At 51.1% G+C, this 70848-nt stretch overlaps 1 protein-coding gene and 1 long non-coding RNA gene across 6 annotated transcripts; one reads left to right on the top strand and one right to left on the bottom strand.

The window, feature by feature from the left end:
- Positions 1-15129: 15129 nt before the first annotated feature.
- KLF15 (KLF transcription factor 15) lies at positions 15130-29278 on the top strand. Of its 5 annotated transcripts, XM_037023730.2 has the most exons (5): positions 15130-15266; positions 16130-16239; positions 19530-20633; positions 20849-20970; positions 28073-29278. In XM_037023730.2, exons 3-5 carry the CDS (start codon positions 19555-19557, stop codon positions 28123-28125), a joined length of 1254 nt encoding a protein of 417 aa, XP_036879625.2. In that variant the 5' UTR covers positions 15130-15266; positions 16130-16239; positions 19530-19554; the 3' UTR covers positions 28126-29278. The 5 variants fall into 5 exon arrangements, with proteins under 5 accessions (XP_036879625.2, XP_036879623.2, XP_036879627.2 ...); XM_037023728.2 differs by lacking the exon at positions 16130-16239 and having other exon boundaries at positions 15134-15266; XM_037023731.2 differs by lacking the exons at positions 15130-15266; positions 16130-16239 and adding an exon at positions 16280-17701.
- A 15879-nt stretch (positions 29279-45157) lies between these two features.
- LOC118973438 (uncharacterized) lies at positions 45158-51140 on the bottom strand. Its single transcript, XR_005062749.2, has 3 exons — positions 51033-51140; positions 48156-49008; positions 45158-47406 (listed from the first exon to the last, which is right to left on the bottom strand). It is a non-coding gene; the product is annotated as an uncharacterized lncRNA (long non-coding RNA).
- Positions 51141-70848: the final 19708 nt, after the last annotated feature.

Consider the following 70848-nt stretch of genomic DNA (forward strand, 5'->3'; position numbering starts at 1 on the left):
GTTGCCCACACCATCACCGTCACCCTGACTCCTGAGCAAGTCTTCAGCTAGCCTCTGGCTTCTACTTCACCCAACTTCACCCCCTCCTTTGACTCTTCCCATGCTGCTGCAGTCACACTGGGCTCCTTGATTTCTCAGCTACACCAGGCTAGCGGCCTCAGGACCTTTGCACTACCTCTTTCCCCTTCTCCTTACCTTTAAGACAATGTCACCTCCTCAACAAGCCCAGGCCCGACTGGCCCATTCCAGATCACAGCCCACATCTCTAGCCTGGCCCTCCTGAGGGCCATCACTCTGCTCCACTTCTGATTTTCCCATGGCGTATCCCCTTTCTGACCTTCCTTTAGCATCTTCGGTCTTGAGTTTGTCTAGTTTGTTTTCTGTCTCCCCTGCTGGAAAGGGTGGAAATGTTTGCCTGTGTGCTTGCTGACATGGCCCAAATGCGCAAAGAGTGCCTTGCCCTGAGGACGCTGACTGCACTGTGGATTTCAGAGTCAGCCGACTGCCCCTGAACATGCAGGCTCCCTGGGCCCCTGGTTCAGCCTCTCTGGGGCTGGAGACTCAGTCTGGTTAACCTCCCACCCCCACAATGGGATCTGATGCAGGCACATGTTTGAGAGTTGTTGCATGAAAGGTGGGGGTCTGTATACCCCAGCCCCCACATTGGCTGACCGCCACACCCAGCCCAGACTACAGTGCCCAGACTACAGACCACATCTGACTTCTGGGGCCCTAGTTGTCCAAGCCCCTGCATTTTCCTGGTCTCCCCGATGGTGGCAACATGCCTGATGCTGTATGAGAAACATTTGCTTTTACAAGAAGTGGCCAGGGGCATGGATAAAAGTCCCAGCCAGGACCAGAGGACAGATTAAGGCTCACTTCCAGGTGGCTGAAAAGGTCTTGGCCTTGAGGAAGGAGAATGGCCTGAGGCTGGGTGGGGGAAGGCTGGAGAAGAAGGGGCTGGAAGGTTTGCAGAACTGGAGGCCTCCAGCCGCCCTACGCAGAGTGGGGCCCCAGGCCCTGCAGGGTGAGGCAGTGGGCCCCTGCACCCTGCAGGAGGATCTGGAGCAGGCCAGGGCTGCTGGTGCACCTGACTCTTCCCAGGGACGGGGGTCAGGAGTCAGTTAACCTGATTCCGCCTCCATGATCCTCACATCAAGAGTCAGTGTGCCTCTGCACAGGTACTGATTCAACTTTAACAGTGCAAATAATGCTTGACCTAAGCCTCCTATTTCTCCTGCTCTGCCCAGTCGGATACCACAGACACAGTTCCCCTGTGAGCAGAGACCACAGGGTACTGGCTGCAGTAGCCGAGGGGACACCCGTTAGGAGCGGCTTGCACCGAGGGAGGAATCATCTGCACAGTGGAACTGCGTGAGGTCAGGGAATGTCTCCATGGGTCCACACGGAACAGCCTCTTAGAGATCAGGGAGTGTGTGTGTATATGTGTGTGAGAATCCATCTTGTGCTTTAAAAATGGACATGCTTTTCTGCTTAGCATACCCATGGCAATGGCCACAGAGTGGCCTCAGGGCAGGGGCGCAGTGGCAGGGAGGGGTGGCTGCAGGAGGGACACTGGCTCTTCGTTGAACACCCTTTCCCACCACTTGGCTTGTTTGAAGTCTGCATGATTGAGAAAGAAAATTCTGTTACACTGACACTAAATGCATGTGGCCTTTGCCCCAGCAGGGCTCCCGCTGGCAGTGCGACTTCCCCCAGCAGTGAGCAGACTTCCATTCCCTTAGTGCCCTCCCTGGGGCTTGGCACGGAGCTGGCACACTGTTTTGAACCAGGCAGAGCTGACTCAGGAGAGTCACTGGGAGACAGGACGTGAGAGAGCTCAGCGGTGCTGGACGGCAGGTCCAAGCTGATCTCACAGCAGCAAGCAGTCACTGCTCAGCTTCCCACTGCCCTTGGCCGGAAGCAAGGCCTTTCCCCAGGCCTGCTGACCTCTGATTCCCATCCTGCACCTGCCCTTTGCTGACCATGCTCTGGACGCACTGGCCTTCTCACGGTCTGTCCCACCTCAGGGCCTTCGCATGTGCCAGGCTGTGGTGGGTAATGCTCTAGTACGACTCAGCCTGCCTAGCCTCTCTCCTCCTTCGGGCCTCCACTCAAATGCCCTCCTACCAGAAGCCTGTCTTGACATTGCATTCGGGCCCTGCTTTTTGCTGCCTTTGCTTTCTGTCCATCCTGTGGCTGATTTTCTTTATCTGCCTTACAGTTAAGCTCCCTTCCTGACAGGTGTTTATTAAATGCCAGGGAGCAGGGACTGCATTGGTCTTGTTCGCTGCCCTTTTGCCCATACCCAGAACAGAGCCTGCCCTTGGGAGTACCACACACACCTGTGTCCTTCATGCCCTCCCTTCCCGGTCTGTTCTTCCAGTTTCTCAGGGCCCCAGAGCCCACAGGAGCTGGGTGGGTCCCCTCAAGGCTCTCATGGCCCCTGAGGATACCCCTGTGTAGCCCTCCCCACCCAGTGCTCCCCCCACCCTCAGACTCTGTCCCACTGAGGTCCTGCCAGAGACAGTACCTGTGTGCTCTGGCAGTGCAGTGGGCTTAGGGGTCCAGATATGTGGCGCTAGACAGGCCGTTCTCTATCTCCGGACTTCAGTGTCCTCTTTAGTAACGTGGGGATAAAACCAGTCAAGAAGACTATGCACTGTGCTGAGGGAGGGGGAAAGGCAGAGAGGGGAGAGCTTGTATGGGTCCCAGGAGATGGGGGCAGGGCAGCACGGTGACCTGGCCATCTGGGGTGCCGAGTGCGGGTGAAGAGAAGTGAGGACCTTGCCTGCAAACCCGACAACTTCCCAAATCTCTAGGTGTTACCGGATGCAAGAAAACCGCGCTCTCGCTGCAGCCTGCAGGCAGCGTTGCCCAGAACAATTCTTACTTTGGCACCTGTGATGAACTCTGATACTCCTTCCGTTCCTCTCTCATTATATCCTTTTATTTGATCTTTATTAACAATGCCGATTGCACTTTTCTAAATGGATTTCATGACCCACTACTGGGTTCCAACCTGCATGTGGAAACAGCCAGAAAGAGACCTGGCAAAGGCCGTGGAGGGAGAGAGCATCATCCAGGTGCCTTTCTGGGGCAGGGCGAGTGGCCACTCTCAGGAGTCTTCCTCCATCCTGTGGCTTAGGCTAGTCTCTCCAGACACCAAATGCCATCCTAGGCTGAGCTCTGCCTCTGTTAAGTTTTTTGCTTTTGTCTTTGGCATATTCCAGCGGAATAATTCCCCTTAACTCAAATGACACACCTGTGGGGTGACACACCCAGGATGCCCCGGCAGGGAGGGACCAGCTAGGAAAACATTGAGCCGTGGGTACTAGCCCTGCCCCAGCCCCAAGGGCCCCTACTTCCTCCGCTCCAGTGCCCTGGGCCTGCCCTGGAATGCCTGGGCTGCCTGCAACCCTGTAAAGGGAGGGGGCAGCTCCCACCACCAGCTCTGCTCCCAAGTTCTGCCCTGGAGGCCGCGCCCTCCCAGCAGGGAAATACTTTGCATGTCAGGGCGGTAGGCTGGTGTGCCTCGCAACCTGGGCTCTGCCCTGCACCCTACCCCGCTTCTCTCCCCACCACAGTTTTGCATCTTGTTTTTTCAACCACCTGAGAGGATTTCCTCCCATCCTCTTTAGTCCTGAGGTTCTGCCACCCATATTCTCAAGGCCATTTCCGTCTCCCCTGCCACCCCCTGGCCCAAGCCGCTGCCACTCTCTCGCCTGGTCCTTCCACTCCCGCCTGTCTCCATGTGGTCGGTCACTCTTCACTCTGCAGCCCCTCCGGGGCCTCTGTTGTGTGTGGGAGGCCGACCTCTGGGGCTGCTGTCCTGGGCCTCAGCCTGGCTGCCCAGTTTGGTTTGGCTGATAGAGGAGGCGTCACAGGGAAGGGGCAGGGGTGAGTTTGGGGGGGTTGGGGAGGGTGACAGAGGAGGTTAGGTGTTTTCCTTCCTCCTGCCAAGGTGTTGGCCCTGCTGATGGCACCCCATCTCCCATGGGAGGAACTGGGGGACTGCCTGGCCCTCACCTGCACCACCTGTCATGGGCCCTGTCTGTAACCCATTGTCATGGAGCCTGGGCTGTCTGGTCCCTCTGGGCCACAGGCTGGCTGAATGTGCCCCCCACCCTTTTTCATACAGTAGAACAGTCTTTTTAAAAATCTCAATTCAGCTGGGTTTCTCCCTTGCCTAAACTTCAGTGGACTCCCACTGCCCTGAGAATACAAACAAAAATCTTTATTGCCCTTTACAATAGTGTCTGTTAAATTGCCAGTTGCAGTCCCTTAGAGGGTCACAAGGTTAATTGGGTGGGTTGCATTTCTGTCCTCTTTTTTTCTTGCTCCTCCTTTTAATGACACTACAGCAGAGCAGGATTCAGAGAATAGCAAACACCAGCCCTCGCTGTGGGCAGCCCTGGTTGGGGAGTGGGAGGCTTTTGTTTCTGTAACATGCAAACTGGTTGAGTCCAAAGATGGTGTTTTATTGTGGGCTGTAGTGCTGAGTGTTGGGGATCCCTGGCCTTCCTGGCCCTTCACAGCTTCCTCCTCATCCTACTACCTGCCTGGCCCAGCTTCCTGTCAGTGCCACAGTCAGACAGGCTCTTTCCTGCCTCGGGGCCTTTGCATCTGCTGTTTCCTCAGCCAGGACTGCCCTTCCCTCTGCTCTTCCCCCAGATCCTTCCTGCAGTGCACCTCCTCAGAGAGGCCCTCCCTGGTTGGTCCACCTCAAGCAGCTTCCCTCTGTCTTCTTGTTCTTTATCACTGGACAGTGTTGGATTGGAATCTCTGTGAGGACATGGGCAGCTGCTGGTGAGCACCATTAACTGTTCCCAGCACTCAATCTCACAAGTAATTATCATGACCATTCACTCGCCTCTTTGCTTGTCCCCTCTGGACTAAAAGCTCCAGAAGGTAGGCCCTCATCTTTATTATTAACTGTTGTGTATGCAGACCAGTACCTGGCCTGCTGTAAGTGCTTAATAAATGCCTGCCTAGTGAATGAGTGGCTGAACTGTGTCTCTAGCTTGGAACAGAGAGATTGCAGGAGGCATTTTCCCAGAACGCCTTGCATGCTTGGTGCCTTGGTGGGAGCTGGGACTAGGAGTGGATGCAGGTGGGCAGGGCTGAGGGCCCCTTGCCTGCGTGCAGTGGAGGCCGTCCTGCCCTACCTGCCCCTGTCAGTGCTTGACAGCTTGCAGGGTCCCACACTGCCCTGACCTGACAGCTGGAGCTCCCTACAGCTCCTTGCTCCTGTTCACGCAGCGGAAAGTTCGAGGACATGCATCAGGAGAGCCTCCGTCTGTCCTGCCTCTGCTGTTTACTGGCTGTGTCATCAGACACATCCCTCTTGCAACTAAGCCGTCAGCAGAGAAACGAACACGGTAATGGCTCTTGTCAATGAGGCGTGTACTTTGCCGTTAACCTGCTGAAAGAACTGATGTACAGCTGGACATGGAGAATAAATACGCCCAAATTGTGGGCACACTGGGTGCTCGCTGGTTTGGCTGGCTGAAGTAGCTCCTTGTCCCACAATGGCCCATCTATTACATGGGACAGTGGCAGTGCCTGAAAAGCCACCTCTGGACCTGCTCCCCAGGTAGCCTCCTCTGAATCCTCTTCTGAACAGCAGATGTGTCAGGGAAGGTGATGCAGTGGGCCCAGCCCTTGCAGTAGGAGAGCCTTCTCCCCCTGCAGCTGGAGCTCATGCCCAGGGCCAAAACGTTGCAGGAGAAAGTGCTGAAGGGGAGAAGGGCTTCAGGGAAGGACAGGCATCAGGGGCTGGCCTGGCCTTGACTTTCAGACATAGGGAGAGTCGTGATTTCAGCACCCACTCATCCAACCAGCTGGACTAAAAAGGTTATGAAAACACAGAACCACGACAGTACAAGAAGTTGGTGTGTGGCTGAGCAATAGGGGGAAAATATGACTAATGCATATATAACCCTGAAAGAGACAGGTTTCCTAAACACTGACACCAAAGGTGGAATCCCTAACTGCATTTAGCTACATCAGTATAAACAAATCCTGCAGCTCCAAAAGCATGGTTGGCCATCTGTGATGCGCAGAGTTCAAATATCCTTCATACACAAGTTCTTACACGTCGGTAAGAAAAACATTGGTATTGCTGTACAAAATAAACAGTCCACAGAAGAAACGCAAACTGCCATATATATGTAAACAAACATATACAAACAGACACACACACATATATACAAATGGGAAAAAACACAACTCCAATAATTCAAGAGAAACAAAACAATGGCACTTTTTATTTTTTTAAGTGTCACACTGGCAAAACCGGACAAAGCCTGTCACTTTCTGTAAAGTGGTAAGAGTGCTGACAAGAATATGGGAAATGGGGACTGGGATTCAGTGATGGCAGAGATCTGGGTACTAGAATCTCTGGAGGATGAGTGGTCACAAATAGCAAATCTAAACATACCCTTTGACTCAGAAACCTCACTTGCCAAATTCACGTTTAAGAAACAGGATAGAGAAGACTTATGCACTAGGGCTGTTCGCTGCCGTTTTGCATATGGTAGTGAAAAATTGGAAACATCATCAATGTCCTTCAAGAATGGATTTGTTAAATTAATTAGGATAAAGCTACCTCCGTGGGATACTAGTCAACTTTAAAGAATGACTGCTGCTAATCTATCATTATTGGCAGAGAAAGCAGCACACAAGGTATGTCCTGTTCTAAAAAGCTGCCAGAAGCAACCTGAGTGACTGTTGATGGATGAACAGATAAATAAAATGGGGTCTATACATGCAAGGAATATGATTCAGGCTTAAAAGGAAGGACATTCTGACACAGGCTGCAATACAGATGGGCCTTGAGGACGTTATAGTCAGTGAAGTTAGCCAGTCCCAGAAGGACACAGACTGTGTGATTCCACCTCTGTGAGGTCCCTGAAGACATCACATTCACAGAGACAGAGAGTAGAATGGGGGCTGCCGGGGGCTGGATGGGGAGCGAGAGCTTAATAGGGCAAAGTGTTTTGGCAGATGAAAAGTTTTGGAAGTAGTGGTGATGGTTGCACAACAACGTGACTGTATTTTCAGTGACACTTAAATAGTTAAGACGGTCAATTTTATGTTATGTGTTTTTAGCTAAGACTTTCAAAAACACCCTCTGAAATACTGTGTATTATGTTTCCTCTTTTGTAATATAGCAAGAAAATGTTAACAATGATGTGGCTGTGAATACATTTTTTAGAAATACTTGTCTGTATTTCTGATATTCGGGGCAGTGAAAACATTTACTTTTACACTAATAAAAAGCCTATTTCAAAAATAACATACTAAGTTGTGCAATCAAGAGAGAAGTACAACGAAATAATATTTTTTCTGGTTATAAAAATAATGTCTACTCATTGTAGAAAATCTGGAAAAGTGAAAAATATGTGAAAAAAAGATCACTTGTGTATAATCCCATCACTCAATGTAAATATTTTTAAAAATCAATATGAATACTTTTAATTTTTCTTTACATAATTATATATAGATTAATTTCTATATAGTTAGGCATCCTGTTTTCACTTGAACTTTTATCAATCTTATAAAAACTTGATTTAAATCAATAAATGATATTCCACTGCAGGGATAGGGTATAGTTCATTATCTGTTTCCCTTTTGTGGGACATACACATGGCTTTCTAATTTTTCTCAATTGCAAGTGATGTTGGGATGTTCTTGGCATATAAGTGATCAGTTTCTAGAAATAGACTCACCAAATCAAAATTGAGATATAGATATATTACAAGGTTGCTTTCTGGGAATATACCAATTCAACCTTTTTCCAACAGTGTTACAAATATAAAAATATTCTTGTCAATTGGAAGAAAAGGGTATCTTGTTTGAATCTGTGCTTCTTTGATCAGTGGTAAGGTTAGAAATTTCCCTGTGCGTGCCCTGGCCATTTGCACATTTCATTTTGGTTTTTTTTGACTTGGGTCGGTGTCTTCCTTACTGTTTTGAGGTGCCGTGGAACTCCTCCCTGAATCTGCTGAGTGGCAAGTGGCAGGCTGGTACGGTGATGCCATGCCATCATTCTGTGTCTTCACCTAAACCCAGGACTCTTGCTTTCCCTGGATTTACAGGACGGGCACACTGGGGGAAGGGGATGGGAACTTCTGGCGAAAGGCTGGCTTGAAAAACATGTGATGAGCTTGAAGGACTTTAACCGGGCAGGAGTGACTCATTAACTCCCTGTCACCATCAGCACTCACCTGCCAGAGCTGAGGAGGCACTGATTTTGCTGTGTCTTCATTTCTGACTGTGAGTTCTAGTCCTCCAGATAGACCTTGATGCCTCAACAGTGGCATTTTTCTTTGATAGTTTCCAACTGTCACTTGGATTTGCTTCTCAGGTGTGTCCATCCTGCTACTCTGTCTTGGTTGGGTTTTCATGGATCCTATTAAGTGTTACAGTTTCAAGAATTCTTACTTGGGCTCTGAGTGCTCCTTTCTCATCGTGGTTGGTTCTGGTTTTATGGGCTCACTATACCCACTGTGATAAAACGTTGGCAGCACAGAGCAGCTGCATGGCTTAAATGAGGCAAAAGTTGTTAAGCACTTAGAACAGTGCCCGGCATATAGCAAACACTTGTGTTAGCCCTTAGATCTCTGTGCCTACTATACATACACTAAAGTTACCTGTTGTATTAGCCGGTGGTTCATAGATGCTTTTCCAGGAAAGTGTGGATACTCTGGGGCTGGGGCTGTGTCAATGGCCTGGGGCACATTGCTTGCCCCCAGCCTCCCAGCACAACTGAGGTGGGGGCTGGCTGAAGGCCAGGGCAGTGAGTGCCGGTGGCTCATGGCTGGGGTTTATACAGCAACTAATAGGCCCCCTGGCGGAACAGGAATGACAGAATTGCAGATGCCTGTGAGTACCCTCAGGACAGGTCCTGAACGGCCTCATCTCTGCACGTCTCATCCAAGCCTGTCTGCCTGTGGGTGTCCTTGGCCCTGCTGTGGGCTCAGACCCCTCATCCTGGCCCTGGGAGCCCACAAGGACAGGGTCACTGCGGGTCTGAGGGGGCAAATTACGTGTGGGCCTCACCATAACCATGTCATAGGATACTGCATATGGTCCCTGAGGGTGACGTGGTATCTCCAGGTGACACACTCCTTCTGAGCGGCATGTCTTCATCTGTAATGCCAACTGGTCAGTGTGTTGTGAAGATGAGATAGAGTGAGCCTCTGTGAAGTGCAGTGCATTGTTATTAACCTAAGAGCTAGAGATAATTCAGCAAGGAGGATTGCCTGCAGATGGGCCTGTGGATGGGGCAGCAGAAGGCAGAGGCAATCTGGGCAAAACCCAGGAGAGGAGGGGCTCCAGGGAGCTCTGCCAGGTTGCCTGACATGAGCGGTGGCCATTGGTTACAGGGGACAGACATCTACCAGTGACCCGCAGGGGGCAAATCGGACTTCAAGGTCCTTACACCCTCCAATCTGGTGCCAGCGCCTCTACCTGGCCCAACCCCTTCAGAAACCGAAGGGCTCCTGCTCAGGGTCTTGTGTAGATGAGCCTCTGCGGACCAGAGCAGGTGCTGAAGGACAGAGAGGTCTGGAAGGTCAAGCACAGAGTGTCCAGTACACAGGGTCAGAGGTTCATATGCTTCCTTTGTAGACACAGACACATCCTAGCGCTTCATTGATCGAAAGAGATGGTCTCTGGCCAGGGACCCCTGAGACTCAGCTGGGACAAGGGAGCTAAGGGCAGGGGGACTTGTTGCTTCCTACCCAGGAAGAGGGAGAAGTCAGTTACTGCAGGAGGTCACAGGGCTTGATGGCCTCAGGTAGTCCCTTTGTGCCCAGACCACTGAGCCACTGAATGGGTCCTTTAAATGCTCCCTGGTAGAGAACAGGCTGGGTTCAGATTCCCAGCAGGTGTGAGCTAAAGGGAAGGCTGAAGGTCTTGGGGAGGGTAGGGGGGAGAGTGTGGGCATCGGTGTGGGACATGGATGAGGACAAGACTGCTGAAAGACCTCTGGGACAGTGCCAGCCCTGCAGGAACTTTTCCAAAGATTCACTACAATCTGCTAGTAGTTTTAGAAGGAGTAAATAGAAACAATCTCTTTATTCACTAGAAAGATATTTCTGGAGTGTCCTAGGTTCTGGGGATACAGCAGTGAAGAATCCAAGTTCTTAAGGAGCTTGTCAGTTAGTGGGAAAGACAGGCAATAAACAAGTAAGTGTAGAATATAAAATCAGGACCATGACATATAATAATTCAAGGCCAGGGAATGGAGAGCAATGGAAGTACTGTTTCAGATGAGGTGATAAGGAAGGTATCTACAGTCAGGTGACATTTGAGCACAGACCAGACAATGTGAGCAAACAATCTATGCAGATATCTAGGAGGAAAGGAAATGAAATAATAGATGAAAACTTCCCTGAACTGAAGAATACTTGAATTTTCAGATTGAAAAGATACACCAAGCACAAAGCAGGAATAAGAAAAGAGACAAAAGTCTAGAGTCAGATGCATCTTGGTAGGGAAACCTAAGGGGAGAGGAAAGATCAAAAGTCCAAAAGGCACTAGGCCCTAGTGGTTTTACAGGCAAGGTCAAAAAACATTAAAATAATATAGCTTATACCCTCTTAAAGCCCTTTTCTGTGTGCAGGTAATATAGAAGTGGGGAAGGAATTGACTTGGAGGGAAAGTGTGTTACAGGTTTCCACTGCTGTGAGGAGAAATGTGTCCTTTCTTTGCCACTTCTGTTTTGAAGAGCACCACTTGCCTTCTTTTTCTTCTTGTTAAGGAATTCTAGTGACAGATTCTCTGCACTGTATGGGGAGTTTTCTCCCTAAATATGGCCTTGGGTAAACGCTGTATCTAGCTGCTCAGGTGGATCTTCAGCTACTAGCCTGTCAGTGTTTCCATTCACTCACTCATTTATTCATTTATTCACTCAGCATGTTTATTGAGCCTTTATTATATTCTGGGCATGTGAAATCTGATCTAGCCTGGAGGTGGGAGAGAAGGTTGCTATGGGGCTAGGTCCCCAAGAGAGTGAAGCTTGTGTCAATAGCTGAAGACTGCATGGAATTAACCAGGCCAAAGTAAGAGCTGGAGGCAGGGGGAGGAGGAGCTCTGTAGGAGACACCTGCACAAAGGCAGACCCTGGAAACTAGCCTCAGGGTGTCTGGATCTCTTCCGGGAAAACTGTTTTCCTAATTTCTCCAGTGATCAACTCATTTACCTTTTGGGTAAGGCTCCCTATCCTTATTTAATTTCTTTCAAGCTGATCCTGTTTGCTTCAAGGCTTTCAAAAATTCATTAAGTCAACAATTGGACACTTACTGTGTGCTTTGTACTGCAAATACAAAGATAAGAAATGAACAGGAATCACTGCTTTGAGGGAGCTTACATTCCATTGGAGGAGACAAAAAGCAAATAAAACAAATGTGAGATATATAGTACATTAATAGAGAATAAGCAAGGAAAAAGAAACAGGATAGAGAAATAAATATTAGGGTGAGTGTTAACATTTTAGGTTAAGTGGTTAAGTTGGGGAAGATATCTGAGACGATAACATTTGAATAAAACCCTGAAGGAGGTAATAGAGCCATGTAATTTGTGGGCTTAGAGTCTATACAGACAGTGGAAACATCAAGTGCAAAAGGTCCTGAGGTAGGGTTGTGCCTGGGATGTTTGAGGAAGCATGAGGAGTCGAGAGTGGTTGGGGTGATGAGAGCGAGGCCGAGAAAGGCCAGGACTTAATGGTGAGGTGGGAGCCACCGGAATGTTCTGAGCCAAGAAGGGACATGATATGACTCAAGCTGTAAACAGAGGCACCTTGGCTGTTCTTTGGTTTCTCTCCCCCCCTCAGTTTACTGAGATATACTTGACATATATCACTGTATAAGGTTACAACATAATGGTATGACTTACATTTTGTGAAATGACTACTGCAGTAAGTGTAGTTAGCATCCATCATCTCATATACATACAATAAAAAGAAAAAGCAAAAAAAAGGAGAGAAATTTTCGTGATGAGAATTGTTAGGATCTAACCTCCTAACAACTTTCCTATATATTGTACAGTAGTGTCAGCTATAGTCAGCAGCTGTATACATCCCATCCCTAATACTTATTATCCTATAACTGCAAGTCTGTACCTTTAGACCACCTTCCTCCATTTCCCCTTTCCTCCACCCCTAACCTCTGGTAACCACAAATCTGATCTTTTTCTATGACTTTTCTTTTTTTCTTTTTTTTTTTTTTTTTGAGAGGGCATCTCTCATATTTATTGATCAAATGGTTGTTAACAACAATAAAATTCAGTATAGGGGGGTCAATGCTCAATGTACAATCATTAATCCATCTCAAGCCTAATTCTCGTCAGTCTCCAATCTTCTGAAGCATAACAAACAAGTTCTTACATGGTGAACGAATTCTTACATAGTGAATAAATTCTTACATGGTGAACAGTGCAAGGGCATTCATCACAGAAACTTTTGGTTTTGATCACGCATTATGAACTATAAACAATCAGGTCAAATATGAATATTCGTTTGATTTTTGTACTTGATTTATATGTTGATCCCACATTTCTCCCTCTATTATTATTATTATTTTTATTTTTAATAAAATGCTGAAGTGGTAGGTAGATGCAAGATAAAGGTAGAAAACATAGTTTAGTGCTGTAAGAGGGCAAATGTAGATGATCAGATGATCAGGTGTGTGCCTATGGACTAAGTATTAATCCAGGCTAGATAAGGGCAGCAAGACATCCACGGATGCATAAGATTTCTCTCAAAGCAGGGGGGGTGAGGTTCTGAGCCTCACCTCTGTTGATCCCCAAATTCTCACCTGATGGCCCCCCTGCGACTGTGCCTGTCTTAGGTTGTTCCTCCCTTGAGGAATCTTACCCGTCTCTGGCTAACCAGTCATCTTCCGGGGCCATACAGGGAAATGTAAAGTTGGTAAGTGAGAGAGAAGCCATATTGTTTGAAAAGGTTAGCTTTTTAGTTCTTTGCAGATTTATGCCCTGTGGCTTCTATGCCCAGCACTTGTCTCGAGGTATCTTTACCACCTGGAGGAATTATGATACTCAGTAAATTCGATATGAGGCACGAATTCTATTTAAGGGTTGTAATTAGGAAGGAAGAAGAAAAGCTATAGAGGTAGCATATGGAAGGAAACATGGGAGGATTGATTATTTCTTTGACATATCTTCTTGTAGAGTACCTTAAGTATGTATAGGTTTTAAACTACTAACTAATTTGCACACACATATTAACATAATAGGAATACAGTGACATAAACAAAGCAAATCTATAATTACCATCCATCTCCAGTGAAGCCAAGAAAACCATTTAGGCACCCTAGGCATTTGTGAAAATTTATCTATGATATGATGGATATTGTCCAACTGTACTTGAACAATCAGACAAATTAAAGTAGCCCATTTCTGGGATCTGTTCACATCCCATATGTTCTTTTAACCGTAGATAGTATGACTTTTCTTTTTGTTTTTATTTTAGATTCCATATGCAAGTGAAACCATACAGTATTTATCTTCCTCTGTTCTTCAGCTACATGCTAAAGCTTCCTTGTGTGCTGAAGCTGCTATGGATATGTCTCTGTTTTCCAAGTTTCCAGTGTGGTTTTTACTCAGGGGGTGCAGAACATTGGGCTGGGAGTGTATGAAGAGCAAAGGACGATGGCAGGTTGGGCATATGGAGAAGTGTGGACAGGCCTGGCTCCCACTCACAGGGACAAGACAGTGAGTCACTGAGCCCTCCAGACCCTCTGTCTCTTCTATAAAAATGGGAAATTCCACCTGTTCAGCCAATGCTGGCCAGGGCTGCCCTAGGGGTTCAGACAGTGTGCAGAGAGCTTCATCATCTCTTCATCCTCAACACAGCCCTCCAGCCAAGCCTCAGTTTGCCTCCTGGTGGCAGCAGGAGCTGCCTTCCTGGCACAGATGGGTGCACAGGGAGAAGAACCCCAGGATGCAGGGGCGGGAGCCGGCACGGCCTTAGGAGCCCAGATCCACGGCATTCCAGAGAGCCCGGACAAGCCCTGGCTGTGTGTTCTGCTGTAGCAGTGTTCTTGGAGAGCAGCAGGGGAAATGCTCCCCGCCTCTCAGACCAGGGGGGAGGATGAAGCTCCATAGAAGGAGCTGTCTGCCCAGTGTCCTGGGTTGTCTGGAAGACGTCCTCCCTAGGGCAGACCGACAGACTCTACCTCAACCCTCCTCTCTCCTTAACGCTGTGTGGCTTCACAGTGGTCTCCTCATCTGTAAAATGCTGGCTGAGGACCCGGCAGGAGTGTAGCGGGGAGCGGGGCACCCTCTGCTCACGGGTTTCTCTTAGGCAAGTCACCCCGAGCACGCTTCTTCCCATCTCTGAGTGGAAAGCAGACCCGTCCCGGGATTTCCGCGGACTACAGCAGTCAGTGACGGCATCTGTGGACGAAGCACTGAGTCTGCGGGAGGGCACCGCAGAGACGGGGAGTCGCCTATCTGAGGCAGGGCAGGGGTCGGCAAACGTCCTCAGTCGATCGGGAGGCGGGCGGACTGCGCGGCGGGGGCGCACTTTCCGGAGCACAGCGGCTTGGCTCAGCGGAAAGACCTTACCGTATTTCTCCAACAATACGTACCCTTCCGAAAGTCCCCCACTCTCCCAGGCGCTCTACCGGAGACTCAGCGGCCCGCACACAACTGGGGCTGGGAGCGGGGTGGCGGGCACACCGGCCAGGGCTGCCCCACGGCGCAGGCCCCCCCGTGGACTGCGCTTCCGCGCCCTCTCGAGGCTTTTCGTAGGTCCCGAGACGCATCTCACGTTCCCGCCCGGGGACCGAGCTTTCGAAGAGGACCCCTAAGCACGCGGCGAGCCCACGGACAGGCGTGAGGAGCTGGGAGGCAGCTGCGGACGGGAAGCACCGCTGGGCCTCGGGCCCCGGAGCCCCCAGCGCGCCTGCCGCGCAGAGCCCTTGCGGCCGGGGGCGGGGCGGGGCGCGTGACGCGCGGCGCGGGCCAATGGGGCGCGCTCCCCGGGCCGAGCCTCCTGCGAGCCTTCGCGGCGCCCGCGGCGTCACGTGAGCCGCGGGGAGTGAGCGCTGAGGAGAGGCGGCGGGCTAGTGCTGCACCGCAGCGACCCGCGGGCCGGCGGGCGAGCGAGCGAGTGAAGGACCTGCGGCCGGGCCCGCGGCGCCGCGACCCGGGAGCCAGGCCGCCGCCCCCAGCCCCGCCCGCTGGGCCTCAGGACCGCCGGGCCTGGCCGCCGGCCGGGTGTGCGCCCAGTTCAGGTGGGAGAGGCGCGGCGAAGCGGGACGGCCGCGTGGACTCGGCCCCAGGAGCGCAAGGGGTTGGCTGGGACGCGGGGGGCGCTGGCCGGCTTCGGGACGCGTGGCCGGGCGCTCGCGCCGCTGTCGCGGGCTCCTCACGAGTGTCCGAGGAAATGCTGGAGGAGCGGTGTGACCGTGGGGTCGGGCAAGCCTGGGAGAGTGATCCTCCCGGCACCTCAGCTCCTGGCCCCTCGTGTGCCTGCTCGCCTGGCCGACCGGCTCTCCCATATGGCGGGCACCCGGCGGGGCCTGGCGAGAAGAGCCGGCGGGCGGGTGCGCCGCCGGCCGGGGGCGGGGAAGGGGGTGGAGGGCCTGTGGTGGAGGGGTTACTGTCGGTCACCGAAGCGGCGGCCTCCCGGGGAGGGGGCGCGGGCATAGGGCTTGGTGCCCAGCGGGCAGGGCTCCTGGGCTCCACCGAGGGGTCTGGGCGGGGTCCTCATGCCTTCCTTTCCCACGCACGGTCCCACACACGCCCGGGCACGCCCGTTGCCTCCACGCGCGAGTAAGAGGACGCCCTCCCGCACGGCCACACCGGCCGCGGCCACCACGGCCCGCACACACAGTCACACGGCATGAACTCACACCCCTTCACGCACACTGCACGGTTCACACATCTTGTACTCCGACTCCCCGCACAGTCCCATGTTCTCTTCGACTGAACATTAACCAAGCTATGGCTCAGGGGTCGGCCGCGTAGGCTGTGGAGAGGTCATCCCGCACTCGCCACGCCCCCTGCCGGTTCCCTCTTCCCCCTGCACTCTGGTGTTCCCTATGGAACCCCGACCCCACTCCACAGGACACAGAGGGGCTGTTTTCTCTTCCAGTCACCAGAGGCCGGTCGGAGCGACAAATCCCCAAATGCCTGGGCCCTTCAAATCACCGTCCCCCTGCCCCCAGAACCAGGTGGCTCGTGAGGGGTCCCACCGCCCTGCAGGTGCGAGGACGCCGGGGCTTGGCGATTTTGGGGCCTGCGGGAGGCGCGGGGATAGTGGACTCTTATTTTGAAGGGCGCCCCCGCTCGCCACCCCCGTGATTTGCACGCTGACCCAATGGCAAGCCCTTGGCCGGCGCTGGGCTTGTTATCAATTACATGTTGTTCCTGCAGCCGCTGTGTCCCCAGGAGGATAAACAGCAGGCCTGGCCGGCTGGGCAGGGGGCGGAGTCCCGCCAGGGACTGTGCCCGGAACAGTGTGTCCCCTCCCCCTGCGCTCAGCCTGCGGCTCCTTCCCTGCCATGTGCTAGTGTTTTAGGAACCAGAACTGGTCACCGCCCTGGTGTGCCCTCTCGAGCACCAGCGCCCAAAGCCCCTTCTTGGCTTTTCAGCGTCCAGCCTAGGCCTCTCAGCGCTGCCTTAGGACCCTTGCTGCCTGACCTGGGCCTTTCTACTACTGGTTTCACTGCCCGTCTAAAGGCCCAGGTCCTCCCAATTTCTGCCAGGTCCTATTTTAGACTCGGATATAGTAGTAGACTGAACAGTCAGAACAGCTTATATTCTGGTGGGGAGGTAAACAGAAAATAAAGTACACGAATAATCGCAATAGTTTCTTGCAGTGGAAACTGCTAGGAAAAATATGCAGGATGGTGTAACAGAAGGTGGTCAGGGGAGGCCCCTCTAGGGAGTAACTTTTGAGCTGACATCTAAATAAGGCACTTCCACATGGGGGTGAGGGAGGAGGGACCCATGGAGAGCGACAGCCAGGGCAGTGGCCTGCGGCCCAGGTGCTCCTGAGCTTGGTGCCCACTTCCCCAGTGTGGAGTGGGGTGGGTAGAGGTGAGGCGTGGGAGAGAGGGGCAGGGCCCAGGTGCTGGGCTGTTCAGAGGAGATGGGGTCACATTTCCTTGGGAAGCTCTTGGAGGTTTCCTGACAACCCACTGTACTGTACTTACTTGTTTCCTCCACTGTTTCTTTTTGTATCATTTCATCTATGAATTTCTCAGTTTATATCTCTAAAAGGTAAGGCTTTCTTTAAAAGGAATGTGCCAACCTCAATACCGTCATCACTCTTAAAATGTTAATAGTAATAACTTAATATGGATCAGTTGGTGATCACATTTCAGGGGAGAGTTTAAGGTGGGCAGAAACACAGCCCACTCTGCCCCACCACCAGTCCTGGCCTATTCCTGGGTTCCAGGAAGGCCATCCCCCTGATTCCTTGGCATCACAGCAGAGGGGCAGAAGGACCATGTGTTCCTAGTGGCTGGTACTCACCAGCGCCCATGTGTGAGTCAGCCCTGTCATTCAGTGCTCAGCCTGTAGCTCACTAGACTCTTACACCCACCTGGAAACAGGGCCCTGTTGGCAGCATCCCCACCAGACACAGAGAGGTCATGCCATCTGTCTGAGGTTGCCCAGCTGATAAGCTGCAGAGACAGGAGCAGAGCCTCCCGCTCAGAAGGTGGGTGATGGGTGGAGGATCTCTAGGGCTGAGTGAGTGTAGGCTCTGTCTAGCCTTGTTGCCCTTCGTGTTATATGACATTTTCATTCCCTCTCAACACTGATTTGGTGAAAACTGTGTATTTTTAGACTCCCAGTTTTAGATCGTAGGCAGAGTATCTAACATTAAAAAGCCAAACATCCTCCTGGTAAAACTGCCCTGGGGTGCAGACTTGTCAAGGACACATTGCCTTAGTTTCCCAGAGCTCTGTAAAGCTTCCTGGATGAGTGGGGAACTGAGGTCACAGGTCCTGGGGCCATTGGGGGCCTGGATCAGGCAGGAATACAGATTTGGGGAGAGCAAGGACTTGCCCAGGGTCACAGATGATGACCCCAGCCTTGGGGGGCGGTCTTCACCCATGGCTGGCCTGTTGGCTGTTGGACAGTGCTGGGTGCCAGCCCCACAGTCGTCCTCAAGACAGAGCATGCTGGTAGGTGCAGAGGTGATGCCTGGTGGCAGAGAATCTCTGGTTTCAGATGCAGAACATTCCTCTTCCTCACTGGTCATTGGGTGGGGACAAAAGTCCACGTAAGTGGCCCCAACACAGCCGGACACTGTTGACTCTCCTTGGACACCGGACCTAGCATGGCCTTCAGAGGATACAGCTCTGCTCTCTCCTCTGTTGATACTCTCTGAGCCCCTCCTGGGGACCAGTGGCCACTCTGGGAGCTGGGGACACAGTGGAGACCTGGTAGCCCAGCCTGCCCTCATGAAGCGTGGTCTAGCGTGGAGACTGGAGTTAGCTGGGCCTTCCTGAGGTGGTGAGTGCTCCATGGGGTGCAGGTCACGGGGGTCTTCTGTCCTACCAGGTGGTTAGGGAGTCCAATGGGTAGGAGCTATAAGCCCTCTGTGACCTGGGGTCACTTGCTCCGCCATGAGTTATCACCATGCGGCAGGGCCCTGCCCACCCACTGGAGAAGCCTCAGCAAAGTGTCCACGTGCGGTTGAGAGCATTTTGTTCAGGCCTGTCCTTGTCTCTCCCATTTCACAGAGGAGGCAGTGGAGGCTGGAGGGGTCTGAGAACTGGAGGGTGGGTGAGCTATCCCCCTTTCAATGAGAAAACAGCCTGGGAGGGCAGGCACATAGTCAGATCTTTGATTTTTTGCCATAAACTGGACTTGCCTGATTAAAATATAGACTGCCAGGTTAAGTTTGAATCTCAAATAAAATAATTTTTTAATACAAGCATGTCCCATCCAATATTTAGGACATGCTTATATTAAAAATTGTTCATTTTTTAAGTCTGAAATTCAAATTTAACCTAGCAGCCTGTGTTTTTATTTGCTCAGTCTGGCAACCCTACCCAAGCCCCAACAGCGTGAGGGTCAGAGGGCGAATCATCATTCTCCTACCCCCTTCCAGGGACTCAACAGGAATGAAGCTGAGGTCTGGTGTCTTCAGAAATGCAGCCACTCCAAGTGGGTTCCCCAACCTTGGCTGTTTTGGGGTACAGCAAGCCTGCTCACATACTCACTTTCTCATTCATGGATACTCACATTCAGTCATTCACAGACATGTGTGTTATTTTGCAGAGTTGTTCTGGAAAATCTGTTTGAAACCAAAAGTGCCCTCATTGTGCAATGGGCTTGGAGAGTGTTCTTTTGCAAACAGGTGGTGCAATTTCAGAAAACACTCTTGCAGACAGAGTTCTCCCGAGGGTGGGATGGAGGCAGGATCCAGGCATTTGGCAATGGGAGGCTGTGAACTGGCAGTGGAGGGGGGCCGCAGGCTCAGGAGGTCGTAGGTGAGTGCACCATCCTGACCGGGCCTCCCTTGTTCCCCTCTGCAGCCACCACCAGCACAGCCAGGCCAGCATGGTGGACCACTTGCTTCCAGTGGACGAGACCTTCTCGTCGCCGAAATGCCCACTTGGTTATTTGGGTGATAGACTGGCTGGTGCGCGGGCATACCACATGCTGCCCTCACCCCTTTCAGAGGACGACAGTGACGCCTCCAGCCTGTGCTCCTGCGCCAGCCCCGACTCGCAAGCCCTCTGCTCCTGCTGCAGTGGTGGCCCAGGAGCTGAGGGCCAGGACAGCATCTTGGACTTCCTGCTGTCCCAGGCTACCCTGGGCACTGGTGGTGCTGGTGGCAGCATTGGAGCCAGCAGTGGCCCCATGGCCTGGGGAGCCTGGCGGAGGGCACAGGCTCCTGTGAAGGGGGAGCATTTCTGTTTCCCTGAGTTTCCTGTGGGTGATCCTGATGATGTCCCACAGCCCTTCCAGCCCACCCTGGAGGAGATCGAAGAGTTTCTGGAGGAGAACATGGAGCTGGGGGTCAAGGAGGCTGCAGAGAGCAACAGCAAGGATGCAGAGGCCTGTGGCCAGCTCTCGGCTGGGCCACACAAGAGCCACCACCATCCGGGGTCTGGTGGGAGAGAGCGCTGCGCTCCTCCACTCGGTGGCGCCACTGAGGGCAGCAGCCAGGCCCTGGGGGTGGGGCCTGCCCCTGACAGCCCCGTTCCCCTGCTCCTGCAGATCCAGCCCGTGCAGGTGAAGCAGGAATCCGGCGCAGAGCCTGCCTCCCCCGGGCAGGCCCCAGAGAGCGTCAAGGTGGCCCAGCTGCTGGTGAACATCCAGGGGCAGACCTTCGCACTCGTGCCCCAGGTGGTGCCTTCCTCCAACTTGAACCTGCCTTCCAAGTTTGTGCGCATCGCCCCTGTGCCCATTGCTGCCAAGCCCATTGGATCAGGACCCCTGGGGTCCAGCCCCACTAGCCTCCTCATGGGCCAGAAGTTCCCCAAGAACCCAGCAGCAGAACTCATTAAAATGCACAAATGTACTTTCCCCGGCTGCAGCAAGATGTACACCAAAAGCAGCCACCTCAAGGCCCACCTGCGCCGGCACACAGGAGAGAAGCCCTTCGCCTGCACCTGGCCGGGATGCGGCTGGAGGTCAGTATGGCAGGTGACAGGCTGGGTGGACCATTCGACTCTGCTCCATGGGGCGTGGGGCCAAGGCTGGGTTCTCCACCGTTAGATAAGGCTGATTAGGAGTAGGGGAGTGGGCTGGGGGCAGGGCCAGAGTTGGCCCTGCTGCCTGGAGGTCTCCTTATGCCTTCTGGCCACTAAAGCTGGAAACCAACTGACCTCCAGCTTATAATGCCCAGGGGAGGCTTGCTACAGTTGGTGCCGGGCCAAGGACAGCTAAGGACTGTGGAGCCAGGGCGGTGTGCCATGTGGGCTGTGGCCATGTGCACACTGCCCACCCTGTACCTCACAGCACCCCAGGGTAAGTACCACCCTTACTTCCATCTTGCAGTTGAGAAAACTGATGCTCAGAGACTAAGTAACTTGCCCAAGTTACAAATCCTGCTTTATAATGGGATTTGGGTCCAGGAGGTTGTATGAGAGAGGTCACATCCTAAAAATGCTGCTTCCCCAACCAGAGGGACCCGCTTTGCGTACAGGTGTCTTTAGGCATGTGGGTTGGGCATGGTCCATGATCCCTGCCCCTACCTCCCCACCTCAGGACCCTGGAGGAGTGTTTGGGAAGCTGCAAAGGCCAGCCGAGAGGGAGAGCCAGGCCAAGGCCCTAGACCAAAGGTGGATGAAGCCCTCATGCCCTGCGCCTGGTGGCCCAGCAGGGGACACCAGCTGTCAGAGGGCAGGGTCAGGGGTCTCGCTCAGGGTCACACAGCCATTAAGTGGTAAAGTTGGATGGCTCCCCTGTGGCTCCCCTCCTCTGGGTCCCAGGGCTGCTCACCCTTTTCGGGGGGTATGACCACCTTTTCCTGAAAGGCAGGCACCAGGCCAGGGGCTCACATGCCCGGGTGCCACAGCTGGGCTCTCCCCAGTCTTGGATGCCCACCCCACAGGACTCTGGCCTGCCTGGGAGGGTGGCCTGCCTACTGGCACATTCCCGGTCTTCACTGCTGCTGTGTGTGTGAGTGAGTGACGTGGCGTGCTCATCTGTGTACAGAACCAGACCTTGCAAGCGGGCATTTGGCTGGGTGTGCACACGTGTACGCACAGTGTGCTCTTCGTGTGTGACTGCCACATGGCCCTCAGGGTGTGTGTGTACTTTATTTGTGCATGTGCATCCGCACAGCGTGAAACACAGGGTGCAGTTGGCAGCATCTGTTTTTCTTGACCAGACTCTTGGATGAGAGCTGAGAGCTGGCCCTGGGATGGGCAGTGTGGCTGCTGAGTCCTGGCTGCCGAGGCTGTCTGTGGCAGGACCGAACTGTGGCTCAGGCATTTTATGGGATGCTCGCAGCCCCTTGCCATGGGGAGCTGAGCTGGCCTGGGAAGGGACTTTTTGCAAACAGTGTCTTGGGTTTTGGGGGCCCTTTCTGATTGAACCTCTGCACCCACCACCCCAAAGGCACCCCTCAGAGCCACAGGGCTGCCGCAAGAGCTGGCACAGCCCCCAGTGCTGGTTGCTGGTGCTGATGACACGGGCCTCTCTGAGCCTGCTGTGGGCCCTGGGCAGCAGGGGTAGTGGGAGGAGCCGAGAGATCAGGTCACTGGGGCAGGCACTCAGCTGTAGGAGGGAGGGATATCATGACACCTCAGGTGGAGGCAGCTGGTGGCAGTGGTCAGCAGCCTCAGCCCTGGTCAGCCTCCAACTTGCTGTGTGCCCTCCGGGTACCTCCCACTGGCTAAGCCTCAGTTTCCTCGTCTGTGAAGTGGAGGGCCTGCTCCCTGTCTCTCCCTATTAGGGATGCAGGGTGCTCAACAGTGTCCCCTTCTCATGGTGGTATTGTCACTCACTCATACAGGGTCAGAGTCTGAGAAGGGGGGGTGCTCTGCCTGTCTCCATGTGGGTGGTGCCCCATTTCAGAGGTGCCCCCAGCCTCACAGACTCAGGGACTCCTCTTGGACACGTTCTCCTTGGTGGGGGACAGGGGTCTGCCAATTCAGCAGAGCTCCAGTCTGACTCTTGTCATGGGCTCCCTTTCCTGGGTGCCACCTCCTGGCCTCTGCTGAACGTTGCTGAGTGGCTCCTCCACTAGAATGAGGCTAGGTGGGGCCACGGGGGGAAGGGCACAGTCCTTGCTCAAGGCCGTCCCCTCAGCCCACTCCCGTAGGAGAAGGGGACCTGCCTTCCCCCGGCTGGCCCAGGTACCATGTAGGACTCCAGCCCAGAGTGCATCTGAGGGGGGTAGGTCTCAGCCTTGCACACAGTGGGCTCATGAGGTAGCAAGTTGCCTGTGGCAGGAGGTGTGTAAACAAGAGTGGGATTTGTGGAAGGGATTCAGCTCTGCCACTGTCTGAGCCCTGGCACTGGTCTTGCCCAGGACCCCTTGGCCAGGGAGGGCTCTGGTACAGTGAGGCCCCTGTGGAGCTGATTCAGGAACTGGAGCCATTCGGGCTCCATCCACTCCTGGACCTTCAAAGGACCTCCCCAGCTTCTGCCAAGGTCCCCTGGAGTGGAGGGTGGCCTTGATGGGGTCACATGAGGCAAGGGCACTGGGAGCTGAGGGTGCCTGCCTCTTAGGAGGGTGTTTCTCTGAGGATAAGAGAGTCCCTGGTTGGCTTTCAGGGGTTCTGAACTCCTGGGGATGTGCACAAGATGTGTGTATCCCTTAAATGTGTCTGTTGCCTTCAACTGCAGGGCGGGGGCTGGAGGGAGCCCTTGCAGAAGCTGGGCGGGAGGATGGAGCTGGCTTTGGCGGAGCTTGGTCTGGACAGGAGAGAAGTAATGATAATGACAATGAGATGTCATATTTACTGACCACCTACTGTGTGCTAGGTGCTAAGATTCTCAGAGCTGGAATTCCCTCCACCAAGCCTCGTGCTTGCTTACATACCCCCAGCTATGGGGAGCTCATGACCTCCCGAGGCCTTTTCCTATACTTTGGTATGCTTCAGTTCCCATCCAAACTTCTCATTCTGGCCCAGAGGCCTACACGATCTGCTTGCTGGCCTTTCCTGTGCAGTGCAGGCTCCCCCCTGGCCTGGCCCTGTCTGTGCCCTGTCTCCAGTGCTTCCCCCACCAGGATGGCTATAGTTGGTCTTGTGATGGTTCCTACTTTATTCAGCACACCTCACATGTGTTAGCTCCCTCACTCCTCGCAGCAGCCCTGTAGGTACTGATCTGCATTTTACAGAGGGGGAAACTGAGGTCCAGAGAGCCCATAGGGGCAGAACTAGTGAGTGTGGCTCTGGGTGCACCCCTAGGCAGGTGCCTCGGCACTGCCTGCCTCTCCCACCTGGAGACACGCCTGCAGCCACGTGGCTGGCCCTTCCCTCTCTCCCTGTGTGCCTGGTGTTGTGGCTGGGTGTCCCTCCCTCTCCTCCTCATGAGACCATCACTTGTTCAGGTGTTACACTTATGGGCTAACAGAAAAGAGACACAATAGCAACAACATAATTGTAGCTACTAATGCATGCTGGGTAGACTCCAAGCATGGTAACTCAGGGCTCCAGATAAGTCCACCATGCAGGCCTCAGTATGTTGTCCCCATTTTACAGAGGAGGAAATTGAGACCCAGAGCAGTTAAGTAAGTTCTCCATGGCCACATAGCTAGAAGTGGCAGAGCCAGGAGTTCAGCCTGGGAGGGCCACCAGCAGCTGGTTGCCTGTCCATGCAAGGAGCTCACACACACCCCTCTTCTCACTGGCGGCCCGGCTGAGGAATTTGCGGTCATCCTGTCAGGGTAGTCCTGGCCCAAGCACTGTCCTGGGTCCTGTGCACACCCTTGTATCATGAACTGTGTCTCACCCCCCACCCCCCCGACCCAGGTCGTCACTGGCCCAGGTAACCAGCCCCCACTTCCTTCTGCTTTTGGTCCTGAATGCAGTCTCCCTGTCCCTTCCCTTCCTGTGATGTGGTTCCGGCACGATGACAGGGCCACAGCCAGGCTCTGCCTGTTCCGATCTGACTGTCTGGAAAGTGGCCGTTTGCCTGCCTTCCTAGAAGTTACCTTGCTTCACTCTGGGACACAGGCCTCTTTTGTTCCCGCAGTAGGACGTCCTGTTCCAGAATGGCCAAGCTGTTCTGTCCAGAAAAAAATCCCCTCCTTCCAGGGCTAATATGAATATTAATGACTCTCAGCAGGCCTGTGTGGCAGGTACTCCTACCTGCCCTGGTGGACATGGGGCCCAGAAAAGGAGAGTTACAGGCCTGAGGCCACAAAGCCAGGATTCAAGCCCACTGGTCCAGCTGCCCCTATTCTGTGAGGCAGTCTCTGAGCCCACCCCCACAGTTGGCAGAGCCCCCAGGTACTGTTGGACAGGTTGTACACTGCACAACTCTAGGGGGCAACATTCCCACTGCAGTCCTCCAGGCTTGGCTCTTTACAGTAATGGCTTTTGGCAGTGCAGGGGCACCTTCACACCAGGTGCTATGTGCCAGTGGTGGTGCTGACTTTATGGGCTGCTCAGGAGTCACCGGACCCCTGTCTTTCCCTGTCCTGCACCTCAGCAACACAAATCTTGGTACTGATCCTTGCGCACCAGGGACCGAGCCCCGTGCTAAGCTCCCTGCAGGTAATGAGCTCACAATTATTAAACTGTTGCTGTGTGCCAAGCACTGCTCCCAACACCCACTGCCTTTACTGTCTTTGGAGGCCGATCTGTCATTTCCTGTCTCCAGGCGGGGAACTGAGCCTCAGAGAGCTTGGTGACTTTCCACGGACGCCCATTCAGGAGGTGGCAGAGCTCACTGCCTGCAGGGGCTGTGTCTTATCCACCTGGCTCCTCTGGCCCCTGTGTGCCCCCCAGGCCTCTGGTGGCTACTCTTTGGGGGAATGTGGGTGAGGGTGTCAGGCAGGGATCTTCAGTTCCCAGTTCTTCAGTTCATGTGGGACGGGGGCTTACAGGTGGGCAGCTTGCTCTCAGGCCTGGCTCTCCCTTGGCTGAGGTGTCCCCATAGCGAGAGGGCTGCCTTTGACCTCTGAGACAAGTTCTGAAAGACGGGTGGCTCCCAAGGTCTTCATGAGATGAGGAAGGAAAGTTAATCCTGGAATGTTCTCGAGTTTGCTCAGGGCTCCCAGTAGAGTAGGGGCCTGAGAGGATCCTGCTGTTCCAGCCCTGGGTGACCCCAGCAAGCCATTGTCCTCTTTGAGCCTTTGCTCTGGTGTTATCAGTCCCATGGGCCAGGAGGGTGCCTGGGGCCCAGGAAGACTTGGATTTGCTGGTGGCACGGTCTCTGTGGCTCTCTGCTTCTCCTGCCCAGAACAGGCGCCCCTGCTCAGAAGCTGCATGTCCAAGCCCCGCCAGAGCAGGTGTTCCTGGCAGGGGAGCACAGGCCCCAGCTCTGACTACCATGATACGTTGATGCCACTTCCTTGCTGGCACAGGGCTGCAGTGACACACACCACCCGGCAAGGCTCTGTTGCGGAGGCCAGGCCCTCTGTGGACGCTGAGGCAGTCGGCACAGCCAGGAGGTGCACTCGGCCCTTTGCTCAGGCCTCGGCTGCTCTGTCTTGCTAGTTACCCTGGACCATACCACCATCACTCTGAGCCTCAGTTTCCTCACTTGGCAAATGGGATAGCTGGGCTACCTTACTCCAGAAGTATGCTGAGCACTGCTGGGTGCCAGCCCCAGTTGGTGCCCTGGGATGTGACGTGGAGTGCCAGCCTCCAAGCTCAGAAACCTGGCTGCCTTCTGGGGGTGGGGCCCTGGGCACCAGGGGTGGCTAAGCCAGCTTGTCCTCTGTGCCTCCAGGCCAGGCCCCGTGCCTGGGGCTTAGGCCCCTCTGCTGCCCACCTGAGCCTTTCCCAGGCGTTGTTCTGCTCCCTGGCGTGCCATGGGATCAAGCGATCCACCCACAGGGCCAGGCCAGAGGTGGCTACCAGCCCCTACCAGTCAGCCAGTTTGGAGACAGCTGTTCCAAGGCCACCATATAACCGACCTCTCAACTGTGTGGCCCCAGGTCCAGGAACCGGGCTGTTGGGCTTGGTGCTCCCTGTGTGTGCACTGGGTGTGTGCATGTGTACCTGTGTGTGGTGTGCACGTGTGCGTGAGTGCACCTGTGTGTGCAATGCACCCATGTTGGCAACATGCATGTGAATGGCATGGGTATGTCCATGTGAGTGTGCAGGTGTGTGTGCAAACATGTACGGGCCTATTGTGTGGCATGCATTGGGGCTTGAGAGGAACGCCCCTGTAACAGCTCTCCATCCTCGGAGCTTGCTGTGCTGCCTCTGTCATGTAAGTGCATTTACTGGGCACCCACTGTGCCCCAGGTGCTGGGCTGGTGGGGGGGGGCAGTGGGTACCACAGGGAGCCAGACAGACACATCTTTCTTCATGGAGCTGATGGTCTAGGGGCACAGACTGACACTCATCAAAGAGTTGAAAACTAAAATTGCAATAGTGGCAGCAGGGGCCAGGAAAGAGGCACATAGTGCTGTGGGAGTCTATAATGGGATGCAATCCTGGAAGGCTTTCCTGAGAAAGTGACTTTTGAACTAAGCATCAAAGGATACATGGGAGGAAGCAAGGGAGGAAGAGGGGAGGCAAGAGCATTCCAGATAGGGAAACAGTCCATGCAAATGTCCTGCCAGGAGACAGACCAAGGGCAGGTCAGTGCAGGTGGAGCACAGAGGAGGAGCGTGTGTGTTGGGTGGGTAGTGGAATTTCATTGGCAGGGCCAGGGCCATGGGGTGGGGGTGCCTCAAACCCCCCAAGTCAGTGACAACAGCCTGAGCCCTGTGGCCCAGCCCTGGTCCTTACCTCTCCCATTAGAGCTGCTCCTTACCTCTCCCATTAGAGCTGCTCCTTCCCAGAGGCCTCTTGGCTGTGGCAGCGTTTGCTCCCAGGCAGGCTCAGGCCAAGAGAGGGAGGTGGCAGGGAACCATTCACCTCGCAGAAGTACCCAGCAGGCTTGTAGTTTTGTCTGGGGACATCTTTGGGGGCCCAGATTCCAGGAAAGCCCAGGGTCCAGGAGTCGGGTGGGGCTCAAATCTGAGGACCCTGCCTCTGCTGTAATGGATGAAGAGAAGAGTCAGGAGCTCCTTGCGTGCTGAGAAGACACCTCTGCTGTGGCTTGTGGCTTGGGCTCATGGCTCTCTGGATGGGCTTCACCCCAGAGACCTTTTTGGAGGCCCCAGTGTCAAGTTCTGGTCTAAGCAGGGAGCCTGAGGCATGGCTGCAGTCAGAGCCAGGGTGACCCATTGCACTGGGGTGGGGGGGGCGTTTAGGAGCGTGCCTCCCCAGCTCTGGCGGGCTTGAGGGCCCGGTGGGTGCACACTAGGCCCAGATGCAGAAGGGGGCTTGCCCTGCTAGTACCAACCTTTGATTATTTGCAGTCTTGTCATCCTGGAGGGGTGTCAGGGCTTGGGACAGTGACTCCCCCTACCTCCAACATTCACTCAAAGCCCTTGGAGGCAGGTGCTGGGTAGGTGGGCCCTGCCTGGCTGACCGCCGGCCATGTCCCATAGGTTCTCACGCTCCGACGAGCTGTCACGGCACCGGCGCTCCCACTCAGGCGTGAAGCCCTACCAGTGTCCGGTGTGCGAGAAGAAGTTTGCGCGGAGCGACCACCTCTCCAAGCACATCAAGGTGCACCGCTTCCCCCGGAGCAGCCGCGCTGCAGTGCGCCCTGCAAACTGAGCACAGCCAGTGGCCCCCCCACCCCCACCCTTTATTTTGTAGCAATAATTTATTTGCCTCCTCCAGGAGGATGTGACAATGTTACCAACACACCTTCTGAAAACCTGGAGGTGCTGGGAGAGGGGGCTGGCGTGGGAGGCAGGAACCCAGAGCCCCCCTCCTGCTGCCTTTTCTGGAAAAGCTGCAGCCATGCCCACGCCCCGCACCTGGGCTGGAGGCCAGCTGCCCCACCTTCGTGCCTTGTGCCTTTAAGCCTGCCAGCCTCTGCTGCAGTGGCCACGGGGCCTGGCCCTTTTCTCTCTGGGCTCCCCCGCTGGGCCCCAGGCCAGCACTTTATTGCTTGGGAAGAAGAAATGTGCAGTTTTGAAATGTCCATTCCCAGAGGGAGCCATGCTGGGAGGAAGGAGATGGGCCAGAAGCCCAGGGCTGCACTGTGCTGGAGGGTGGCTTTGTCCGGGATGCCTGGCTCAGCCCGACTACCGGGGTGCTGGCCATGGGTCAGGCATGCAGGACCTGGCCTCCCGGATGAAGCAGACTTGAAGTGAAAAGCCTCCTCTTTGAGGGGCTGGCAGTGCTTGTGCTTAAGTTGAATGTGCAGGGCAGACAAGACAGATGCTGGCTAGCCCAGAGCGTCTGTACCCAGCGTGATGCATCCTGTGCTCCTATTTCCAGACAAATCCAGACACCAGCCTCCAGGGTCACCTTTGGGAGGAGAGGGGTACAGACTGCATCTCCTATAAAAGGACTAGATAAAGCCTTGCAATCCTGATTTAGAAATGCATTCCTTATTTTGTCTAGAAATTAATATTGAACTAGCTTGTTTTGACAGGTTTATTTCACATCCTATGAATGTATGTAAATAAGCTGTACATAGGTACATCTACATAAAATATCTTTTAATAACATCAACATTTGTGTAAATTTGAAATAAAAAATCTATAAAGCTGGTGTACATATGTTACAATTATGTATATTTTCTTTGGTCCTTCATAAAAATATATTTACTTTACCAATAAAAAGAAAAAAGAACTCAATCCTATGGCATTTGTGTGCCATTTTCTTCTCTTCTGCCAGGAAATGGTGATTCTGGAGCCCGAGTGTCTGTGTGGGCATCTGCAGTCTTCAGGGGACCTTGGCTTGTACCTGGAGGGATAGAGGCCCCTCCTTTGGGGGCCAGCTCCTGGTCCGGAGGAGCAGGGTTCCCACACAGCCCCACCTCCACGCCGGCTACTGGGCTTCTGCACACTTCAGTTTCCCAGAGGGCTCCCTCTCCTCTCCACCAACCAGATCCACCCCCTGTCACAGTGTCAGCTATGGGAAGCCACTGGGGGCCAGGCAAGGCTGCAGGGATTGCCCTGTGTGCTGGGGGGCAGATCACGGTGCCTCTTGGACTCCCCTTAGGAAATGGCATGTTACTTCCTACTGGCACGGGTGAGTGGGAATGGATTCATAATCTTGACCAAGTGAAGGAGAGACTTGGAGAGGCCGGTGTGTGGAGTCAGGCACCCCGTCGCCTCCCCTCTCCTCCAGATGCTCTGAACTCTGGGGGTTTGGGGCCTCCCAAACTTTCCCAGATGTTTGGGGGCTCTGCCGTATGCTTACACAGTTGAGGTCTGGACCCATCTACACATCCCAGGTGGGCTGAAAGCTGTGGCACCAGTAACCAGGGAACTCAGTGGGGTGGCCAAGGTGGAGCTGGGCAGACTGGACTGAGTGGCCACAGTGACAGGGTTGTCCTGGTTCTGTCCACATGTGAGAGGCAAGCATCTTCCAGATGTGATCCTTCCCACAGAAGCCTGATGCGTGTCCTGGCAGGTGTTTCTCAGTGACACCCTTGGAGGGCTGGAGGCAGGTGGCGAGGCACCATGGGTTTCCACAGAGATGTCCAAGCGAGGGTGTGTATGTGTAGGTGTGTGTGTGCACGTGCATGCACAACGTCATGCACCTCCAGAGGTGGAGGCATTATTCCTACTGACCTAAGAGCGTCTGCCACCACTGTGTGTCCTGCTGGGTGGGAGCTGCCTTCCTGTGTGCCCAGCACGCTGCATGGCGACCAGAGAATGGATACCCCCTCCTCACCAGCCCTGGGTCTGCAGAAAGGACTCGACCTTGTGACCTCTGCCCTTTGCTCCTGACCGGATGTACCCTCTGGAGCCAAACATGCTCTGGGGAAGTGCATTGATTTCCAGGTGCGTTAACATCACCTTTCCTCATCCATAAACAAACAATGCAGCCTAGGTAAGTGGGTCACTGGAGGTCAGGGTGGTCACACAGGTGAGGACAAGGCTGGGAGCTCATGCACCAACCTGGAATGCTGCTTGTTTCATCTGTATGTGTCCCTGTCCTCCGAAGCCCACTCACTCTGAGTCCGCAGTCCCTGCCCCACCTTCTATCCAGGCTGAGGCTAGGCTGGCTGTGTGTGCAGGGCAGTCTACACCATCACCTCCAGTCTGGGCTCCAGATTGCCCACCAGATGCCCTGTTGGCACCCTTGTCAAGCACTTGCCCGTGGTGAGCAGCACAGTCCAGGTCTCTGCTTCCTGGAGGTGTCCGCTAAGAGAGGGCTAGTAAGAAGGGCAAAGCAGAGGGAGCAGGGGTGTGACGTGAAGGGGTGGGGGTGTGAATTGGGGTGTCTCTTGATTCTCACTCCATCCCTTTGGTGAGGGTCTTAAACCTCTCTGGATTTTAGCTTCTTCCCCCTGCAGAGCAGACATGTGAACAGTAGAGTGAAGCACTTGGAACAGCTATGGAGACCCTCCCCAGGGTGTGAGCCTGTCCTGCTGCCAGAGGGGCGGCTGGGAGGCAGGGACTCCGTTCTGTGCTGTGACCTGCGCCAGCACCACTGTGGCGGCACCCATGTGAGCATCGAGAACTCTGGTGAGGTGCTTGGCTTGTCTCCTGCCTCTGGGAGACCCCCACATGCCACCATCTTTGTTACCCTTTGTGACTTCTGAGGATGGAAGAAGTGTTTGTCTTGGCCTGTGAGACAAGAGCCACTGTGCCCACACTTGTTTGTAGTAGGAGAGGAATCTAAAGGTTGCAGAGCAGAAACTTAGCCTTCACAGCCCTTGGGCGCCCCGCCTTGCCTGATATCCCTCCCCCAAAGCACACAGCGGGGACAGAAGTACCCTTTACTGAGAACTATGCCCAACAGAGTATGGGTCGGGGTGCTGTTTCCAGGAAACCCCCAAACACTGGATCACACGAAGTACAAGTTTAGTTTCTCTGTTTAAACAGTCTGGAAGGGAACAGCGGCTCCAGTGTGGGACACCCAGGTCCCTTTCTCTCGTTGCCCTCCATGCCCTAGGGTGTTTTTGCTCCAGGATGGCTCACCAGGGTACCAGGCCAGCCTGCAGAAGGCAGGCGAGGGCCCGGGTGTTTCCTTTCTCCCTGCAAGGGCTCAGGCTGCGATTTGCACACTCCCATCCACTCACATCGCAGGGGCCAGGACTCAGTTACATGGCCTCATCTGCTGCAAAGGAAGCTGGACAATGTAGTCTAAATGTGAGAGACTATGGCACAGCTAAAATTTCGGGGTTCTGTTACAGAAGGAGCAGTAGAGGCGGAGTGTGTTTCCTCTGCCAACACATGCTGTGGCTTGGCGCCATGCCTGGTACTGTGCACACGGCATGCTTGTTGCTGTCCTGGAGCTGGGCAGCTTGGTGCCCGTGCTGCACAGGGGTCCTGGGGGGCCTGGTGGGTCTGCTTGCCCTTGGCCTTGTCCACATCATCAGAATGGGTGTCACTGGCCAGTAGGGGACCAAGAGTCAGGCTTCCAGGGACAGCAGGGCATCAGGAAGGGAAATGCTGTGGGAACAGGGGCCAAGATGCTTTGGTTGACAAGCCAAGGCTGCAAATGGCAGAATCTTGACCCATATGGACAAAAGTACACAAACCAAAACCGGGTCCTCATAACGTCACCATTGTGACTCCTGGGTGGGCACAGAATCTATGCAAGTGCCACGGGGGCCAAGGGGACAGAGCAGAAGGATCCCAGGCTCAGGGCTTCGAGGGGATTGCCTGTGCTCCACAGGGTCAGAGCACTGAGGTCCCCGGGCTGGGGATGGGCGTATGGCCCGCAGAGCTGTCCTTGTGACAAGGGGCTTTCAATGTCATGTAAGGTGACCAGGAGTAGGGGCAAGGTCGGTCCTTTCTGACAAACACCACAGCTGAACAGATCCCGCTTTGAGAGAAGAAAAACATGAAGACGAATGCAATGGGTCATTCGAAAGACAGTACACGTGGGCAACGGGAGCCGTGTTCAGAGGTCCAGGACAGCACTCACCTTGGTACCGCCGCGGGCCCAGGCAGCCTCTGTGGAAAGTCCCGTTACCTCCAAAGCAGAGTCACTGTGGCTGGGAAGCCACAGAGGGAGCTCAGGCCAGAAAACAAGAGCCACTGCTTCAGAGGGGAGGAGGGCAGACGCAAAGAAACAGAAGCTGCGGCAGCAGAGTTCAAGCCTGCCTTGGGGACAGCGAGGAGGGGAGGGGACCAACCCACCCAGACCTCCCAGGGCCTAGCGGGGAGGAAGGTGACAAGGTGGTAGGGTGGAAAACAAAAAGCCAGTGACTGGCTCCTGGGGGTTCTGGGTCGGACTCCAGAACAAACAACACACATACTCATGGACAGCACATATAATATGCAACATACTGATAACACAGATAGATAACATAATATATATAACATACCAATATATAATACACTAACATGTCACATACACTAATACACAGCACTCACACCATAGCATACTTATATAGAACATACTAATATGTAACATACAATACACTAATGTATAACAATTCACAGCATGCACGACATACTAATATATAAAATAACACACTAATACATAGCATATATGACACACTAATACATAGTATACTGATATATAGCATATATAACATGCTAATATGTACCATATAATACACTAAAATAACACATAATCACTAATACATAACATACATAACATGATATACTAATATATATAATATATGATATACTGACATATAAAATATATAACAATATATAACATGCATACTAATATAACTATAATGTAATAATATGTGACTAAAGAGCATAATACATGATTATAACTACATACACACATGACATCAGTGGAAGACTGGGGAGAATGCCTCCCCCTCCGAGGGCAGGAGAGCATGGTGGGTGAGGCCTAGAGGCAGACGGTTAGAATGAGGCCATCTGAACCTGTCTGAACCTCAGGGTCTCTATCTGTGATGTCAGTGTGACAATATGATCTCCCAGGCTGTATGAAGCTGGGGTGAGTTAGCACATCTATAACTCCAGACCCCTTGCGTGCTGCGTGTGAGGCGACCGCACACGATGAGGAAGACTGAAGCCCGCAGCTCCCTGTAGCCTGGCCAGTCCCAGGTGGGGAGGCACCTCAGTGCCTGTCAAGAAGGAGCCCCCAAGGAGGGAGGTCTGCTCCCTGAGACCAGGGAGCTTCCAGCACTGTCCGGCCTTCTCTGTGCTGGTTCATCTGCTCGACCTCTAGGAGCTCCCTAGGCACATGGACATGCCATCATGCCCTTGGCTAGAGATCCGAGGCTGGTCCACTGGCTGGTCATCGCTCACCTGTTCCAGTGTCAGGCTTGGGAACTGGCCTTCGACCCTGAGCTGATCTGAGCTGCCACTGTAACGCCCAGCGCAGTCACTGTGCTGGGGGGCTGCTGGTAGCCTGGAGCAGTGGGATGGCCACTCCTCTTGCCAGAAGATTCTGTCCAGGGCAAGAGCCCTGAAACAGATGAGCAGAACGAAGGGCCAGCTCAGGAGCAGGTCATGGCTGGACATCTGGCTAAATGAGTAAAAACACAGTTACGTAGAAATGAGCCTAAATAGCTGCAAATAAGTTTTAAACTCTGAATGCCGATGTCAAAGACTGGAGCAGCAAGAGAAGAGCTTTGCAACATAGAAGCAGTAACACAGTATCAGTGGCTCTGAGCCCCAGGCTAGCGAACAGACTCAGAAGTTTGTATGAATGCTTGACACTGTCTCTTAAGATCCTCCTCTTTCCCAGACAAGTCTTGGCCTTTTAAAAGAGCAATTTAAACGAGTCGCATCTCTTGATGTACTATTTTATACTTCACTTTTCCCTGAGAAGTCTTTGTCTCCCGCACAAAATGAAGACGTGAAGCCAGATGCCATTTCTACTGGATTAATTGGTAACTGACTGAACAGCCGTCCTCAGAGGGCTCAGCACTGAAGAGCAGTGAGGGCTGCTGGTCTGGCCCCGCAGTGAGGCGGGCAGCTGAAGCCCCCGGACAAAACATGGGCCCTCACACTGCTGCAGGTGCCTGGACACCTGCCCCTCAGAGGACAGTCAGGACCCATGAGTGTGCCCTGCAGAGGTGCTCTAGGTCCTACCTTGGGGCTGAAAGTGTGGCCCCCTCTGTGCATCTTGGCTTCAGGGAGGACTTTGGGGGTGGCAATCTGGTGAGCAGAGGAAACCCTTCCCCCCACTCCCACCCTTCCTGAGCTGAGCTAGTGGACCTTGCTTGAAATCTGCTGCACAGTTGGAAATTCATGCCACCTGCTGGGCAGGGCCAGACGTCCTGCACAAAATTCCCACGGCGGAGTGGCTCATGACTTCCTGGACGCCTGGATGCCCACACCCTCCTCTCCCGTCTCACACTCGTGGGCGTGTTTTCCGGGAGGTGGGGATGCCCCCTGGCTCAGCAGGCTGTTTCCCACCACAGCACAGTCAGCCCTGCTTGGTCCTGTGTGGTCAGCCACTCCTGGGAACACTCTCAAGGAGACTTTTACTGAAGGTTGTGAGGTCCATGGCCCTGATGACTGGCTCGGGGTCTGCTGATCTAGGTGGGCCTCACCCCTGTGTCTGTGGTTCAGTGGGGGCTTCTGCTCTAACATGACCTGGCCCTGGCACTCCACTCCACTTGTTATTCATTCTCCTTCTGGGCACATGGCCAGCTGGGGCATAGCCTCATGCTGTGGGCAGAGCAGGGTCCCACGTGGTGGTCTCTAATTGTGGAGAGGGCAGGAGAGCAGCCATACTGTCCAGCCCATTGCAAACCTCTGATTGCATCCTGTCTACTACATCCTATTGGCCAGAGTGGATCACGTGGCCAACCCCAGTGTTGGGGGCTGGGGACAGTTACCCCACCCCAGCTGAGAGCCCCCATAAAGTGATGGGGCAAAGGGCATGGGTGCACAGAGCACTCCTCACTGGGGTCAGTAGTGCAGTCGAGACCCAACTGAAAGCTGTAATGATTAACAGCATTCATGACTCCTACAACAGCATGAAAAGTCACAAACATGGCAGTAAATGAACTAAAAATGGGTAAGAATATGACAAAACTTTAATGGAAAACATGAAAAAGACTAAACAAGTGGACTGAATGGAGTTGCCTACTATCTTTCCTGTATGGGAGACTCAGCATTGTAAAGATTCCAGTTTTTGTCATATTAATCTACTTTATGTGGTTACAGTATACATCCTCAGGGGATCGTTTTTAATGGAACATGACTTGATTCTAATGTTTATGTACAAGTGTAAACATACAAGATTACAATACAGTTTTCCATGATGGTGGTGGTGGGATGGGGGAAACCTGCCTTGTAAGCATGGAAACATCCTAAAGAGGTAAGAGAGTTTTAAAATGTGGCATTAGAACAAAGTTAAATAAGTCATGAAGCAGCATAAAGATTTTAGAGAAGCATATAAGTATATATGAGAATTTAAAGAAAGATGCATTTCATACACGGCAGTGGGACAACTGGTAATTCATATGATGTAAGAGGACAGACAGAGCCTGACTTCACTCCATACGAACAAAATTCATTCCAGAATAAAGAGTCAACCATAAATAATTATTAAAGTACAAGAAATAACAAAACAGAAGCTGAAATGGAATGTATAGGTATGTTTGACACCAACATTTAAGACCTCCATATCAGAATAGACACCATGGATAAAGTTAGAAGGACAAGCATTAGATATGGGGAGAATTGTATGGGCTAATTGTATGGGGAGATATGTACGGATTCGTATATATCTGGAATGCACAGACCTGTTCTAGGAATTAGTGAGTAAAGGGAAAGTTCTGATAGAAAAGTGGGCAATGGGCATCAACTTTGCAGACAAGGAAGCGCAAATGGCAAATTAGAACATGAGACAGTGTTTGACTTTGCAAACACAGAGGAAAATAAAAATAACAGTATATCCTTGTTAGGCTGGCTAGATTGAAACAATGTAAAATATTGATAATATCCTGGCTGGGGAAATGGAACACTCTTATCACGGCTGATTGCAGCACAATGGGGCTTTGGAAGATAATTTGACAGAATTCATCAAAATTTAAAATATGCCTGTTCCTAGATCCAACAAACCCACCATTAAACATATATGTAAGAGAGGACATTATGCTGAGCAGAATAAGTCAGACAAAGACGAACACTGTGTGATCTCACTTACAGGTGGAATCTAAAAAAAATTAGAAAGAATGAAAAAACTAAACTCAGAAAAAGAGATCAGACCTGTGGCCACCACAGGCAGGGGGTGGGGGGTGGAGGGGTTGGAGGGAGAGAGTCAAAAGGCATGAACTTCTGGTTTTGTATAAATAAGTAGTATATTCTTCCTTTATTTTTTACATCCATATGAGTTGATGGATGTTAACTAAACCTGTTGCGGTAATCATATTTGACTTGATATGTGTAAGTCAGATATCATTTGACATGATATATTTAAGTCAAGTATTTATGCTGTACACCTTAAACTTATACAGTGCCATATAGCAATTTTATTTTAATAAAACTGGAAGAAAAAAGTAGTGAAGGAAAATATAAAAATATCTGTGTATAAAGGATATATATACAAGTTTGTTCTTTTTTGCATTGTTTATAGCAGCAAACAGTGGGGAATGATCTAGAAATTTATCAATGGAGACATGGGTAGATACATTATGGTACCCAGAAACAAACGGTTTACATGCCTGGCAGTAAAATGGTCATAAATTTATAAAATTCACAATTATATAAAAATTGTTTATAGTGTTTTAATTTTCAGAATCACCCTATGCACAAAGGACAGAAGTCTTGGTGAAGGCGGTGAGACAAAATGTAGGTGTGAGCATCGCTGACATCAGTGCAGCCGACAGAAGGTGCAGCAAGAACGTGGGGAGGCATGCTTGGGAGAGAAGGCAGACCGCAAGAGCCACAGAGTGAGGCCAGCCCGTGAAGAGATGTGTTCTGATTTCCAGAAAAATATACCTGGAATCCAACCCCTCGTCTCACCTGCTGAGGCCAAGTCGCCCGTGGCCTCTTGCCTGGATCGCTGCAGTAGCCCCTGTGACCTCCCTGCTTGGCCTCTCCCCCATTGCCTAGCAGCCAGAAGGATCCAGATAAAATCTGGTTGCTACCCTTCTGTGCTCAGAACCCTCAAGGGTTTCCCTGCTTCACTGAGAGGAAAATGAAGGCCTGTAAGGCCCTACAAGCACTGCCTGCCTACTACACCACATGGGCCTCAGCACTGAGCTCTTCTAGTTCAGTCTGCTCCAGCCCATTTTGCAGTTCTGGGAAATCAACACGCAGCTCCCACCTTGTGGACTTTGCACTGCCTGTTCCCTCTGCCTGGAATGCTCTTCCCTCAGCTATCCCACAGCTCCTTTCTCACCTCCTTCAAGTCTGTGCTCAGATGTGACTGCGCGCCAGAGGACTCTAGTTAATGGTTTGTAGCTACTTTCTCTTCCTGCTCTTGGTAAAAGTACCCAGGTTATGTAATGTGTGAATAGCTGGGCAAGCAAGGGAAGGGCCTTCTGGAACCTTCTGGACTACCTTTGCAACTCTTGTCAACCTAAAATTATTTCAAAATACAGGTGACCCTTGAACAACACAGGTTTGAACTGCAGGTATCCACTTATATGTGGATATTTTTCAATAAATATAAAGGAAATTTTATTGGAGATTTATAATGATTTGAAAAGCATTTTCTTTCCTCTAGCTTACTTTATTATAAGAATACAGTATAATAAATAATATATATATAAAACATACAAAATATGTGTTAATGGACTGCTATCAGCAGTTAAGTTTTGGGGGAGACAAAAGTTGTATATGGGTTTTCGATTGCATGAGGAGTCAGACTCCCCACTCTCCCGTGTTGTTCTAGGGTCAACTGTAAAATGTTTATAAATAATCATAAGTCACACCCAGCACTCCTCACCCCCTCCCCTTCTTGACCTTTCTCCACTGCACCACTTTCCATACCAGCATGAATACTGTTTCCCTCATTGTACGATCTGTCCAGCTAGACTCTGCTCCGTGGGTACAGGATTTGCTATGAACACAGATCCTAGAATAAATAAATATTAATCTGTAATTCCAGTTCCAATTTATTTACCATTAATATCCAATTATTTGCTATTAATACAATTTTAGATCATCACCAACTGTTTGTTGTCATTAAATAATGCTATAAAATACAACAGACTCATACACATAGCTTTATACATGGATTTTTAATGGTGTATTTGCTGGGTCAAAGAGTAGACACATTTTGAATTTTGGTAACTTTTGCCAAATTACCATCCAGAAAAACCAGTTGTTCTGGGAACATAATTTACTCATTTATTCCCTTAATTATCTGTTCTTTTCCACAAAAATATAAACTCTTTGGGGATAGAGGTTTTTGCCTGTTTTGCTCAGTGCTGTAAACTCAGCTCACAGAATAAAAATCATTGAGCCAAGGAAGTAGGTAGTTTTGGCAAGAGTTATTGCTAAAATTGAAATAATGAGGTACAGAGGCCTAAATAGATTATTTCAAGTTACAAAGTAGTACGACAGACAGAATAATGGCTCCCCAAAGATGTTCACATGCCAACCTCAAGAACCTGGGAATACGGTCCCTGACGTGGCAAAAGGGGCTCTGCAGGTGTGATTAAGAATTCTGACCTGGGAAGATGGTCCTGGATTATCTGATGCGCCCGATGTAACCACAAGGTCCTTAGAGGAGAGTCAGAAGGAGGTGTGACAGTGGAGGCCAGAGTCAGAGGGAGAGGTTGGAGGACGTTGCTGGCTTTGGAGATGGAGGAAGGGGCCAGGAGCCAAGGGATGCTGTGGCCTCTAGGAGCTGGAAAAGGCACCGAAACAGTCTCCCCTTCAGCCTCCAGAAGGAACGGCATCCTCCCGACACCTTGACTCAAGCGCTGCTAACCCCAGAGCTGCAAGAGAACATGTTAGTGCTGCTTCAGGTACCAAGTTCATGTTCACCTGTTACAGCAGCAGGAAATTTATACAGACGCTGATGGAAGAAATGAAATAAGAATTTATGTCCCACACCTGAGCTGTGGAGAAGGTGGGAAGGAACGCAGAGGAAGGTAAGGCAGCTGTAGCCTCGTCTTCCCTAACAAAGACCAGTGACTCTAGCCAACAATGCCAGACAGGCTACTTCACACGGATGGAACTATTAGGAATAAATCTAAGCAGCTGAAGCTGGCCGCCCAGTCGGGGGCCGGAGGAGCTGGCCGGGATGTCCTCAGCCCCCGTGTGCTCCTGAGTGCAGCTGACCTCCATGAAAGTGCGCTTTGCAGGCTTGTTCTTGCTCTGCTGTTCTGAGATGGGCACTGCGTGCTCAGAGCAGCGGGGCCATGGGAGCCCGGTGGACACGTCCACCTATTGGAACATTGCCCCTGGGCCTTGACAGTGGGCTGATCTACTGCACAGTGGGGGGAGTCCAAACAGGAGGCAGAGAGCCAGAGGCCAGAGTTCATGTGTGTGTCAAGGCAGAGATGTCCTGTTGCCAGGAGACTGCACTAATTTCTATCTTCACTCAGGCCGGAGGGGGCACAGAGCAGGCATGAGGCCATGGCAATGTGCAGCCCTGCCTGGCAGAATGCTAACATTCTGGAATGTTTTACACACCTTCTGTAAATTCTAGATCTTTGTGTGTGCTGGGCAGAACTCTGACTGGGAGCAGGAGGCCAGAGCACGTTTTAGGGCTCAGCACCCTGCCCTACACGTGTGGCTGCTCCAGTGTGTCTGGCCCTCAGAGGCCACAGCCTCCTCCTCTGGAATGAGGGATTCGACAAGAGCCCTTCCCCATGCAAACTGCAGGTTCGTGGGGGTCAAATGGAGAGTCTTCCTCTGTGGACTTGGCCCCCCCAGTGGGTATTGAGGGCTATGGGTCTCACCTGGGTGGAGTCTTACTCCTCTGTTGGTTCCACTTAGGATGTGTCCCCTCTTCCAAGGAGGCTTCTGTGATCTCCCACACCCATTAGTCTCCCCTTCTCTGTGTCTCCCGCCTGCCATGTTTCCCTGCTGATCATATGTTGGAGGTGTATGCAAAATGGTTATCTTATGAGCTGTGACTAGAAATCCTCCAAGGGAGAGAAACACCTTTCTGGGAAAACTCCATAGTGTACAAGGTGAGGGCATAATTGTGATCAGGGGCCAAGTCACTGAAATCAAATAAACAACTCTTAAAGTTCAACAATAAATGGACAACCTGATTAAAATATGGTCCAAAGACATGAACAGACACTTCATCAGAGAAGACGTACAGTGGTGACAGATGAGCATGCGGAAAGATGCTTCATGTCATATGGCATCTGGTAAATGCAAATTAAAACAATGAGCTGCCACAGCGCCCCTGTTGAAGAGGTCCCAGTCCTGAGTGCTGCCACCGCCGCATACTGGCGTGAGTGTGGAGCAGAGGAGCTCCGTTCAGTGCCCACGGGAATGCAGAATGGGGTGGCCACTTGGAAAACAGCTTGGCAGTTCCTTGTAAAACTAAACACAGTCTTACCGTACCATCCAGCAACCGTGCTTCTCGGTGTTTACCCACACAAAAACCTGCACATGGGTGTTGATGATGGCTTTACTCATAATTGCCAAAACTTGGAAGCAACCATGATGTCTTTCTGTAGATGAGGGGATAAACAAATTGTGATACATTCGTACCAGGGGACGTTATTAAGCAATGAAAGTGAATGAGTGATCCAGTCGTGAAAAGACGGGGAGGGAACTTAACTACACGTTATTAAGTCACAGAAGCCAATGTGGGAAGGCTACCTGCTGTATGGTTCCAACTCTAGGGCATATGGGAAGGGCAGACCAGTGAGGCAGTAAACAGGTCAGTGGTTGCCAGTGACTGGGGGGAAGGGAGAGATGGGTGGGCAGAACATGGGATTTTTAGGGCAGTGAAAACCCTCTGTGTGATACTGTGCAATGGAATCTTTGTGAGGACACACAGAATGTACAGCAGCACAGCGAGCCCTCGTGTAAACTGTGGGCTCTGGAGGGTTACGATGTGTCAGTACAGGTTCTCTGTGACAAATGCTACTCCAGTGGGGGTGTTTGTAAAGGGGGTGATGTGCTTGGGTGCAGGCAACTCTGTATTTTACACCAAGTTTTGCTGTGAACCTAAAATTGCTCTAGAAAATAAAGTCTATTATTAAAACACAATAAAAAACATCAAGTTTAGGCATGTCTTAAAAGGGAGTTAAATTCTAGAACCAGCTCAGAAGGTGAAATTCCAATTAGCCAAAACTACTTTTGAAAGTTTACTTAAATCACCTGTAATGCACAGTGAGCCATGTGTGCTGGGCACCTAGGATGCTGCCATTCCCTCTCCCAACGCCCACAGCAGACACATTTCTCTTCAAGTTGGGTCAGATCAGTCTTTGGCTTGCATTTAGAGGCAAATTAATTTTGTTATCATAAATGCATGTCTTTCAACATTAACGAGGCTGGAAACTCATGCCTGGGGGGAGTAGAGTCAAGAGTGCGCAGAGCTCATTCTAACGTGCAGGCAAGGACGCTGTCCACAGCCCAGGGACACAGACCCCCCCGCCCCACCCGGCTGGGCTGTCCACTTGTTCATGGCCATCCCCACATTCATGATTTGTTCTGTTTTACCTACTTGGAATGCCTTTCACAAATCCTTCAGCCTGGGCTTTCCCCCCAAACCTGGCCCTCAGACCAGGATTTGGGCCCCAGCCACTCATTCGGGGGAGGGTACCAGGAAGCATTGCGAGGGGGTTGGGAGGTGACAGGCAGGCTAATGCAGGGGCTGCCACCCTGCTGGCCTCTCCTCCCCCCACCAAGTCCCCCCCCCCTCTGCTGGCAAGGGTCCCTCAGGACACCCATTCCTGCAGCATCTGCCCGCCCCACCTAGGCGTGTGGGAGAGACACCTGGCTCATCTCCAGGCCTCTTCCTAGGGCTGAGCCCCTGGCCCTGGCGCAGATGGAGGGCAATACTTTTGTACCAGGCTGAGTCATAAATGGCTCTGGGCCCTGCCAGTGTCCTCTGGGAAGTGGTGACTCAGCTCTGAGGCGGCCAGCAGCAGGAGCTGGGGCTCAATGGAGGGAGGCCGGAGGGACGTGCTGCCTGGCAGGAAGCTGGGAACGTGTGTGGGAGATCCGAGCCTGAGAGCCCCATGCCGGCCGCAGTGGAGCACAGCCTGTGTGAAACGCCTGCAGCCCGGTGCCCCATCGAGCTGTGTGGAACACCCTGGCGGGACTTGGCTCAGCCTAGGGCAAGGGCCTGTGTGGTGTCTGTAGCAATAAGGGCAAGTCTCTCACTCTCGGTGGGCGCCTGGCCCTCCGGGACTCAGCCCAGTGCCTGCTGTGGGCTCCCTGTCCCTGCCCCTGAGTACGGCTGCCACGGGACCCACCTGTGGCTTCTGGCCTGCGCCTCAGGAGCCTTTGCGGCTTCTGCTTCTGGCCCGGCTGGAGCCACAACCACCTGGTGGGTGAGCCGGGGGCGGGGTGGGGGGTGGGGCCTCCCTGAGGGTGACAGTCAGTGCCCACCACCGAGCATGGGCATGATGCTGCCTGACACCAGGTCAGTAAGCGTTTCTGTGAAGAGCAAGTAGTAAATAGTTCAGGCTTTGCAGACATGCAGTTTCCGCCCAAGCACTGGATGGACTCCACTGTCACGGTGAAAGCAGCCGCGGGCAATACAAGCAGACGTGCCTAGGGAGCCCCGTGTCTGAGGGCAAGAAGCGCACACAGGGCACAGCCTGTGCAGTCGGCTGGGCCTCAGGACGCTCTCAGGGCACGCGCACAGCTCTTCCGCCCGTGCCCCGGAGCACCGCTGGCACAGGTGACTCTTGCACTCCCACCCTGAGCCCAGATGCCACCAGAAGGGGCTGGCGGGGCTGCGGCACTGCACTGCCTGCCGGGGGTGGGAGGGGGCCCACACTAGCCGGTGGCTGGGGAGCTCCGCCCTGCTCAGAGGAAGGGCTGGGTCACAGCCCTGCATAAAGTGCAGATCCCAGGGATGCAGCCCACAGGGAACTGGTTGGACCAGCTGCTGCCCTGCTGGGGAGCCAGCTGATAAGCCAGGGGCTGGGGGTTGGCCACCTTCCTGGCTTACTGTTGACCCTAGGAGGAAAGAGGGAGGGCCCTCCGAGGGCCCCCCCCACCTGCCCTGGGCCCTTGACAGCTCAGGCTGGGAGCAGAGGAACTGTACTTCCCTGTACATTTTTACCTTGTCCACTGCCCTTGGACCTGGATGACCTTCCCAGAACTTGGTGAAGGTCAGGGGCGAAAATAAGGGTGTGAGCCCTGGGGAAGGAAGGCAGGGGATAGGCGGCTCTCTCCCTCTCCCCAGGAACTTGTGAACGCCTTGTGCCAGAAGAGGGGTAAGAAACACTGTAGCCAAGTACATGACCTGCAGGCTGTGCTGGCCCAGCTCAAGGCCGAGGCCCTCCCCTGACCTCTGATTGGGTGGATGGCAGAGAAGCAAGACCTCTGGAAGGGATCGCCACAGTGTTACAGGGTGGAGGGCACATGTGGTCTTGTGGCCAGGACCTGGAGTCTGATGTACCCTCTCACTCCGACAGTGAACAGCCTGCTCCCCGCTCACTCAGTCGCCTGCACCGTTCCAGGATCCCACATGGAGGCATGACATTGTCAACCCGTGGGCAAGGGCTTCCCCAGCCGGCCTGTCCACCCCTTCCGTTACTCTTACAGTCTCCTCTGGTTTGCCGAGTGGCTTACGCTGGAACCCTCCCAGAGAGCCCCTTCAGGAAGGCTCCCTCACAGATGTTTTCTTGCCAATAGATTATCTAATTCACTCATTAATTTCTGATATGACTCTTTGCTTCCAAGTGCACTCCTCACCCAGCATTCCTTGGGTGAGTCACGGCACCAGGGACCCTGTGCCCCGGCTGGTAGTCTCTTCCTGGATTCCTGCTCCCACACATCCGAGCAGGCTGTGCGTCCTCCCAGCTTCGTGTCCCCGCCCCCCCCACCGTCTCTCTGGTGCGGCCATCACCCCTCTCTGGATTTCAATACCACCTTCCTCGCTGGGCTGGTGGATCTGCAGTGGGGACTCCGCTGAAGCGAAGTCGGCATTCTGCTTCACTCTGTGTCCCCACATTTCTCAGCGGGTGACCTTAAGACCTTCCTTTCACTTGGAGAGACACATGGAGAGAAGAGTCAGCTCCTTTTGAGGACATGGTGCAGGAGCGTCCTCACCGTGGGGAGAGTGTCATCTGGTCCTTGTGGTATGGCGCTGAAAGTTTCTCTTTGGTTCTCCCCACTGGGCTGAGAGGCTGCTGACCCCAAGTCACGACCTAGGACAAAGAAAACCCCAGGGCGGGCGGGGGTCCTTGGGCTCTGAGGCCGCAGCCCCACAGGTCTGCTCCTGAGGATGTCCCCCAGGCTGTTATCTCAGCATCACATCGTGGTGGACACTGAGCTGCACCACTTACACCCCGTCGAGGGACAGGCTTAGTGACGGGCTTTCTGGGGATTTCCCAGCTAAAGAGAACTGGCTCACTTCTGGCTCCTTCCCATGACAGACTGACACCAGGAATAAGGCCGGGTCTCCCCGGCAAGGGACACCTTTGCAAGCCACCAGCTGAAGCCAGTGTCAGGCCCGTACAGCAGCCCCACTTGTTCTGCCACCAGTGTTTGTATGACGGGCTGCATGGCTGTGCTCCCCTGAAATTCATGCGCTGAAGTCCTACCCCCAGTGTGATGGTGTTTGGATGTGGGGCTTTTGGGAGGAGATGCGTCATGAATGCAGAGCCCTCCTGAATGGGACTCATGCCCTTTTCAGACAGGATGTCAGGCTGATGACCTGCCATGTGAGGACACAGCGTGAAGACATCACTGGCACCTTGATCTTGAACCCTCAGCTTCTGGACGGTGATAAAAGCTGCCCGATTGATGCTACTTTATTACAGTAGCCTGAGCTACCTAAGAACATTTGCTCCCTTCCTGCCTCCCATGGGTGTTGACCTCCAGGGCAGCACACGTCTGCGCACTGATGTCCACTGCGGAGTCTGCTTCTGGAGAGCGCAGTGGTCAGCCTCAGAGCAGCAAGCCAGCCGTGAAGGGCCCCACCAGGCCCGGACACAGCTATTCCTCTGCTTACGTTAAGGTCCTCAACTCAGGGGCTGGTATGCTGGCTTTCCGTCCACTTTCAGCTGACCAGCCTGTGGCCTGCTTTCTGAATCCCGCACCTTCCACCCTGCAGATTAGGAACAAAATCGCTGAGGCCCAGGAGACGTGGTGTGCAAGGCAGGCTGACGGCTTTTCGAGCCCGCTGCTGGGGTTCTCGCGGGTGCTGATGCTCAGGTGGCCCCACCTGGGAAAGAAGTGAGCAAAGCTGGTGGAATGAGAGGAAATACTCAGAGTGGGGGTGCTGGGCAGCTGGACAGACAGACCAGCTGAGACACAGCCCCTCCTTGGCTCCGGCAGGCAGCTGCCTCGTGGAGATGGTGGCCCAGCATTGCCTGAACTTCTGATTTTTAAAGACAAGCTGAAGATCCTGACTTTTTTGCAAAGCATTCTGGTCTCTAACTGTAGGTTCTATTTCCCAAAAACAAACAAAACCCACCTGTTGCTTAGTCTTCCAGCTGCACTGCCACACATGGCCCTGCTGGGTGTGAGGTGACAGGGGATGTGCGGTGACCTGGCTGGTCCTGGGATGGCCTTTAGCACCTGCTCTAGAGGCTTGCCCAGGGCCAGCATCATGCCTCTGTCTCTCACTTCTTCACAATTGCATCCCACAGTCTGTGTCCCCTCCCAATGTCCAGCTTCATCACTGATCCCCAGCTGGCCTCCTGAAAGGAACCTGTGGGCCCTGAAAGGCGATGGTCCATGTGCATCCAGACCCCACACCGGAGGCTGGGGAGAACAGCCGGTGCCCTGGGGGAGGATGGGGAGAGGCCTGTGCTCCAGGGAGCGTGAGGAGGGTCAGGCTCGGGGCAGGCGGAGTGTGGACCAGACCCTGACGTGTCCAGCCTGCTCTGGATTTGGCCTGGCTCAGGCGGGTTTGTCTCCCTGGGACATGTAATGGAGGCGGGACAAACAACACATAAAGGGGCAGCAGGGGCAACCTCTTCTGCACTGATGCCCTCCCCAGCAGGCTGTCCCTCATGACCTAATCACTCCTCAAAGTCCCACCCCCAAACACCATCATACTGGGCATTAAATATGAACATATTAATTTGGTGGTGACACATTCAGCTTATAACACTCTCAGAGCTTCAGCACATTGGATTTTACACAGATTGTGAGTGCATGCATGTTACACATGCACTGTGTGCAAAGGTGTGTGTGTTTTTAATGTGTGCACACATGCACTGTGTATGTGTATGGGTGTGTGTATGTGTATTTGTGTGTGTGCATGTGCTGTGTGTATTTATGTATGTATGCATGTGTACATGTGTGCACCTGGGCATGTATGCTTGCGTGTATATGTGTATGTGCAGGTATATGTTACAGAAAATGACTATTTAATGCCAAAATCAGAGGCCAAGACTGCCAGGAAACCAGCTTCAGCAGTGCACAGAGAACAGTTCAGCCAGTCACATCAGGTTACACACTTATTTTCATGGAATAAGATTTTGGGGGTGAGAGAGAGCTGCCACGATGTGATTTTTTTCTCAGTGTGATTTCTGAGCAACATTAATCAGGACTTCTGCCCATAGGCTTCCACGGGGAGTAGGGATTCTGGAGCCGTGGTCCGTCCTTGAGGGCATGTGCAGCGCTGGGCTGTGGGAGTGCCCCGCTGATGCTCTTGATGCCTCGAGTAGCCGGCATCCCAGGCTCTGACTCTCACAGCACCCAACATGGAAGGGGCATGTCTCCCGAAGCTGGATTCCTGAGATCCCACGGGCATGAGAGCTTCCTGAAGAAGGATGCAGAGTTGTACCTTATATGGTAGTTAGCATCTATGTCAGAGGGCAAAGAATACCATATGTAGTTAGAGTTATCTGTGAAAATCTCTTTAGCCACTCATAAAATACAATATGCCTGGATTTCTCCATATAACTCAGATCAATAAATCCCTTACACACTCAAGTTTGAGAATCACAAAGATGGTTGATGAAAGACATTGCCTGTTTTTTCTCTCCTCCACCTCCACCTCACCAAAATATACATTTAGCCATCTGGGCTTTTGAACCTTTCCCCTTTATGGCTGTCATCCCCGTGGTGTGGGGCAGGTGTGCTGGGCTGCCCACCCGAGGGCCACACCCAAACACTTTCTCCTTTGCTTGCCTCCCATGGCAGAGTCTAGGAAAATAGTCTCTTTCCCAGCCTCCCTGCAGTGGGGTGGCCGTATAACCTGGCTCTGAGTTGTGGAGTATGAAAGGAACTTCTGGAGGGCTTTTTCTTTCTTGAAGAAAGAGACAAATGCAGATGGGGGTGATGAGAGCTGCTTTTTCCTCTGCTTTTGCCTGGAACACTGATGTGATGCCTGGATCTGTGGCAGCCATCTTGTAGCACTGATGCTCCAACTTTGGGAGCATCATGGACCAGCTCAGATTCATCTGCCCCTGTGATTCTTGTTTTTCAATGTTTTTTAAAATTAGGCTCTGGTATGAGTGAAAGCCCAAATTAATCATGTTAAACAAACAAATAATTTTACTTAAATTTAATTTTTATTAAAATAAAATATTTATTAAAATAAAACACATACCTGGCAACATAGCCCCATGCCTTTTCAGAGACCAGGCTCGACCCTGGCTTTTGTCCTGTGGTCCAACCCAGCTGCTCCAGCTCCAGCCATCACACCCAGCTCAGCCGGCAGGCCAGAGAAAAGGAGAAGAGATGAAGACCTTCTCTTCATGACAACATATCCTGGAAGTCTCAGGCAACACTTTCATTTATAGCAAATCTGCCAGAACTTAGTCAGATGACCACACCTATTGCCTGGGAACTGAGAAATGGAACTTCTACCTGGGCAGCCATGTGCCCGACTAACTTTTAAGAGTTCTGTACTGAGAGGAGGGGGAAAAATGAGATATTGGGGAATGACTAGCAGTATTTACTATAGGAGTAAATAGTGAGCGGTGTAGGCCTAGGTCCCGCTTTCAGTTACTTGCAGCCGAAAGGATTCCTAGCTCATCCTCAATGAACAGAAGGACAGAAATTTTAAGTGTTTCTCAGACTTCCATTTCCAACTAACATGGAGTGACAGGGATCTAATTTAACCTCCTGCATGAAATAATTCCAAACCTTCACAAAATATAAGAAACAATGGTATTCAAGGCAGAGGATATCAAGTTGCGTAAGACCGTGTTCTCTGAAAGATGGGAAATAAAATGTCTCAAGCCCAGCTACTCTTGAGAAAGCTTCCAAGTAGAGGTGTCAGGAGGAGGAACTCAGAGCTGCCCAGAGGAGGGCTGGCAGGGAATCTCCCCCGAGTCCTCGGCAGTGAACTGGTCAGTGCACGTGAGGAGACTATGCCTGGGAGGAGAACCATTAGAAAGGGTTAGGGGGTCAGTGCCGGGGACTCCTGATGGGATCAGTGCCTGTTCCCACCAGGTAACCTGGAAAACATAATGATTTATGGAGCATTAGATGCCATACTGAGAATGGTCTTGCTTCATAGATTAAATGCTGCTCTGCCTTCACTTAACACATTTGAAAGGTGATCCCTGATATGATTCTTTAAGATCAGTAATACTAAGCACATTAGTCAGGGAAGCAGAATATATATATATATATATATATATATATATATATATATATATATATATATCCATCCTCATGTCTGCAAATTCCATTATATCATCACTTAGATTGGTATTTGATTGAATAACTGTGAGGTGTAGGTATGCTATAAAATGGCTGCTACTGTCTCTTCTGTCCTTGCATGAGGATGTCTCTTAGAGCCTCGCCTAACTGGAAAGACACTAGAAAGGGAATTCTAGGGAGTATAGTTTAGTCTAACCAAGTTGATATTTCAAAAGCCATCACAAACATGTGGGTTTTATCTCAGGAATGCAAGGTAAGTTTAGCATTTGAAAAACATCAATCAGTGCAATTCACTGTATTAATAGATCAAATAAAAAAAACCATACTATTATCTCAAGGGAAACAGAAAACCACTGGATAAAAAAGAAACACAACACAATACCCACTCTGTTAAAAAAAAAACAACTTAGAAAAATAGAAAAAAAAGAGAACTTCCTCAAATTTATACCTATAGCTGACATAGTGGGGAAAGATGGAATGCTTTCTCCCTAGGATCAGCAAAAGACAATATGCCTGCTTTCACCACTTTGATTCCACTTAGTACTGGATGTTCTATCAGTTCATAAGGCAAGAATGAGATACAAAATGCATCTAGACTGGAAAAGAAGCAAAATCATCTTCCTTTGTAGGTGACATGGTTGCCTATGTGGAAAATCCAGTGGAATCTATGAAGAAGCTACTAGAAGTGATAAGTGAGTTTAGCAAGATTGCAGGATGCACAACTAATATGCAAAAGTCAATCTCTCTATCCCAGCCAGAGTCAGAAATTGAAATAAAACATAAACACCATTTATAATATAACAAAAGTTATAAAACTTCAGGATCAATCTAGGAGACTTACAGGCTGAAAGCCACAAACCATTTTTAAAGAAACCAAAGGAGACCTGAATAAACAGAGACATTCTCTGCTCATTGGTTGGCAGACCAAACACTGCTCTGATGTCAATTGTACCCAAACTGATCTATCGATTCAGTGCAATCTAAATCAAATTCCCAGCAGGCTTTTTAATAGAATTTGACTGGTTGGTTCTAACATTCATACGGAAATGCAAAAGAATGGTCAAAACAACTTTGAAAAACAAAATGAAATGGGAGGATTGAAGCTAACTGACCCAAGCATCATCACATGTACTCGTATGTCACCCTTACATCTCCTTTAGTGAAATGCTCTGTCAAATCTTTGTCCATTTTTTTTTTGAGATGTTTGTTTTCTTATTATTGAATTTGTGCAAAGGAGTGAAGCTGAGGGTATCTGTTCAAACCTGCCTCATGACTGGTGGGAGGGTCATCCTGCCTGTGGGTTCCCTGGTAATCAGCCCCCAAAGGGATAGGCCTGCCCCTACTGTGAGACAAGGAGGGGTACAGGGCGGGGTCCTGGCGAGGGCTCAGCCAGAGCTTAGTCTTGGTGGGGTCTAGTTGCCAGAGAAATGGTAATAGGGAGTTTCACCAGCAAGACAAGGACAGAGACCAGAAAAGGGACGGGCCTGGGAGCCAAACGGCCTCATTTTTTTCTGTGCACCAGAGCTCCTTGCTTCTGAAAGTGGGGCCACTCTGCTCTGATGTCTCCCTGGCTGGGGTGGAGGGCCATCTAATTCATTGTGGCCTGGGTCCTTCTGTCCCCAGAGCTCCTGTGTGGGACACACACCAGGATGTCAAGCTCATTGCCGGGTTCCCGTGACTCCCTGTGGGGCAGCTGGCTCCTAAGGCAGGCAGCGGGTCCACACCGGGGAGACTCCCACCTCCTATCTTAGCTCGGTCTGCATAACAAAGGTCCGCATACTGGGGCTATGGAAACAACAGGAATTTGTTGTCTCACGGTTCTGGAGGCTGCAAGTCGGAGATCAAGGTGTCAGCTGGGCTGGTTCCTTCCCGGGTCTCTCTGCTTGACATGTAGACAGCTGTCATCTCCCCGTGTCCTCACATGATCCTCCTTCTGTGTTTGTCTGTGTCCTCACCTCCTGTTCTTATCAGGACACCAGTCAGATTACAGTAAGGCTCACCATAATGACCTCGTTTTACCTTAATTACCTCTTGAAAGTCCTATCTCCAAGTACAGTCACATTCTTTGGTACTTGGAATTAGGGCCTCAACATATGAATTTTGAGGGATGCGATTCAGCCCATTACACACCCTAAACACAGTCCCCATTACTCCTCATAGGTAATGACTGCTGTGGGCTCATCCTGCTTAACCCTCTCAAGAGCCCTTGAGGAAACAAAAGTAGACATTATCACCCAATCTGCGTAACAGGAAACCAGTCTGGATATTTGCTGGTCTGCCCCAGAGCACGCATGGGGCATTGGCTGTCTGCAGATAGCCCCTCCGGCAGACCAGACTCTGGCCTGCTGTCTGCACTCGCTGCCCTCCACCACTCTGCTGATGGCTCTGCAAGGAGGAGCTGGGACTCACTCGGCCAGAAACCACAGTATCAAGGCACATCCCGTCTTCAGGACAGGAATAAAGTAGATTGCAAACCCTTACAAGGATTCAAATGCCTGTGAAACTTCTCGTGTGATAGAAAGTAACATTTTAAAATGGTGGGTTGGGAATAAATTAATTGAAATGTGGTATTAGGTCATCAGAGTTATTTGCAAGAGAATTAAATTGGATACCTTACATTAAAATGAATTCCAGATTGATTATTGAGGTGTAAAGATAAATAAGGCCATTGAAATACTGTACTAGAAAAAAGCTTAGGTGACTTGTTTAATAAATATAAAAAAATACATAAAATAAATAAATAAATATAAAATAGAATAAAACAATAAAAATATAATAAATATAAACATAAAAGCCCAACACTATGATCAGAAACCATAAAGGAAAACATTACTACATTTGACCAATAAAAATTTAGATATTTAGTTTAGGATTAATTACTACAAAGAAAGTGAATAAACAACCAGAAAAACAAATTGTTTGTATCATGAAGTTAATACCCTACATATATGAAGAGTTTTTACAAACCAGTAAGAAAGAAGGCAACACCCTCTGAAAATAACAGGCGGTAACAGCCCCCTTCCTTTCTCTGAGGATGCTAGTCTCCCTAAGGGATTAACCTTGTCTTCTCCTCAGAACAAAGGTGTGAAGTAGGTACTGCTTCTACTCCTCGGAGATAAGGAAGGGGAAGGTTAGAGTGTTTGTTACCAGCCTTCCCACCCTGGGACCCCCTAAGGAGTAGGGTCCACCCCTGGCCTGCTGGGCATTAACTCCAGTGCTGCAAATTCATGGAAAGAGTAGAGCAGACATCTAAACTGCTGGAAATGTACAACTTTGACGTTCAATGTAAGTTATGTACAAGTTTATATACATTTAACACACATTAAAACAGTGGCACGCTTTTTAAAGCCCCATCAGGCTGCCAGGTGGTGATGTGTGCGGTGCTGGCGAAGCTGTGTGAACCAGTAGCTTCAGTTACAGCTGGTGAGTGAGTGACGCAGACACCCTTTCTGGTGGAAGGAGAGAGTGACGGGGAAGGCAGCAGGGACCGATCTGCCCACCGGCACTGGACATGCAAATGTGGACAACGTCTTAGCAAACCAGCTCCAGGATGAATCTTCAGGACCACACACAGGGCGAGGGCTGAGGGCACCGCCTTGAATCCAGAGGCCTGGATCTGGTCCTAGTGTTGCCACTTAATTAGCGTGGGCACCTGGGCTGTGGAAGCTCTGGTTTCTTCATCTTTTAAAGGGAATAATAACAGTATCTGCTGCTCAAAGATTAGCTAAGATATAAAAGCCTAAGCTAATGTTGTTACCTTCTCTTACTGTTTGGTTTTTAAAAACAATTACATCTGTAATCAGAACATGTATATATGTGTGTGTACTACGTATGTATGCATTTTGTGTGTATGTGTATGGCTGTGTGCACACATATCTATGTGTGTGTATGCATGTAAATATGCACACATATGCAGGCATGCATGTATGCATATGTGTGTAGGTATGTGTGCCTGTGTGTGTGCATTGTTTTTTGCATGTGTGTGTGTGTCTGTGTGTGTGTGTGCACATTGTGTATGTTTTGTATATATGTGTGTGTGTGGAGAGGAAGGGGAGGGTCACTGACAAAATTCCTGGGTCTTAGGAGAGAGGCTCTGCGAGGGAGGTCTCCTCGTGGATGGAAGGAGAAGCAGGTCTTGCTCTGTGGAGACCCCCTGACTGCTCACAAGGTCTGTGCAGGCACTGCAGGCCACTCAGCAGCAGGGATGGCCCACGCGGGGGAGGCGGAGCAGCAAAGGGTCAGACTGTGAGCTGGCAGACGTGCTCGGTTAAAAAGTGACTCGGGCCACCCTTTGTCCTTGCAAGCTCTGCCTTCCTCCTGCCCCAGGTGCTATCGACTGGAGTGTGGATTAATTATTGATGTTCAAAGTGAGTTAACTACCTCCTTAGAGAGAAATTCCATTTAATAAGTGTAGAAGGAATGAAAGGAAACCACCACCACCAGAGTACTGTGGCACTGACGGCTGCAGGCAGGAGCTGCTGGTGGGCACTGAACTTGGCAGGCAGACGCTGAAGCAGAAATGGGCTATCTGCAGTCCCGGAGCACCTCCCCTAAAATACTGAGTGATTCGAAAGGGGACAGTAGTAGGTCTACAGTGGGGAATCCGGGCCGGAACTGCCTTAGTTGGGCGATGAAGGTTAACGTCTCGGTGAAAAGACATGTGACATCAAGTGACATCACTTCCCTCTGATAGGACACACCTTGAAGAGCACCTCACTCCTGTGGTCTTGACATGGAATTGCTGAAAACGCATGACTCCAGCCCGATCATAAGACTATCAGACAGGCGCAAATGGAGGACATCGCAGAGTGAAGGACCAGCCCCCTTCAGAAGCACTGGGAAGGCAAGGGAGGGGTTGAGGGGCAACATAGACTGCAGGAGATTAAGGAGTCCTGACCACCGAATGCAACCTGGGGTCCTGGATGGGATCCTGGAACAGGAAAGGGCCACTGGTCAGATGCAGATGTAGCCTGCGGTCCACTTGGTCGGACGGTGCCAGGGCTTCCCCTTCAGCTTGGGTAAATGCGTAGTGAGGGCAGGAGAGGCTGGGAGAAGGGCTTCCTGGACTGTCCCACTGTCTCCAGCTGCTTGGCACACCTCAAAAGGAAATGTTTGTAAAAAGTGAGCTCTCTATTAGAAATAGGCCCATGGTGTGGGTGCGAATCACCAATTGTGCTCGGTAGTCCCTGCTTGGGTTTCTCCCCCAGGTGCCACCTGGGACAAACCCAATGGTTAATGGAGTGCATGGTCATGATAGTACACTTTCTGCATGATCATCTGGGGAAGCACACAGGGTCTGCATGAACCTCTGTGGTTCTGAGCCAAGGATGGTGTTTGAAGTCTGACAACCAACAGTGCCTCTAACAGCGGGCCTCTCCCAGAAAGCTCAGCCCTGGGGTCACCACGGGTGGGCTTGCACGAGGCAGGAACGTCTCACCCATATGGACACCCTGGCGGTGACAAGGCATCTGGAATGTAAGCTGGCTGCCTTGTCATCTCGGCACATTTTAACCCTACCACAGGCTGGGTGGCTGGACCAGACGTTGAGCCCTCAGTTCCTGAAGCCCTGGATCAAGGCGCTGACAGGCTTGGCTCCTGGTGAGGTCCCTCAGCCTGGTTTGCAAATGGCCGCCTTCTTGACGGCTCTTCACATGGAGGAGAGAGGCGGCTGCAGCCTCCCAGAAGGACACCAATCCCAGCAGGGGCACCAGCCTCATGACCTCACTGAACTCTGATCACCCCAAGGGCCCGTCTCCAAATACCGCTACGTGGGGGATAGGGTTTCAACATGTGACTTGGGAGCACACAGTCTCTTGGGGGACACAACTCAGCACTGGCCCAAAAGGACCCCCTCAGCCTGCTCCACCATTCTTCTCAAGAAGCTGCCTTTGAGCCCCCCATTCCTGCCATCACCCTGTTGGCTCTGCCCCCAGGTCCCATCTGACCCATCCCATCCCCTTCTCTCCCCCATCTGCCTCTGACCCCCACTGTCCACTCTCTACGCCACAGCTGAACCTTCCTACCCTTTCAGCAGACTAGGCCTCTTCTCACCTAGAACCTGCCAACACGCCCCGGCCCACTCGTCATCGGGTCCCACCGCCTCCTCCTCCTCGTGGCCATCCCCCCGCCGTCTGTGGGGCCATGCAGGTCCCTGTTCAGATCCCTCTGCTCAGCCCTAGACTGCCTGGCACAGCGTGGTTCCCCTCAGAGGCGCCTCCCTGGCTGCCTGGGTCAAAGAGCCACTCTAAACTCAGGCCCGTTCCCTCATCATCCTCATTCCTCCTGGTGTTTACCTGGCCTGAAACCAGCCTGTATTTATTTATCCACTTGCTCTTCTAGAATATCTGCTCCACCACAGGACAGGCTCCGTGGGCCTGTCTGTTTCCTGTTTTCACCTCCTGAGTCTAGGACAGGGCCTGGCACACAGTAGGTGCTCAGTAAACACCAGTTGAATTAATTAGTGCATTGGCTGTTTCCTTTCTTTAATTCTAGCCCTCCTGAGGGGCAGTGCAGGGGTTTGCAGGGACCAGTCCCCAGAGGTTTTCTGGGGTGGGAAGATTTACTAGGAATGCATAGACCCTGTGGCTAATCTAGAGGAGGAACCTCATGCACCTCACACGGGGGCACCTATAGGAAGGACAGCAGCGACACCCTTTCCATCTGCTAATGCACAGCCCAGTGTGGGTGCGGAGACCCAGCCCCATCACTCATGGGGAGCTGGCATGGGAAGCCATTAACCGACTTTGGACCTGGCATGGCCATGGTCCTGGGCAGTTTGAGGACTAAGACACTGATGAGACAGCTGATGCAAAAGAGGCCAGCGGGCTGAGGGCAGGGGCCCACCTGAGGACAGGACTAGATACTTCTCTGGCTTTAGCTTTCCTGGCATGTATAGGCATCTACGGCATGGAAGGTGTGAATTAGGGAAGGTTTAGCTTTCTCCCCAGAATGTGGAGGGGAGGGGAGCTTGGTTGGTGCCTAGTGGTGGACTCACAGATGCAGGGCAACGCCAAGCAAACAGCGGGTTGGTCAGCCATGGGATGTGGACCTCGCTTCTTGGTGCTGCCAAGAGCCGGGGCAGCAGGTCCCTGTGCATCTCTAACACCCCTGTGGAGGCGGCTGTTGGCACAGGCTTGCTGTGTGACCGCATCCCAGAGTAGCTGGCCACAGGTTGGTGGCAAGGTCCTGGAAGCAAACGTCGCCCCTGGGCAGCAGCCATGATCTGGAGGTGGGAGGCAGAGCAGGCTCAGGGCAGCGTGGGGGCTGGGGAGAGTCTGGGCACAGGCTGCCCTCCACACTCTGGGCTGCAATTGGGGGACATGCAAGATCCTGTGTTTATAGTTCACTTATTCACCAGTGGGTGTCCGACGAGATTTGACAATTTAAAATAATCCTCTTCCCAAGTTTCTACGTTATTTTTGTTCGATGCTGGCAAATTTCCTTCTGTTCTCTCCTTGGTTATTCATTCTGTGTGGGCTCCTGTCTTTATTCTTTCCCCCTTTAACTCCTCTACAGACCTGTTCTGGGTATTTCTTGAACCTCTCTTCCTTTTTTAGCTGCCCCCACTTTCGGCTGTGTCAGTTCATGTTTGCAGCTTCCGGGGATCATTCACCTGGGTCTTCTGCATGTTTCATATTTTTGCCCTCATTTAAAAAAATCCATGGCCTGGTCTTGTTTCAAGACTCCCTTTTATTTCCCCCACAGTAGGTCTCAGCCGTCTTGCAGAACCTCCTCATGCGCCTCATAGAGACCCACCTGAAGGGCTGGCGACACCTGCTTCTTCCTGCATGGAAGTTTGCAGGACCCGGGGGCTTCCTTTCCCTCTACAGGATCCCCAAACTGAATTTCCTTTCATTTGTATTATTGCAGAGAGTTTTTGAGTCTCTGGGAGAATGTTCTAGACACAGACTCTGTCATCCTCTCTTAAGCTAGCGGCCCGGACAAGGTGGCGCTGGAGAAGGATGGAAATAACGTTTTCTTCTTGGCTGAAAAAAACTGTAGTAGTACAGAATGAAGGAACTGTATGGCAATTGTACAGAACGGTTTTGAAGCAGCTCTGTCAAACGGCTACATTAAAATATAAAAACAATATATAATTTTAAATGACCAAGCAATCAGTTGAGGAGCCATCGCTAACCCTTCCAGCCTCTGGGCCTGGGCACCACGGAAACATTCCGGTGGGCATTTCCCGAGCCTTGGCGTGGAGCGGCACTTCCCCTGCCTGGCAGCAATCTAGAGCACACAGAGCAGAAGTTTGATAGCCTTCACCACATAAAATGATGAATGATAAGCTATAGAAAGAATTCTTAAAAATCAGTGCAAAAATAAGCAAAAAAAAAAGCTGCACCCTAATCAGAAATAATTTTTTTATTGAGCTACAATGGACATATAACAAATATTAGTTTCAGGTGTGCCACATAATGACTCAATATTTGTATATATGGTGAAATGATTAGAAATAATTTTAAAGAATGAGAAGACCTGGAGGGCCAGGAAGCAGCAGGCAGGCGTCCTCTGGCTCCCGGGTGGGGGCCGGGGGTTCCATCCCCGCAGCCTCTGCCGCTGGGTTTGTCCTCCTGCACTAGAATGCGCCCCTGCTTGTCCCTTCGGCCTTATCTCTCCCTCTGAGAGCCTCGTCAGGATGTGGGGCAGGGAAGTTCGCAGCCCCAGAGCTTGGAAGGCTGAAGTAGAAATCAGTTGACCTTCCCAACACAGAGGGAATAATAAAACGAGTGTCACTTCCATAGAAAGAAGATCTGAGCAAGCTATAGCCCTGGATTAATAACCCACACTTGTTACATTAAAAAAGCAGGCTGAATGTGGCCATAACGAATCAAGTGAGAACTGGTGGCTTGTTTTAAATTCACGCTCATGATTATGAGTGAGGGTGAGCCTGTTTTCACATGCAGGGTTCGTTTTACTTTTTCTTCTGTGAATTGCCTGTTTGATCTTTACCCATTTCCTAATTACCTCTTCCTTGCTGAGGTTTATGCAGCCCAGGTATTCACCATTTGCACATTCCATCTATAGTAGATATTTTTCGGTCTGTAATTAGTTTTTTGTTTAAGGCTCCTCCATTTAGTTGTTTCATACTCAAGTCTGCTGGTCATTTATCTTCTGTTTTTAGGTTTCCTTTCTTAGGAAAGCCTTTTCCACCACATGCTTTAAAACATATCCTTCCTTATTTGGTTCTAAAATGTTCATAACCTTTTTATGTTTAGCTCTTTAATACACCTGGAGTTCATTCTTGCAAATGGTGTGAAGAAGATTAACCTTATTGGTTTCAAAAAGGGGAGTTTCTCCCAAAGCATTTGCTGATCCTCCAACCTTTCAGCTCTGGTTTGAAATTCTGCTTCTGTCACATAACACATTTCCACATAAACATAAATCTGTTTCTGAATTTTCCGTATTAATTGCTGAAGTCTTTGGGGGCTTTTCAAAAATGCCTTAAGTATTCCGAAACGTTTTCTCTTTCTGATGAAATATCAAGTCAGCTTCTCAAATTTCAGTATTCTGTTGAGATTTTCATTGAAATTGGGCTGAATTTATAGACATTTTTCAGACAGAAAAAAAATAAAGTTATTTTAATGTGTGGAGAACAAAGTTTCAGAAGGTTTGTTTTTAGATGGTATTAAGAAGTCCTCCCTGCAAAGCTGTCAGGCCTGGGGGCCTTGGGGTCAAGCTGGGGAACTGCAGCAGCACCATGCGGCTGCTGCCCATTCAGCACTGACCCAGCCCCACTCCGCCCAGCAGTGAGGGGACTGCAGGCCTCACCTCAGCAGCTGCATGTGGGCCAGTGGCCGGCAGGGAGGCCTCTGCTCTGGGGCCTCTGGACTCTGTGCCCTGGGCATCACGTCCTCCCAAGTTCACAGGCAGCCGTGGGCAGGGCACCTGCACTCCCAGTGGGGCTGAGGAGGGGGTAAGCGCACCAGGAGGCGAGGCAGTCAGCCCCGGCACCCTCTCACCACCACTAAGTGACTGGAGTTGGTCTGGCTTGCTGGGGAAATGATTATTACGTTCATTATTCGCAGGTGAACGAATTCAAACCCACAGCCTGATGGAGCCTGGGTTTCCTCAGAGGGACCTATGCTCCCCCTTTTGCCATTTTACATGTCTCCGATAGATGGATTTCTTAATGTTTTGGTTTAATCAACTCAGTCTTAACCATTCGAATAGCCTGTTTAGCCTCATTTAAGCAATCATAACTATGAAAGCATGGGTTTGATATGTCATATGCTGTATTTCTATAGACATTAAAATAAAACGTAACTATCAAAAGGTGATGTGCTTGTCATCTGCCACCTCAAATCCTTTTTGGCCACCACTGGTGGCTCTTCTGGCCGATGCTTGTGGAGAGACAGGACATGGTGCCGGGAACTACAGACTTCGCTGCTCTCTCTGGCTCTGCCTTGACCTTTCCAGTGGCCTAGTGGGAGGGGTCTCAGTGTTGATGCCTTGTTACTGTCTTGTGGTATTAAGAGTCTGCTCAGGACAATAAACACATCCCCTTGTGGCCACAAACCTGCTCGTTTCTTCTGAGCAGTTTCCTATGAAACAGACCCTCCTGGTGACAGAGTCCTAGTAGGAAATCCGGGTTCTGGAGTGAGCTAGAGTTATCTGTGGCTCTGGACCGATGAGTGTCCTTATTTCTGTAGCTCCCGTGAGAGGCCTGGGAGGAAACAGCCAGGTGAGGTTACCGTGGGGGGTGGGGGATGGGGCGGGAAGTGAGCACACAAGGCAGCTTGCTGGCAGGACTAGAGCTGTCCCACCAGGACGGGACTCCCTGACTGGTGATGGGAGGTGAGTGAGGACCCAGGAAGGTTAGGCCTCTTCAAAGCATTTCCTCCTGGACACCCAGATAGCCTTTGGACTCTGGTGCTCCGGCCTGCAGCCTGAACCTAAAGGAACTCTGTCTTGTGCCAGGCCTAGCACGGAGAGCAAGCCTCAATATAGAGAAGTGAGTGAGCTTGGTGCTCACTCAGACCCTCTCCCTCAAACTAGGGAGGGAAAGGGGGCCCTGATGAGATAGGGCTTTGGTGGGGATCGTACATCAGCAAGAAGCTCAGACTCTCCTGGTCCTCAGGCTCTGGGCTCCAAACCCAGGACTGGGCTGCAGTCCCCAGCCACTGGCCCAGGCCAACCCCAGGACTCCCAAATGACAGTGGTCACCACCACGGCCATACAGGGGGGAACTAAAGCTGTTGGAAACGTGCAGTAGGTGTCATGCAAAGTAGGCCAGAAAGACATTTTTTAAATATGGGAAAATACAGTATAGAATGCTAAACTAACATACTTAAAAACCTTAAAACAATGAATACTTTTCTAAGAATTGTCAAGTAGCAAAAGTGACTCAAGAGGTAAAAACAGCACAGAAGAAATTTCACTTATATCCAAGTCTCAAATAAAATATTAGCAAAACACAGGTAACAGAATATGAAAAGAATCCACAATGACAAAAAAGAAAAGGTTTATGCAAGCAATGTAGGCATGGATCATCAACAAAATCCATCGGTACAATTTATTAGACTATTAGGCAAAATGAGAAAGTATCACCTTGAAAGTTGCCCAAGAAGTATTCATATTATTTAATACCATGTTCAAGACAAAAAACTTTAACTGATTAGGAATAAAAGAAAATATCCTTAATGAAAAAAAAGAAAAGAATTTTATCAGAACCCAACAGAAATCACTGTACTTTTAGGGAAACATTCAAATGGGGCCATAAATGCCTTTGAGAATCTGTTGGAGAACCTGGACACTATCCCCACAAAAATAAACATGTGGGCATAGATTTAACATTTTGTACAGATTTTCAAGGAGATTATGGGCTGCTTGAAGTAGATTTATAGACCCTGGCTCTGAATTATAGGAGCATGAGCCAGAGTAACGGGTATGAGTTATACATACAGTTCTGGATTGAAATCCAAACTGAAAAGGAAGAAGTAAAACCTTTTCCTTGCCAATTACATGATCTTGTACATAGAAAAGCCTAAGGAACTTACTAAAAAACTATTAGAACTAATTCATGAATTCAGCAAGGTTGTAGGATCCAAGGTAAATATATAAAAGTTAATTGTATTTCTTTATACTTGTAATGAACATTCTGAAAATGAAATTACGAAAACATTCCATTTTCAATGACACCAAAAGAATAGAATACTTAGGCATAAATTTAACAAAAAATGGAAAGCATATACTCTGAAAACTATAAAGTTCCATTGAAAGAAATTAAAGATCAAAATAAAAAGGAAGACATCCCATTTTCATGGGTTGGAAGACTCAATATGATTATGATAGTAATATTCCCCACATTGGTCTAACTCATCCCTGGGTTCTTTGTAGAGATTGACAAGCTGATCCAAAAATTGATGTAGAGATTCAAGTGATTCAGAATAGGCAATATTAAAAAAGAAGAACACAGTTAAAGGATTCACAGCTCCTTGTTTCAAAACTTACTGCATACTTGCAGTAATCAGGCAGCATGGCACTGGCATAAGGGTAGACATATAGATGAATGGAATAGAATCAAGAGTCCAGAAATAAACCCATGTATTTCTGGTCAACAAATTTTTAACATGAGTCTCACATCCATTCAATGGGGAAAGACTAATTAATCTCTTGAACAAATGATGCTCAGACAACTGGATAGGCTCATGCAAAAGAGGGAAGTTGGGCCCTTACACCATGCCATATATAAAAATTAACTAGAAATGGATCAAAGACCTAAATTTGAGTACCAAAACTATAAAACCTTAAGAAAAAACACAGGAGTAAATCTTCATGACCTCAGATCCGCAATGGATTTTTAGATATGATATAAACAACAAAAGAAAAAACTGGATAAACTGGATTTCAAAATTAAAAACATTTATGTTTCAAAGGACACTCTCAAAACAAAAAGACAACCCACAGAATGGAACAATACTTGCAAATCAGACATCTGAAAAAGGTTTTGTATCTAGAATACATAGAGAACACTTACAACTCAATAAAAAGAGATAACCCAACTTAAAAATGGGCAAAAGATCTGAATAAACATTTCTCCAAAGAAGATAAACAAATGGCCACTAAGCTCAATGTCACTCAATCAATCCCTTGATTCTCAAGGAGATGCAAATCAAGACCACAGTGAGATACTATTTCCCACTCACTAGAATGACCACAATCAAAAAAGTCAGGTAACAAGTGTGAGAGAGGATGTGGAGAAACTGGAACCTTTATACACTGTTGGTGAAATGTAAAGTGGGGCAGGCTTTGTGGAAAGCAGCCTGGCAGAGCCTCAAGGAATTAGAGTTACCATTTGCCTCAGCAGTTCCATTTCCAAGAGAACTGAAATACTTCAACATAAAAGCTCATACACAAATGTTCATAGCAGCATTATTCATGATATCCAAATGGTGAAATGCAAATCAGGGAAATGCAAATCAACTCAAATGCCCATTAAATGATGGATGGATAAACAAAATGTGGTTTTTCCATACAATAGAGTGTTATTTGGGCATGAAAAGAATGAATTATTGATACATGCTACAACATGATTGAACCTTGACAACATTATGCTCATCAAAAGGAAGCTAAGGACAGAAGACCATGTATTATATGATCCCATTTGTATGGAATGTCCAAAATAGGTAAACATAGAGACAGAAAGCAGATGAGTTGTCTGGGGCTGACATGTGAATAGTGGATTGGGAGCTCGTTGGTGGTACAGGGCTCTTAGGAGGTGAAAATGTGCAGTAATTGAATACTGTCACAACTTCATGAATATCCTGAAAACCACTGCATTATATACACTTTACATGGCTGAGTTGTATGGTATGTGAACTGCATCTCAATAAAGTCATTATTACACAGATAAGTGTACAAAAACTCACATGAGGAAAACAGTAACAATAAGCTGACTGAGGACATAAAAAGACCTCAATAAGCAGTGATTTTCCTGATTGCTGGAGAAGGAGACTCAGCATTTTACAGCTAGTAATTTCTTTCAAATTAACCTACAAACTCATCTCAACTTCAGTCAAAATTCTCATGGAGTTTTATTTGGAATTTGATAGATTTGTTCTAAATTTCATGAGAAGGAATACATGTTAAGGAACAGTGTAGACATTTTTTGTTAGCATATTTTTTGGAAATTGAGGTATGTACAATACAATGCACAAATGTTCAGGTACACATCAATGAATTTTGACATGTGTATACCTACATTCATATAACCATAGCCCAGATCAAGATGTCAAATGTTCTCACTGACTTTTTTCTCCTGTCACCTATTTCACTCACACTGTGCACCCCTTCTCTCTGGCAACTGCCAGTCTGTTCTGTGTATCTATGAATCTATTTCTGTTTTGCTTGTGTTTTCTTTTTTAGATTCCACACATAAGTGAAATCATATGATATGTTTCTTTCTCTGAGCATAGACATTTTTGAAACAAAGAGCAATGAGTTGTCTCCACAAATGTATTATAGAGGTGCAAGGATTAAAAGAATCCTGCAGGATGCAGGAAAAAGCTGACAAACACAAAAGTAAACAGAGAAACAAGAACCAGCCTCGTGCACACATAGGCCTTACGTAAATGGTAAAAGTGGCATTCCACATCAGTGCAATGGATCAGTTAGTAAATGATGTTAGGGGCTCCGGGGCCAAAATCCTAAGTTAGATTTCTTCCAGAAGAATTAAATATTAAGATGTGAAAAATAAAACTTTAAAGGAATTGCATGAAAACACTTCTATAAACTTGGCATGGGGAAGGCCCTTCTCAGCCAGCCGGAAAGGAAAGAAAGTTGGATGGATTCGTCCACATAAAAACCAAAATTTCCACATGGCAAAAGGCCTTAAAATACAGTTAAATGATGAAATAAAAATGAGTTTCACAATTTCAACATTTAAGAGTATTTTGAGCTCTGGACTATCTAAAGTACTCTCCAATTCAATAAAAAAAAGATAGCCACCCTTCGAATACCATCCATCCCTGTTTCTGCCATCGCAGGACTTCGAGGTTGTTGTTTAGGTGATGCATCTGAAAGATTTCAGCAGGACAGGTGCTCCTTCCCTTGGGGCAGTGGAGACCATGAGGTGGGGTCCCGGCAGGAAGGAACAGGTGGCCCGGTAAGGCTGGGGGGTGTCTCATGGCGGGGTGCAGACCCAGCGAGGCCCCGGGGCTGCTGCCGGGGTCTCAGCGCTCTGCCCTTTCCTGGTGGCCGGCGCGCTCCTCCAGGCGATCTCTGCAGGCCCCTTGGTCCCCACAGGCCACTTTCTATGCTTTCTTCAGGAGGCTGAGGGTGAGCTCTTCAAAATGCAAGTCAGATCGGATTTCTCTGAAACCTGGCCTAGGATTTTACCTAATTTAGCATTACCTAAAAACCTGGCCTTCTGCTTCCTTCCTGTCACCCAGGCCCTTTGGTGACAGATGAGTGCCTTTTCTTCAGAGATGCTGTCCCCTCAGTTTCTTCCAGAGAAGAGGACAGGATGTTCTGGGTGGAATAAAGCACAGACAAGAGCTGGGGGTTTCGGTGGCTGCCGGGGAGACTTGGGAAACCTTTCGAACAATCCTCCTGCCTCCAGCACTGTTCGCACTCCCGCGGGAGCCCAGGTCTCTCCCCTGTTGGGTGCCAAGCACTGTGGAACGACCAGCGCCAGCACCCTTTGCCCTCCTCACAGCGGCTTGGCCTCGGCATTGCCGGGGAGGCTGCTGGCGGGCCACTGAGCAGCGGCTGCAGTTCTCATCACGCTGGCACGTGGCCGGGCCCCACCAGCGTTGCCCCAGCGATGTCTGCGATGGGGAACCTGTGTCATGTGTGGCTGAATTGTTGCTATTGACACGAGTACTGAACTCCACTGAGTTAAAGACAGAAAATGCTTCCCAACACACAGCAAAGAAGGAAAGAGAAGGGAAGGAAGGAGGAGGGAATGCAGGGAGGAAAGGAGGAAAGGCAGGGGCACTGCTGGGGACATTAAGATGGGTGGCAGGGTGTGGCTCTTCCTGAACACACTGTACCTGTGACCGGGTTGTCCCTTCAGTGCCTTCCTGAGCCTTTCACTCAAACACCTCTGCCCTCCCCACCCCTTCCAGGGCTGATGTGGCATTCAGGACTCTTCCTGCCCGGTTTTCCCCTCTGCAGTGAAGCACATTCTAGCTTAACACTTACCAGCCCACTGGAGGTTGCTGGCCCTCCCCGTGGGGCGTTGGTCCCTTCCTTCCACGGCTGAAGCACCTTGAATCCTGGTGAAGGAACCAGGGGAGACCAGGAGGTGACCTCCTGGGACACTGAGCGAGTCAGAGTGGACAAAGAGCTGATGGCAAGTGCTAAGGGCCAATTCCTGGTGTCTGCACACACCCACTTGGGATGGGGGCCCAAGGCGGGAGGCAGCGCTGCCATCGTCACACCATCTGCATGCTTGAGTCACGGATCCACTCAGTGCTCCCACGCCCTGTGAAGGGGGCTGTCTACCGTGCCGTCTCATAGGCAAGAAGGCCGGGGCATGGCCAATGCCCCTCCAGGGGATACTCTCACCCCCATGGTGATCCTGGGCAAACTGAGGCACCTGCCATGCCTGGCCTAGGAGGGTGGCAGAGCTTTGCATCCAGAGGTCTGACACCACAGGTGGTGCCCCTAACTGGTGCCCTGTTCAAACCCCTCCAGTGGCCAAAGGGTTGCACCAAGGGATCCCCCAAAAGTTTTGCCAGAGCTGGGGTGCCCTTGTTCTCATCCTGTACTTCTACTCCCCTGGTCACCCTCAGGCCCTCCAGATGGCCCCCTTCCTCACCTGCCGCAGCTCAAGCCCTACCATTTGCTCTCCTCATGGTGGGTGCCCCCCAGGGCTGAAGCGAAGCCTTGTAGAGCGAAGCCCTCCATGGCTGCCCCCTGACACAGCATCTCCCACACAGCAGTCACACCCCTCGTTAGGGCCATGATTTCGCCACATCCTTGAACCATGTGTGTTATTATGTACTTAACCTGTTCTTCAAATCAATCCCCTACTTATATTTATTTAAAAGAAAATAGCAAAGCTCTCCCATAAATGGAAAATCAGTGCTTTTAGAATAGAACTTCAAATATTAAAAAAAAAAAAAAGATTAAAACAAACAGAAAAACATTAAAATGTGAAAGAGTCACCCAAGGACCACCTACAGTCAGAAACGTTTATTCCTAGCACACATTTATTTGTAACTATTTATGTGGCATGCTGTGAACACTCAACCTTTCAATAATAGGTAGAAACAAAAGAAAATAGCACAGGATGATGAAAAAATATCAAAGAGGGTTAAAAAAGTGCAGAATAGGAAGATGGCTCTGAAAACGGACTACTGCGGGAGCAGATGAAAATGTCAGGGAAAACGGCTCATGAGCTGCAGCTTCATGTGACACCCTCCGGACCAGTGCCACCTGCCTTGTTATTAGCAGTTTCTCAAAAGACTTGTGAGTTTGTATTCTGATCCTCCTTTTCAAATGGGCTGTCTTTTTGTTCATTCATGTGGTGTTTGTTTCTCATTCTAGATGTCAACTCCATTAGGGCAGGGGGCCTCTCTGTATTTATTGGTTTTTCACAGTTACTGGATGAATGTGGCAAGTTTCATTTTTTCCTGTGTTGCTGAGAAGTTGGAAGGGGTACTGTCAGAGCTGCTAGACAGAGTCCATTTCTCCAGAGAAGATCTGTTTGTATTTATTGACACAGAGCAGTTTAAAATCTTTCTCTGGTTAAGTCCACTTACCTTTTCCCTTATTGTTTTAATCTCTGGTTTCATGTTTACTAAGCTCTCTCTTACCCCCAAGATTACAAAAATATTCACCAAAATATCCTTCCAGTGTTTTTATGGTTTCATTTTACATTTAAATATTTAATCTATCTAGAACAAGAAATGGGAATCTAACTTTATTTAATTTCAAGGGGATGGCTGTTGGCCCAAATGGTTTGTTGCAAAAAGTCTATGCTTTCCCCACAGATGTGAAAGGTCATCTTTTCACGTATTAAATGTTTATATAACGTTGAGTTGACATGTAGATTTTCTCGTCTTTTGCTTTGTATTTTTGCATCAGGAATTCAATGTTTAAAAGATTTTAGCTTTCGTATCCGATAATTCCATTCCTCCACCCACTTGTTTTCCTTTTCAAATATTTCTTGCCAGCAAGCGGACGTTTTCCACCTCAGGCCTTCCTATGCAGGGACACATCACATCTCTCCATTGACTAAACCGTTTGTGTTTCTCAGGTACGGGTTGGAGTCTCCTGACCTGTGTGTGTTTCCTTATTTAATTTATTCCTAAGATTCCTAATTTCTCGTTGAATTGTGAATGGGATCTTTTTTCCCAATATATTTTGTTACAGTTATTTTGGGAAGTTTGGCAAGCCGCAAAGATTTGTGTATTTATTTTGTAACTGGCTGACGAGCTGAATTCCCCCCTCAGTTAGAATAGCTCTTCTCCCTCCATGGCTTTCTTTGGACATGTTGCTTCTTTGCCTCTGGCGGCAGCAGCCCAGGCAATGAGGGTGACTCCTGGGCTCCAGGGGAACCGCAGGCCCTCCCACCTGACCCCTCAGCTCCAGGTGGAGGAAGCCCTTGGCCTTCCACAAGCATCCAGAGGTCCATCTCCAAGTAAAATATTTTTTCCATGCAGGAGCTTCTTTTACGTCAGTTGGTATTTTGGTCAGGAATTACAGAATGTACTTCACAACAAGTTCAAAACACACTGCTTTTTAAAACCAGGCCTTTTCCAACAAGATCAACAACAAATGTGTTACTTTTCTCACACCTGGGACATGTAGGAAAATGTGTGCTCAGGGACATGGCTGAGTGCCTGCCTGGGGAAGGTGCCAGGCTGGATGAATGCTACAGGGCAGGGGCTCAGCTGGTTCTGTTTGCTGGGCTCTGAATAGTGGCATGGGAGTCTCAGTCCTCAGTGTGCAAGCCGGGGAGCTGACAGCCTTCCCCTGCAGGACAGGCCTCTGCTGTATGAGCTGCGTGGGTCCATGGAATGAGCGCCCTGCTGGCTTTTGCTTCCAGCCACTCCTGTCTGCCTGGACACCAGCAGAAAGGTGCCACTTTCTCCTGTTTAAGAAGAGGAGCTGTGGCTTCCAATGATTAAAGTAATTCGTTCTGGGCCTCATCACACATTCAAGCACAGCGTCTGGATTTGAACCGAGTTTGAATCAGTGATTCTCAAATATTTTGGCCTCAGGATCCCTTTGCACAATTAATTAATTAAACATGATGGAGGACCCGGAAGAGTTTTTTTAAGAAGCTGAGTTATACATGTCATTATTTAACATATTTGAAATTAGAACCGGGACTTTGAAAGCACAGAGTACACTGCATGCGTGCCCTCTGCCTAGGAGCTGTTACTGTCACAGGTCACGCCTGGCCATGTTGCTGCCCTTACAAGAGTGTGGGAAAAAAACATCTCAGTGCAACTGTGAGCATGGTTTTCACCTGGAAGACCCACCTGAAGAGGCCTGGGGCCCCCAGACTCTCTGGACCACACTTTGAGAACCCTTAGTCTAAACTGCTAAGAAAGGGTTCCTTTTCTGGGGTCCCAGTCTCTGCGTTGGGAGGATGGGTCCGCATGAGCATGTCATGATGAGGAAGTGGGGAGGAGGCTGAAGACGGTGGTGGGGACCAGAGGGGCTGACATACCTTTGCTGAGTGACTCCCATCACTGCCTCCAGCAGCCCCACGGTGGAGCCACCAGGGCCACTGTAGCCCACTGAGGCTGAGTGAAATGAAGCAGCTTGTTCACAGTGGCATGCAAGCAACTGGGCTGAGGGACCTGCGGGAATGACTTCGACAGCCTGCCCCAGCCTTGCTTGCCCTGAGACACCCTCACCTGGGACTTGGGCCTGATGCTAGGTTGCCTGAGCAGAACTGTAGGACCTGGCCCATTCTAGCACCTTCCTCCACCAATTGTGGAAGCTCTACACACCTACTCTGTGCTATGAAGGATACAGTTACAGAACCCCTTTACTGTAGTGCCATGTGGGGACATCACTCTCTGGTTTTGACGGTGGCCTCAGTAATCACACATTGCCCCCCCACTCATACAGCCTTTTCGTGATGGTCCCTCTGCCAGCTGCCTACCAGCCCCTTCCTCAGCTCCCCCAGTGGGGGGACTAGTCCTGTAGTGTCCTCGGGGACACACAGCGAAGCCCGTGCCCCCTCCAGCCCTTGCCCTGGCCAGGACCAGCAGGACTTGGATTAAGTCATCTCCTCCATGTTGTCTCTCCTCTGGCACCACTTGTCCCAGGCCTGCTGGTTGACTCCCCAGACAGAGTCTTCCTCCACCCTACCTGCCTCCCTGCCCACCAGGAGCCATGTCAGACTGTGCTCCCGTCCCTCCCGTTCTCAGGCCACTCCCTCAGGTGGGGAAGCTTTATCGTCCACAGCTCAGAGTGCTCTGACAGTTGGGGCCCAGCCCTGCCCCTGGCTCCCACTGCACACCAGCCCAGCACCAGTGGGACTGGGACCCTTGTCCATGGGCAAGGCACAGCCCAGCTGTGGAGCCAGGATGCCCCCAAGAGGAAATGCGACAGCACACACAGGGCTGAGAGAAGGGGCAGGGGCACCCCAGGGCCTTGGAGGAGGGCCGGACTCAGCTGTGGGAGCCGTGTGTGTCCTGCCAGCAAAGGCACTCTGTGACTGGGTGGGCTCCTTGGCTAAGGCGATTGCTCCTGTTATAGGGGGGGCAGAGGTACCCGTGTGGAAAATGAATGGCACACACACCGCTTCCCCATTGGAAAAATGGGAGCCACAATAAAACTTAGCTCACAGGGGACCTTCCACGGAGGCTGCATGAACTTCTGTGGCTCAGAGGCCCCCTGGCTGCCTCCAAGCCTCCGTGGCCCCTCTGGGGTGAACCACGTGCCGCCCTGGCCGCAGCCATAAAGGCCCCGGTGAGGGAGCGGCTGCGGCACAGGCTGCTCCGCGGGCCGCTCACGTGCTCCGCGTCTCGCCGCCGGTGCCTCCAGTCGCAGGGAACTCACGGCCGTCCGTCCTGGAGGAGCCTGTCTTTCTCTGTCCTTGTGAGCCCAGCTCCGGGCTTGGTCCTCCCTCCCCCGCTCTCGGGAATGTCATGAATGGAATGTGCGGATTCCAGCCTGTGCGCGCCCGGGAATGCGGTCACCGCGACCTCCCCGGCCTGCCACCGCGCAGCTGCCCCCACGGGGACCGAGACCCACCGGGGCCCCACGGCCCGCCTGCCGCCCGCAGGTGGGGAGGCAGATGGCTGGCCCGGGACAGGGGAGGGAGAGGCCAGGGGCACACTCCTCCCTCCCCCCACTACACCCCAGCAAAGGGAACGTGCGCACACACAAAGGAGGGCACACACACACACACCCGTGTGTGCACGCGTGCTCAGTAGTATCCGCAGGCAGCAGGCTGCACACACACATCCAAGGGGAGAAGGAGGGAGAGTCCAGGGGCCCAGCCCCCAAGGTGGGGAGGGCATTGGTTCCTCTCCCGGCCCAGGCCTCACCCTGCTTGGTCTGGCTTCTCACAGGCTCTCTGGAAAGAGCTGCACAAGGGGGTGCTGGGAATGCGGGAGGGGCCTCCTTTCTCAGGGGCTTGTGTTTGTGCCTTTGTGCTTGTGTTAAACTGACGGGTGAGAACTTAAGCGTGGAAGCTGTTGCCTGGAGACTGG

Source organism: Manis javanica, chromosome 3, assembly GCF_040802235.1.
Source record: "Manis javanica isolate MJ-LG chromosome 3, MJ_LKY, whole genome shotgun sequence".
NCBI lineage: Eukaryota > Metazoa > Chordata > Mammalia > Pholidota > Manidae > Manis > Manis javanica.

Coding starts and splice junctions, on each gene's coding strand:
- KLF15 (XM_037023730.2), top strand. CDS start 19,555: ATGGTGGACCACTTGCTTCCAGTGGACGAGACCTTCTCGTCGCCGAAA. Junction 20,634..20,848: donor TGGCCGGGATGCGGCTGGAG/GTCAGTATGGCA, acceptor TATAATGCCCAG/GGGAGGCTTGCTACAGTTGG. Junction 20,971..28,072: donor GTACCTCACAGCACCCCAGG/GTAAGTACCACC, acceptor CATGTCCCATAG/GTTCTCACGCTCCGACGAGC.